This window comes from Papaver somniferum, chromosome 3 (genome assembly GCF_003573695.1).
Source record: "Papaver somniferum cultivar HN1 chromosome 3, ASM357369v1, whole genome shotgun sequence".
In the NCBI taxonomy this organism is placed as follows: domain Eukaryota; kingdom Viridiplantae; phylum Streptophyta; class Magnoliopsida; order Ranunculales; family Papaveraceae; genus Papaver; species Papaver somniferum.
In genome coordinates this window covers 144,845,453-144,917,541 of record NC_039360.1, presented here as the reverse complement: position 1 = coordinate 144,917,541, position 72,089 = coordinate 144,845,453, and the positions used below count along the sequence as shown (strand labels likewise).

At 36.7% G+C, this 72,089-nt stretch overlaps 3 protein-coding genes and 1 long non-coding RNA gene across 7 annotated transcripts; 2 read left to right on the top strand and 2 right to left on the bottom strand.

The window, feature by feature from the left end:
• The first annotated feature begins 28,800 nt into the window (after positions 1-28,800).
• LOC113357610 (probable ubiquitin-like-specific protease 2B) lies at positions 28,801-35,037 on the top strand. 2 transcript variants are annotated; one of them, XM_026601053.1, is made up of 15 exons: positions 28,801-29,146; positions 30,134-30,262; positions 30,371-30,420; positions 30,658-30,852; positions 30,952-31,021; positions 31,205-31,313; positions 31,678-31,752; positions 31,852-31,977; positions 32,193-32,393; positions 32,493-32,548; positions 32,640-32,727; positions 33,007-33,097; positions 33,221-33,340; positions 33,604-33,990; positions 34,111-35,037. In XM_026601053.1, the coding sequence occupies exons 1-15, from the start codon at positions 29,014-29,016 to the stop codon at positions 34,756-34,758; spliced, it is 2,478 nt and encodes an 825-aa protein (XP_026456838.1). In that variant the 5' UTR covers positions 28,801-29,013; the 3' UTR covers positions 34,759-35,037. The 2 variants fall into 2 exon arrangements, with proteins under 2 accessions (XP_026456838.1, XP_026456837.1); XM_026601052.1 differs by having other exon boundaries at positions 30,943-31,021.
• An 823-nt stretch (positions 35,038-35,860) lies between these two features.
• Positions 35,861-40,044, bottom strand: LOC113357609 (mechanosensitive ion channel protein 2, chloroplastic-like). The gene is made up of 13 exons (XM_026601051.1): positions 39,757-40,044; positions 39,605-39,667; positions 39,239-39,393; positions 39,015-39,138; positions 38,815-38,912; positions 38,514-38,627; positions 38,353-38,413; positions 38,119-38,268; positions 37,930-38,040; positions 37,655-37,822; positions 37,442-37,555; positions 37,161-37,217; positions 35,861-37,017 (listed from the first exon to the last, which is right to left on the bottom strand). Exons 1-13 carry the CDS (start codon positions 39,850-39,852, stop codon positions 36,097-36,099), a joined length of 2,232 nt encoding a protein of 743 aa, XP_026456836.1. The 5' UTR covers positions 39,853-40,044; the 3' UTR covers positions 35,861-36,096.
• Positions 40,045-43,476: 3,432 nt separating this feature from the next.
• LOC113357608 lies at positions 43,477-46,410 on the bottom strand. 3 transcript variants are annotated; one of them, XR_003363727.1, is made up of 5 exons: positions 46,332-46,410; positions 45,847-45,896; positions 45,105-45,176; positions 44,643-45,010; positions 43,477-43,993 (listed from the first exon to the last, which is right to left on the bottom strand). It is a non-coding gene; the product is annotated as an uncharacterized LOC113357608 (long non-coding RNA). The 3 variants fall into 3 exon arrangements; XR_003363726.1 differs by having other exon boundaries at positions 46,300-46,404; XR_003363725.1 differs by lacking the exon at positions 46,332-46,410 and adding an exon at positions 46,172-46,323.
• Positions 46,411-59,511: 13,101 nt separating this feature from the next.
• Positions 59,512-60,090, top strand: LOC113360067 (uncharacterized mitochondrial protein AtMg00310-like). The gene has a single exon (XM_026603617.1). It carries the CDS (start codon positions 59,512-59,514, stop codon positions 60,088-60,090), a length of 579 nt encoding a protein of 192 aa, XP_026459402.1.
• Positions 60,091-72,089: the final 11,999 nt, after the last annotated feature.

Genomic DNA, 72,089 nt, shown 5'->3' with positions numbered 1-72,089 from the left:
TTGATGACAAATGATTAATGAAGGAAGAGAACGATGAAGATCGAGAAATTTTGAAACTGAGTCAGCCGCCGATTTGCAGAGCTCAACTCAGTCTGATTTCACAGAGCAAAGGTTTTTCTCCCTAATCAATGTATATAGTTTTTCATGTGGGAAAATATTGGTTTTGGAAACTGAAATTTACAATTTACGTTCTAATTTTTTTTTTTGGAAAGTTTGACGTGGAAGTAACTTCCTTACTCTGAATATCGGTTTTTACATTGCAATCAAATCTTTGTGATGCTACCACTGAATATAAAAATAGTGGAGAACATAGATGCTTCATCCTGATACTTCGTAAAGTACAAAATTGAGAAAGAAATTCAAAATATTTTACAAAGGTTTTACACTAAATCAAAATATCAGTACCTTCATATATTTCCCATTTTTAGTTACGTTGTTGTTGAATCACCCAATCAACGTGGTGCTCCTAGTTCTCGTCTCTCATAAACTTTTTTCCTCTATTCTTAAAAGTCGATTCCTAAACTGGGACTGGCGGGGCTCGAAATCGCAGCTTCCACCTTGACAGGGCGGTGCTTTGAACAATTGAACTATCCCTTTCGCATTTCGGATATTGCTTCTCGCATCCAGCACAAAATATATAGCATAACTGATCATGAAGTCATTCTACGACATGAAATCTTATTTAGAGGAAAGAAGTTCCTCTTGTTATGTTTTTTTTTTGTTGTTGTTGTAGTAGAAGTTCCTCTTGTTATCTTTGTTTACTCATGGTTCCTGGATCACAAGTATCCCCTTTTTTAAACTCATCTCTCCAACAAATAGTATGATCATAACAATATAATAAGATTGCAAAATCATTAAGATTATCTACTTTGATTTAATGTAAGAGAAATAGATGTAAGAGATGTTGTGTTTCTTAATAATCATACAGAAACCTCGAGTGATTGAAATATATATCTGAAAGGACTATGTTGGATGCGTGCTAAAAATCAAGAAAGCTTTTAATGGCATTGATGGTAATTAGTGTCATACGCCAATTTTTTCTTTACTTGTCATTCTTGTTTTTTGTTTTTTCTAGGTCGACATATCATTTCAAAACTGTGAAAAAGCCTATGCAACACATTAATTTCCTAAACAAAATGTAACAATAATTGGATGGGTCGACCATGGAAAAACCATTAACTTATTAAGAAGACCAATAAAATGGTTACCATATGTTAGAGTATGGGCATCCAGCTCAAAACTAATTGGAAATGAGTGGAGTGGACATAAAGGATTATAAACCGCAGGATCTTAGATAACCCAAACAAATGTGGGACTATAATCTCAACACGCCCCCTCACGTGTAGCCTCGTTCGGTCTAACACGTGGACAATAAATCGGGTGACGCGGAGTAATGGTGCGGTCAAAATGACTGGCAAATAGCCTGCTCTGATACCGTGTTAGAATATGGGTATCCAACTCAAAAATAATTGGCAATGAGTGGAGCGGCCCCAAAGGATTATAAACCGCATGATCTTAGATAACCCAAAAAATGTGGGACTAATAATCTCAACACCATCTATAGCCATAATAAATCCATCTGAGTCTTCCCAATCCCCTATAAAACCAATAAAATTGCTACAATTGGAAGAGTAAATTTAGTTGTCCTTCTAGAAACAACGTTGGAGCACTGGTTACTTATAACACAGCGATATGTAAAAAGAGAATTGAATATCAAAAACAAAAAATTGCAGTGCTTAAAATGCCCAAGCAAGCAAATTGAAAAGTGAAAAAAAAAAGTAGTGAAGTTTATGTACAATTATATTTTCTTCTCGACTAAGAAATAAGACCAACTGCGAAAAGGAAATATGCAACACTGTGGAAAACCGACCTACTTTAATGTTAAGTCCAATTATGCAATGTCGGATACCCTAGATATGTATCTATGTGTGTGTGCGCGATCATTTCGTAAATACCAACCAATTGTCAAATTATAGCGTGTAACTAGAATAATCTTTTAAGTCTCTCTCTACATCTCTATCAAGATGAAACCAAAGTGATATTTCCGTTAAAGTTTAAGCATGATAGAAACAAAAAATTGGTACTGAAGAAATTCTCACATTTTAAGACCAAAAAGTTATGAATACATTGCAAACCAAAATCCAAAGCCCTGCGATAGCCAAATTTTCATAATCAGGCCAATAATAAATAGAAACACCCCTTAATTTCAACCATGAGATTATTGTGATCAATTAGCCTATCTTCGGAAATGTATACTTTTGGTTAAACACACAACAAATGAAATTCAATAAAATGATTGAACCTCTAAAATTCATACATGAAACAATGTAAAAAGAAAGCATTTTCTCAAAAATTGTTATCTCAGAGTAGTTTGATTGGTCAGAGATGTATGTTTAGGTGGAAGAAGATTGCGCAGAAGTATGTTTTTGGAGTTTTGTTCTTTTTCCTTCTCAATTTTATTTCTGATTTCCGTTTACTCAAAAGTGGGGAATTGGAGTTTTTAAATCCAATTCTCCTACCATGTGAGGGAAAGAGAATCAATTGTTCAGTTTTATGGGAAGATAGGTTTATTATTTCTAGCCGATCAAATTTCTCCATTTTGACGTCAATTTTTGAGGTGGGGAGAAGATAATATGTAATGCATTCTTTCTCAATTAAAATGTATATTCATGGGATCGATCACAATTGTGGATTTATCAATTATGAGGGAAAATCAAGACCACTCTTTATCTTTCCTAATTTAGTCAAGCTTCGTTTAAATACATAACAGTAGAAGGAGAAATAAATACCTAGACAAGGTACAACCCGTGCCTTAACGACATAGCTCAATAATAAGTAATTGTTTGTGTATTCATATTGACTCATGTGGTTCATCTGTAAATATTATATAACGTGACATTTCGATATATTTTTTTAATATTCATGTATTTTAGCCAAATTTATTTATTAATAGGACGATCAACCACGTCGTTAACTTTATAATGTTACCCATTTTGTTGCGAAACTGAATTAACATAGTCTATTACTACTCACCAACACCCTTCACCATCACAAACCACATGCTACCACTCATTTCTCCACTACCAGTGTTGCCCAACCTTTGTAGGTTGTTGAGCTTACTTTTAAATTTAATCATAAACGTCATGTATAAAATTTAGATTGAACACGTCAATTAATTTATTTCGTTATATTTTTTTCTTGTTAACTTTCTCTTTTATAGTGTAATCGGTTTTATTTTAACAGTAAAAACCAAGATTTATACGATCGGGTAATAAAGATATCAAGGGTACTGTTTGGGTGATCCAATGGTCATGATTATTTTCTTACATGATATGTTATCATCCCTGAAATATTTGGTATATGCCTTTGTCAATCGTTGCTAAAAATAAACAGTTATATCTTTCACAATACAATGTTATCCATGTTGTAAAAACACAAAACTAATATCGACCACTACTACTCACCGATATCCACCACCACAAAAACCATCCATGCCACTATTTCTTCCACCAACACTAATGTTACTTTTTACACAACTCAACCGCATCTACCACCCCTGTTAAACTTCAAAGTCGATCTGTCTTAGTTTCTACTCAAATTAAAAGATTTTGGAAAGGTCTGTGGAGTGTGGATACATCTCAGAAAATCAAACTACTCATTTGGAAACGCTTAAAAGACACATTACCTACAAAAAAGAAGCTAGAATCAGTAATGGAGGTCGACACAAAATGTGTTTTTTGTCAGCAGTCTGAGGAATCCACATTTAACTTATTTTTGAAAGAGCCTACCTCCAATGCCATCACAGGGAGTATTTTCTAACTCAATGAATCATTCTTTCTTAGATATGTATAATGAATGGATGAAAGGTGATTTGAATTTGATTTCGATGGCCCTGACATAAACTAAGTGCTGGTTCATTTGGAAAGAGCAATGCCTTAGGGTTTTCAAAAAGAAAAACAGAACTCCGAAACAACTGGCCATAGATATCTCCAGACATTATGACTATTGGCATCCAGGAACTATGAGCCGAGTGACATGACATTGTAGTACAGATTACATAGGGATAAAATTTGGAAACTTCAAGTTGTAAATACATATAAAATAAATTATGATGCATCTTGGATATCTGCTAATACCGATGCAGGTTTTGGTTTCATTATGCGTAACTGGACATGTACTTTTCAAGGAGCAGGAATGGGAAGCTACATGACCTGCTCAGCAAAAGAAACAAAAGTTGTAGCTCTGCTGCAGACAGCAAATTGGGCTAACACTAATAACTTGTATAATCTGGTCATTGAAAGAGATAATCAAGCAAATATCAAGTACTTACAAGCCAAGGAATCATCAATCAGTTGGCAATGTCTAGCAATTTTAGAGGAAGTTAAGATGGCAAAACAGCTAAGATCTTTTGGACGTTTTCAGTTTGTGGATAGAAAAACAATGCAACAGACATTTTGACTCATAAAGGAAAAAAGAAAGTTAATCTGGTTTCTTGGTTTCATGATGCACTTATGTTTTTTATTCCAATGATTGCTTTCGACACTGTCAAACCATACATGTAATCATAATTCCAACAATGTACTCGTTTCAGATGAAGTTAATCATACAGTCATTGGAAGAACAACTCAACCCGAGTTTGTTCCTAAAGACACTGAATCGACACCGTTAAACCTTATGTGTATAGTAATATATTCTAGGGAACATTATCTATATACCCCCTATTATGAGACCTATTGAAAAATACCCTTTCTAACTTAAATTATACCCCTAAGCTTAATACATTACTAAAATACCCTCTTTTGTATAGAGGATATACAAAACCACTAACCACTATTCAAAAAAAACAGAAAAAAAACACTACCTCTACTGCCCACCACCATTGTCCATCGCCAACCACTACCACCACTGTCCATCGCCGTCCACCACCACCAACTACCAATGACGACCACCACCACCAACCACTACCACCGACGACCTCCACCGCCAACCACCACGGTCCACCACCTCCAACCACCAACCACCACCACTGCCAACCACCACCACTGTCCACCACCACCAACCACTACCACTGCCAACCAGCGCTGTCGCTAACCAACACCACCACCAATCACACCGCCGCCGCCAATAACCGCCACCCACCACCAACCACCACCGCTGTCAACCACCATCGCCGCCGCCAACCACCACCGCTGCCATGTGGAGTCAACTTGCTGAAGTTGTGTCCATACCGGAGGCAATTAGCTCAAGTTGTCTCCAAAAGTGGAGGCAACTAGCTCAAGTTGTCTCCAATAAATAGTGTACAAGAACAAGTTGCAAAACAAAATGGAGCCAACTAACTCAAGTTGTCTCTGAATCTGAGGCAACTAGCTCAAGTTGTATTCAAAAGTGAAGGCAACTTGCCCAAGTTGTCTCCAAATATGGAGGCAACTAGCACAAGTTATCTTCATATATGGAGGCAACTATCACAAGTTGTCTCTAAAAAAATAAAAATTATACACAAATAAGTGAACCTAGTGTGAGTCGAACACACATCTTCTGGAATATAGTCAGTTGTCCTACCATTGCACCACAGATTCGTTTATACAAAAACAACATATCAAAATCACATATCACCAAACTGCTACTTCTTATTATTGCAGACCAATCAATTCATTTACCACCTACACTTCCAGCTCAGTATAGCTACACTATTATCGTCACTAACAGTTGCACTATTATCACCAATAAGCAGACTCACATCTTCAATTGCAAACCCAATAAGCAGACTCACATATTCATCATACTGCAACTCTACCTGCAATAGCTTCATGACCACAACCATATGCACACACTTGCAACATGAGTCAATAGCTGCAGTCACTTCCATGCCCTTACTCAAACACCATCAACAACACACAAGCAGCAACAACTCCTTGTTCTGCTCTTCACTGCCTGGATACATATTCAGTTCATGTTCAACTTCCTAAGCATTCATCTATTCTTTTGACTTCAAAGCATAAGCACCAAAAACACAACCATCTTCTTCACTGTATTCTTATATTATGCCTTCTAATCTCCATGGAATCATTTATTCCAGTCATCATCAACACAGCATAAACAACCTCATGTATCAGCTCATCTGTAACTGTATTGGCCAGCACTCTCAGCTATATAGTTCTCTTCGTATATAAAGGTATATGGAGGTAACTGGAAAAATTTGTCTCCGTATATGGAGGCAACTTGTTCAAGTTGTCTCGGTATAGGGAGGCAACTTGTTCAAGTTGTCTCGGTATATGAAGGCAAATTTCACAAGTTGTCTTAAAGGCAACTGACATCGAAATCTCAAAATCATCTGCAACCACTCAATCTCTTGGATATCTCTCTGCTGCACATACCACCAAACTCCAACGAGATCAATACCAGAAATCAAAACTCCAAGTCACAGTAGTATCTCCCTAACTGCAATACCATTTCCATCACAAGTTCAAGCCAATCTCTGCAATCTTAGCCAATGTTCTGAAAACCAGCTCGGACGTCGAACCGGAAAAATTACTGGGTCAAGGGTTACTGGTTCAACCAGTGGTTCCACCCGGGTTTACTGGGTCAAATAAAAAGGATACTTAAAGGACCTGAAAGGTCAGAAATACATTAGAATTGGGAGAGACTAAAGTGGATACTGTGCCCTAGAGATACTATCTAATCTTACAACCCAATTGTTTTTTCCTTTCCAACTCTGCACAGTATTTACCCTTGTTTTTGTAACTCTTTGCATCTAATTCCATTAAACCCTTCGTAAATACCTTACGTTTCTTATCTTCAATTGCACCACGTTTTGATTACTCCACAACACCTTCTTCTTAACCTAGCTATTGTTAATTTTTTGGCCTTCCATCATACCCACTACAGTTTCCATGTCCTTCAATGATAACCAAAAGAAGTTGAATATCTATATGTAAATTGCAGCAAACATTTACAACAGAAAAAAGAAAATAAAGGATATGTTTTTTTCTTATTAGAAAATTAACGTCTCTCACTTGATCTGTAACCTTGTTTTTCATGGTGATTTTGTGTTTTTCCTTTTGGATCTGTCTCTTGATAAATTCTATATATGTTTGATTTGATCTTTTGATTGGATAAAGAAGATTAGTATTTTCAAGTTGGAAAGTGGTGGTTGAATGTTTGAATGATCTTTTCATACGCTGTTCTTCATTCTTTTTTCCTTTTTCTTATAATTATCAATCTCTGGTATCTGTGAGACTGGATCAACCCTGTATTAGACCGGACTGGGTCATGCGATTCACTGGTCGAATCGCCCAGGTCACCCGGTTTATAAAAAATAGAACGGTTTTTTAAACATTTACTGGGTCAGTGATAAGGCGAACTAGAAGTTTGACTGAGTATCCGGTTTACTGGTCCGACCGGCCGATCCGATCCGGTTTTGAGAATATTTATCTCAGAACAACACCTTATACACTCCATCTAGAGTATAACTACCTGCAACTGCAAATAAACGACTACTTCAGATATACTCCACAGTCCACCTGCAAAACTCATATTCTTAATTGCAGCTACAACCATCTCAGACTCGCAAACATTTTAACTCAACCTGCAACGCTATCTTGCATTTCCTGCAATTCGATTTCATCCATCACTTCAACAACAACAACACCATCCCACTCTTTGTATTATAATCGTTCATCTACACCTGAATTTGAGATGACACCAGTAAACCATGTCAATTTCAGACTAACCAATCACAACAACTCCAGTTCAAACACTATCAGTTCCAAAATAACCAAAATTTTCAACAGATTCAACTCTTAACTCCCATTATCTTCCTCAGTAAACCAACCATCAATTCAAACCACCACCAGATAACACCACTTCTTACAACTCTGAAATCATCAGCAACAAATCAATTTCAGCTCAAGCAAAACATTAAACCCAAACATACATCTACCAGTCATTCCATTGCTACCACCCTCTCAAGCTTCTCTTGCATTCACAGTCATCAACATATCCACAATCAAGTTCATGTCTTTCACTTCCCATTAGCAACAACTTGTCATCTTCTAAATCTCCAACCAATTCATCCACCAACAGAACAGAGGACATCAAGAACAAAATTTCAGTCCATAACACAATCATTATTACCAAATGTATTTCAATCTTTGATTCTTTCTAAACCATTCTCACACTATGAATCATCTCTTCAACCTTCATCAAACCCTGACTTCAACAGACTCCCATATAGCTATTTCATTTCTGCTTCAACTCAATCCCTGACTCCATTCAACTCAATCCCTGACTTCACACCATTGCACCCGGATTTGAATCGAACACCACCACCAGTATGTACTGAAGAGTAATGTACCAATAACACCAACAGTCGCTTCAAACCCGTAACCCTAGCTTCATCGATTTAACCACCACCACCACCACCAGAAACTAATTTAGATAATTGGAATACAAAATTGGAACCTAAATCTCTCTCTCAAACTCCCAAATCTAAATCAAATATTGATCTTAATCAAATATGTAACCCAATTTTTTAGTTTTCACAAATTTCAAAACCTAAACCTAAAAATTGAACCTTACCAGTTTCAGAATCAACAAATCTCGAGATCAAATCACTGAATCCGAATCTTTAACTAAAAACTCACCGAAAATCTGAATCTCAATTCGAAATTACTAAATCGAAAATAAAAAATTTAACCGATCTCTGAAATTGTTTTGAAATCGAACACAAACCGTGGAAAATATGATGATACTAGTGTAGATGGGGAAAAACGATTTGCTGGTTTTTAAGGAATTGAGGAGACGACCGTACGGAGGAGGCTCCTCGAACCGATCGAAATGTTAATCCTCACACAGATGCACCGCTGCGAAGGGGGTGCTTTAGATTCGAGAGATCAATATGTAGTACTCAGGCCTAAATCAAGACAATGATCGTTCCAGAATAAATTCGGTCACAAGAGAGGATGGGTTGATCTGTAGGAGGGAAGCTGAGAAATGTGTGGAATCAATGGTAATCAAAGATTGTGGGTGTGTGAATTCTGAATACGATAAGCTCTGAGTGATTGAAATTGCTCAATTGAGAGTAGTTGCTCAATTGATGAGTTGGTGATCTCGTGTTGTCAGTTTGACGTGAGATTGATGATACTGATGATGATTCAATCATGATTCAGAGACTTATTTATATTGCTGGAATTTTAGACACCATGATTCCATGAAGTGTGACAGTTGATGGAATCAAGGAGTGGGGAAGTGGAGATCGTGTTTGAAACCAGTTGCTCAACGTGTGGAGACTTGGTCGATTTTCCACCCACTACCTCGTGAATTCCTTCAACTGATTGCACGACTTGCTCACATTCCATCGTGTGTTTGAACACACGTGCCGTAGACCGCCAGACCAAAACCCTAAGTGATATCCCCCCAAGTGACACGATTGACGTCTCGTGGTTTGTTAGTCAATTGATGACTTCGTGGTTTGATGGGACGATGAGTCCATGTAGTCGTTGAGTTGAACATGATGTTCTGAAACTCATGAATTGAACATGTCATGAGACAGAGGTATAGTTCTTACGATGAAGTGAGCAAGTATTGCTCATTCGATGGATCGTTGAATATTGATTGTTGAACCAATATTGAGCAAATATTCCTCATCTGAGCAAGTGTTGCTCATGTGATGAATTGTTGAATATTTGATCGTCTGAGCATGTGTTGCTCATCTGATGGATTATTGGCAGCGTACCAAAAATATTAATTAGAATACTGGTCGTTGAACCGAGCATAATTAATAAAATTAATGACCATGAGGTCGTCGTAAAATTATTAAGGTTGGAATCTGGAATGATGATCCTTGGATTCAGAAACCCTAATTTGATCAATTGATGATCAATTCATGGTTCGTCAGAATTTCAACCATGGGACGAAGGAGGGACGACTACATGGGACCGTGGATCAACCATGTAGTGTCCATATGCTCACGTGAGCAAATACGAAGAACTCCTGAAGAGTTGACGATTTGTTGGTGAAAGAATGATTAAATGCTGGTTTAATCATTTATTCGAAAATGCTCGTCTGAGCCTTAGGTGAGAAAACCTAATTAATTATGACGAGGCGAGGGACCGACCATGGAGTCATGAAACCGCCCTGGGTTGTCGTGACCGCCTGACGATCACTTCATGAAAATCCAAAGTGTTTGGGAGAGTTTTGGACCTAATACGAGCAATTGTGCAAATTAGGTCAAAACTGTGAAAATTGATGGGACCGGCTTCCGTGAGCCAAAGAGCCAATCTTGGTCGGTCAAGATAGCGTGCTCGTGTCCCCAAGGCGTCCGCGTCTCAGTCCTGAGAATTTTGATATTTTCTGTGTGCAATTGAGCATCCATTCGAGAAAATATGCCAAAATTAGGGTTTCGACGAAACTGAGGAAAACACCATGAGATGATGAAAAATAATTATAAAATAAGGAATGAGGAGGCGTGGGACCGCCGTGGTCAAGGCATGGTCGGCCGGTCGTGACCACGGTCCCGTGGTGCCTTTTCCTTAATTTTATAATATTTTGATGATTTTATGAAAAATTCATGAATTTTGAGAAATTTGATGAATTTAGGGAGTTTCCATGAATTGAAGGAGTTTTCATGAGTTCAAGGAAGCAAAAAATATTAAAATAATAAAACAAGGGCGTGTGGGACCGTGGAAGGCATGGCCGGCCGGCTAGGGCCCGGTCCCACGAGTTTCCCTAATTTTTAATATTTTTAGGTATTTTGATGATTTGAGGGAATTTTTCCTAATTTGAGAGAAATACCATGAAATCAAGGAATTTGATGAATTCAAGGAAAACTAATAATAAATAATAAACAAAGGGGCGTGTGGGACCGGCTAGGGCATGGCCGGCCGGCCAAGGCCCGGTCCCACAAGTTTTCATATTTTTTATTATTATTTGATGATTTGTGCAAAAATACCATGAAATCAAGGAGTTTTTTCATGAAATTAGAGAATAATAATAATAATAATAATAAAAATAATAAGGAACCGTGGGTGTGGGGCCGGTTGGGACCAAGGCATGGCCGGTTGGCCAATGGTCACGCCCCACACTCCTTTCCTTAATTTTATATTATTTTTTATGGATTTATGGAAGTACCATGAAACCGAGGAGTTTCCTCGAGACGAAGGAGATTTGATAAAATGAGAGAATTTTCATCAAATCATGGAAAATAATAAAAATGCATTAAAATATAAAACTGGCGTGGGATTGACCACGACACGGTCGGTCGGTCGTGTGTCCGTGCTCCCAGCACCCTGGTCAATATTTTTAATTATTTATTATTTTCTTCTCTATTTTGCATAGGTTCATCGTTTCGTTGTATTTTGAAATACTCGTTCGTGGTGACTGTTAGTGTAGATCGTTGAATACACCTTCACCATTTGAATCGGGGCTTACTTAGAGGTAGCTCAGACCCGGTTGTTGATTATTTATTACTAATTGTGGAATTCAGTGGAGAATAATTCACAAAACTGAGTAATAAGATGTTTATTATTAATTCATAGGATCAGCTGAGGATTCGACTACGAATTCAGAATAATAAAGTGAGCATTACCATTCCATGGGATCGTAGATTCGACCATAGAATCAGAGTAATTAAGTTTATCTATTACCATTTATGAGACCAGTTGTGGATTCGATCATGAAATCGGAGTAATGAGATAATATAGTTATTGCTATTCTATGAGATCAAGCGTGGATTCGATCATAGAATCAGAACAATTGTTATTGCCATTCCATGGGACCAGTCGTGGATTCGACCATGGAATAGGAGCGATTGTAATTAGGAATAATTAACTTTGTGGCTCTATACTAGCAGCAAGCTGTCTAGGAGCATTAATTATCCCGATATGAGCTTGTCGGTAAGTCATATCCTTTATATAGTCAGGGTAAACTCGTTGTTTGTTCCTGAAGACGTTTCGCTCTATACTAGTAGAGCAAGCTATCTAGGAGACGTCCATCATGATGCATATAGAAATAATCACTGAAAGTATTCAGTATTCATGAGATATGCCGTTGTCCAGTCGTGAGACTACATATCTACATGTACTCTGAGAGAAAGAAAGTACTCTCCGTTGAGAATTCGATGAGAGACCGTGTCTCGATACTCACGTCGATTGCTGAATCAGAGCTTCGTATAATTATGAGTTTACGAATTTAGCCTTTGTCGAAAATCCACCATCTACATTAAGTCCCCTGCTTACTGAGGAAAGTGTGTTCCTCAGTCAGCATTAAATGGTGATTTTCCGGCCATAAATAATAATACCAGTAATTGAACTTAGTCGTAAGTTGAGACGTTACCGGATTTAGAGAGCATGAGCAAACCACGACTTGATGAAGGCTTCAATGTCATGATTGGAGCGTCGTTTGATGAGCATAAATTGGTGTTGAACCGCTGGTTTGGACGACGAGTCCGTGGTCGGTTAGGATTCGGGGTCGGGCCCAATAAGGAAATCCTTAGAAAATTAGGTTTTGGAAATAAAATTGATAAAAGGGATTAATCCTTTTTTTATTTTCCTCACACACGCCAGCACCTTCATCACTCTCTCACTTCACGCAGGAGGAGGATTTTCGCCGGAGCCGTCGCCGTCGACGTCGCCGCCACCGTCCGGCCAGTTCCGGCCGGCGCCGACCAGGTACGTTTTTTTTTTTGTTTGCTTGTTTATGATTCATGAGTGCATGTTGATCATGATGAAGTTATATACATGTGTGTATATTAGTGTGAGTTTTATGAAAAAACCCTCGTTTTTGAAAACGTATGTTCGTTCGATCGTTAGTTTTGAAAACTAACTATAATCCCTGATTTAGGAGAGATTTTTTTTTTAATATGAACCTAGGTCCAGTGATAAAACTTAGTGTATGAGCTTTCATGTATACCAAGGTTTATCATAAAAGAAGTGAATTTTCATGAAATCGGAATAATCCTTCGTTTTAAAGACAAATAACGATGACACGAAGGAAAATATGTATGATGAACTTGTGTCCAGTGATAAAATTTTGCTTATGAGCTTTCATGTAAATACAAAACTTTATCATATGTATGAGATGTGAGCTTTCACAATATTTTTTGAAATAAACCTTCGTTTTAAAGACAAATAACGACGATACGAAGGAAAAAATATTTTTTATATATATATGCAGCCGTGACATATATTGTGAAAATATGATGATATATTTTATTTCATGAGTTTGTTTTCATTAGATAAAATCTTGAGTTTATATGCAAGTTGCATTAATTGTTTTTTTCGAAAAATCAGAAACGTGGGTTTTGAGGAACCTTCGAAGATAGACAATATTTTATGATGAAATATTTTATTGTTGTAAACTTCATAGGTCAGTTTTGTGAATGTTCACATTATGAAAATTGTGTCCGTGATTTCATGAAAAATTAGTTTCGGAAATTAAATAAAGTTTCGTTCGTTTTTGCAGTTTTCGAAGAGATAGACGATTTTGGGGCGTTAACTCTAGCATTACTATCACTATTGTTAGTGGAAGTATAAAAGATAAGGGTTAAGAGTTACCATTTTTGCTTGTATTTCCTTGATTTATATCTGGACGGCATACTGAAGTAGAATGTAGTGTGAACCTTTCAGCTACTTAGCAAAGATGTCCAATTCCCAAGCTGACGATGCCTCGAGATAAGAGATGTGCGTTGATGACAGTATCTCCAGAGATGAGACATGCATGGATGAAACTTCCGTTGGGGGAGACAAAGACGAAATCCCTGGTATTAAGAATGTCCCGAACATAGATGATGCATTCTTTGAAAAAGATATTCCAGGAGCTGAGCAATATTTGAAATCTCCAGTGTATCGTCTTTTGATAAATCCCAGAACTGTTACTCATAAGAAATTGGTGACTCCTAAGACAGTGATCCGATTTTGTCTTTAACGAGGGGTCTTCGCCTCATGAATCATAGAGTTTAAGCTTTCTCGACGACATTTGGAGAAATTTGCCGGCTGGGCGAGGCATATGTTGGGTTTTCTTCATGTGAGGACTATGCTCGACCAGGCGCAGGTGACGAGAGCTATTCAAGCTTCTGGAGAGTTATTCATTTATCATGACGCAAGTGGTATTGTGGCTCTGTTTGCTCGCTGGTGTATTCCCACTCACACTTTCATATGTAGATGAGGAGAGTTTACCATTACCTTGGAAGACGTGGCGGCTCTGATGCATCTCCCAATCACGGGCAATCTTCCTGGGGATCTTTCAGATGAGGAGACCTCCGTTTCTCATGTATTGACGGCTGCAATGGAGAAAGCGAATAAGGCTGGTAGTAAAGGATGCTATGCTTCCTGGTTGACACACTGGTGGCCCAAAGACGAGGTTTCTGATAAACCCATCGACGGTATGTTACCCATTGCTTCTTATGTTTATGGTTGTCCAGAGACGTTTTTGAAGACAGTGGAAACTTGTTGAAGCCTTTTGTGATTCCCTTTGCTATTAAGATGGCTCAAGGTGAGCAACTTCCGATAGGTAGTTTATTCTTAGGCTCCTTGTATTACAACCTGGACTCCTTGATTATAGACTCCAGTGTGTCGAACGGCTCTATGAAGATTGAGTGTTATGCCAACACGATGTTTCTTCAAGCTTTGATGTGGGAGCATTTTAAGAATTATGCACCTACTCCACGTAATGTTCTGCAAGGACCGAATACTGATGCGCGCCATACTTTCCCTGAGAAAGATAATGCTAGGATCATGCGTTGGTCCACAAGCAGCCTCGTTCTAAAATACGTTTTATTGATGTGTTAGATGAAGAATCTGAGTTCAATTTTCGCCCGTGGGTGTCAGTCCCTGATTATGTTTCTCAGCCGATGACTTTCAATACTGGAGAAGCACGAGTTTGACGTCTGGTGCGCATCTGAGTGATGGCGAAAGATCTTTCATGTTGAGTTGCACCCTGGTCATTTGCTATCAGTCACGTTTGGAGAGCTTTCAGTGGAGGAGTATAACATTGATAGAGCAGCTCGACAAATGGGTATGGATCAGTGTGTTCCAACCATACGGAGAAGGAAGCCATCAGTTGAGCAACTCAGGACTCATTTGGATCATACTCACGTGGAGGGAGTAGCTACTGGTTTCCTGGTTCTGATAGATTCGCCTATGTAACCCCAGGTTATGTAGAATTCTGGGATCAGCAACTTGGGCGTTTGCGTGGCTTTGTAAGATTTCCCAGACCTCCATTCAAGGATCTTCCTTCGGCTGAGATGATTTCCAGTCGACCAAGATTGAAGTATCTTTCTGGTGATAAACGAAAGTCGTCTCCAGGATGCTCTCAGGTATGTTTCTTCATATAATCTTCACGAAATTATAAGAACTGTATTCTGATTATATTACTGGATTTCACCACAGGACGGTCGTAATATACGACCTCGAATCGGTGTAGATTTCTCAGAGACTGAGGCGGTTATTCATGGCGGAGAAGGCAGGCATAAAGGTTATAAGCTGTTACCCAATACCGTAAAGTCCCCAGTTGGTGCTTTGGTGAGTTCCCAATATTTCTCACGTGACTTTCATTGCTATTAACATTAGAATCATGAAGCCAAGTTGTTAATTTTGTTGCAGAATTTTACTCCAAGTCTTGAAGGTCTTCAATTTTCTGCTACTGAACAAGCAATCGCTGATTTGAGTGACGAAGAAACTGTAAGTATTTCTTCACATGTTCAAATGTGGTGCTTCATAGATGAAAATATTGATTGTAAAGGACGTGTACAGGAGGATGTCGTCATGGAGATGGAGAATTCTGGAACTCAATCATCCTCTGGGAAGGGAATGGAGGTAATTCCCAAGATTCGGAGCCGGATGGAAGTGATGTTCCTCTTGTCGTTGATGTGGACAATTCCAACCCCTTGGACACTTTGGAGACTCCTCAAGTAAGTATATATCCTGTATATTCTTCATAGAAGTATAAAAGTGCTGACTTGTGAATGAATGAATGAGAACCCATGTGAATATATGAAAACTTAGTCGAATTTCGTCGTCAGAAAATTCAGAACCCAGTTTTAGTAAAAACGCTGTAGAATTCGTCCGGAGTCGGATTTTGATGATCTGCATGTGCAAATTCAAGCCCGGAAAATTTCCAAGCTTTAAAAGAAGCTTTTTAAGTTTTGAGCACGTTCAGAGCCTGAAAAAGGCGAAATAGTAAACTTCCAGGAGACTTCCAGAACTTTTTCAGATTGCGCATCACTTGATATTTTGGCCACATCTACTCGCTCGTTCATCGGATTGTCATGAAATTTTGACATGTCATAGAGGACATCCATACGAAGAGAATGGAATATGACCCATCCTCAGATTCCTTGTAGATTGCTCCCAGTTCGTCTCTTAGTACAGGGCAGAGTTCAGTTTCTTCAGACGGACTCATCGTAAAATGTGTTTTCATGACTTTCATGTTATTTGCTCGTGCCTTGAATGTAGTATGATGAATTGATGATTTGCCTTGCTGGTATACTGTGTTTCATAATCTCCTTTGGCTTCGTGACTCTAACCTCATGTAATCTTCGTATTAGGTGCTAAATACCGAAGTTGAGGATACTGGAGCCAATGATGATAACTCTAACCTTCCGAAGTTATTGATGAAGAGACCATCCCTGCACTTCGAGGCCATGAGAAGGTCGCTGCTGATGTTATGGAAAACCAGATGGTTGTTGCCTCAGTGATAGAAGAAACCGAGATAGCAGCGGAGAATACCGAAGGAACTGTTGCTTTGGTCGTGGAAGCCGCTCCAGTGACTGAGAACCGTATAATAGTGTATGAATATCCAACTGCAGGGGTTGCTTTCGATCCTCCCTTTAACACTTCACTCCCGTATCATGAACTGGTCGGTGGATTCAGCGTTCCCATTGGATATGCACGCTTGTACGAGACGATATGGAAGAAGTTCTGGCCACATGATCGTTGACAGGAACCCTGGGCGTGCTTATGCTTTAACCATGCAAGTAGGCGTTATCTTGCGTGTCGTGAGTGATATGCATACGAGACCCAGGAATACCGTGACTCCAGATATACTCTTTGATTGGGAGTTTAACTTGGAGAATTCAGAAAGACTTGGCCTCAACGTGAAATGGCTTCGTAAGCAAATAAACGTTATCAAGGATTCATGTGAGAAGAACATACCCTTTCCAACGATGCTGTGAAGGAGAAGGAGGACAAGATTGCCAAGCTGACCGAGGAGTTGAACAAGGAAGGAGGGCGTCTTTAAAAATCTTGAAGGATGCTAATAAGCGAAAGCCTTTTCTTGCTGATCTCTTGAACTTCTGAGAGATGTGAGGTTTATACTTGGGTTTTGATATTTAGATGGTTTTGGATTGACTGATGGTTAAGGATTTTCTTGTAGATTTGATAGAGATTTTCTTTTACGAAATATGAACTGAATTTTGATAAATTGCTGAATTCAAATACTAATTCCAAGTATTGCAAATGTTTTGGAGGAATTGAAATACAAATGAAAGAAAATCCTAAATGTTAAATCCCAACGCCATGAGTGCTTCAAACGCCCAATACCTTAAATATCCAATAATTTCAGATAAACGCCTTGAGCCAATTTTGGTAGGGTTCTGCTATCTGTGTTGGTCAATTTGTAGTATCCTCCCACCACGGACTCAGCGACCATGAATGGTCCTTCCCAATTGGAGTTCCTTGTAGAATGAAGACCGCGCTGAACTGCTTTGAGAACCAGGTCCCCTTCATGAAACTTGTTTGGCTTGGTCGATCGTGCCTTGAATATCTTTAACTGATTCGGAATTCCCTGTTTGATGGAATTCCACGATTGTGGTCCGTATGGACACTCGCGCGGAAGAGAGTATCCAGCATAGTGTTGATCATGCTTAGCCAAGTCTTCAGCAATAAACCTCTCGATGGAGTGACCGATTTGAAGAAGTTCTGAACCCAACCATTGAGTGTAATATTGCTGAGGTGAAGTTACCCACTCGTAGCTTTTGATGACTGCTAAATTATTCATGGGGAGAAGTCCCTGGACCATAGTAGCGTATTTGAACATTGGTAATATTGGAGCAAGAGGAAATAAGACTTGCCTGAGCTCGAAACCTTCTGACAAAGGTGTGCGGATTTCTCCAAGTTCTGCGTAAGTCCCATCAGAGTTTTTACTTCTTCCAGATGCTCAAACGGTGGTGCGTCCTCTGCTTCGTCTTCCGTCTCAGAATCCTTGTCGATGACAGGATGTGTTGAAGGCATCGTTGTCCTTTCAGCATGAATCCAAGTTCTCCCAAGGATCATGTCGTATCCAGGGTCTTCCCGGATTATGAAAAACTTGGCCTCAGTGCAGATCAATCTTTCCGTAACTTTGAGAGTGATGAAGCAGTATGCGTTTCTAGAGATTCCTTCGTGGTCCCTGATTGCTATGGGAGCGTGTGTGGCTTCCCGTCGAGTAATACCAGCAGCTCTGAGAGTTTTCAAAGGGATGATGTTGACGGCGGTACCAACATCGATGAACGCCCTCTTGAACTCATTTCCTTTAATGTGCACTCTGGTGAGCAGTCCCCAGTCATACATTTCTGCGTCGGTGGATGAAGGTCCGGTGGTAGTCTCTTGGATCAGCGGACGTCTTCCGGACACGATGTGGTTCAATGCAGCAAACATGTCTTTCCCTTGAGCTTTCGAAAGATACAACAGCTCGCAGACACGTTCGATCAGAGATTGGACCGTTTCCGTGACAGGAGGTTCGGAGATGGTAAAAGTTCTGACCGGGAGGGGGTTTTTGTGCACCCCCTCAGTCCCCAGGTTGAGCTCTCCTGATTCGACCTTTTTTTTGAATATGCGCTTCAAATTTTGCAATCACTCGTGGGATGGATGACGTATCTATGGAAGCGACAATACCGAGGATTTTCCATGGCCTCTTCAGTTGGTTCCTTCTTGACATAAGGCAATTTGATTGCGCCTTCTTGAATCCAGGCATCGAGTAGTTCATGAACTTCTTCCATTGAACAGGGAAAATCAGGTGCTTCTGGATCTTCCGTATGCTGAGGAGGGATTTTCGAATTCTCCTTCTTGTGTGTCTTTGAAGGGGTGGAGGAAGTCTGCTTGTGTTGTGGTTCTGCTTTTCGCTTACTCCCTTCCGCGACAACATTTTTTGAAGGTTGCAAGTTATACTGCTTGTTGATCAGACGCCTGCTTCCTGAGTGTCTTTTGAATCTTCAGTCTTTGTAGACTTTGCTCTTTACAAAAGAGCGGGTGCAGTGGTTGCCGACTTCTTCGCAGCTTCGTGAAGCTCTGAGAAAGTCTGGAATCGAAGGTTTTATAGCAAGGCCATGTAGACCGGGAGCATGCCGTTGATGCACAAGTCCACCAGTTGTTGTTCCGTGACGTTTGGGTCATGAAAATCCAGGGCTTGGACTCTGAACCTTTTCACATAATCATTGGGATTTTCACCGACCCTTTGAAACATTCTTCCAAGGTCGGAGAGGGTGACTTGTTCTGACACGAATAAGTATTTCCTGTAAAACGCGTTAACCATTTCTCCCCAATTGTTGATGGTCCCTGGTGTGATGCTGTTATACCAGGTGTATGCCCTGCCTTTCAGAGATTTTGAGAATTCCTTGAGACGGACGACATGATTATGTTCATGTTCTCCCAAGGCTTCGAGAAAACGAGAGAATGTTCCCGAGCATTGCCAGTTTCATCATACAAGGTGAAAGTTGGAGAAACGTAACCTTTGGGGAGTGGAATCCTCTGCGTAGCGGCATGATAAGGAGGCTGATGACGATGGTCATGCGATGTCCTTCCTTTTCCATGGTTCTCTAAGAGGTGCTCCAGATCCTCGCGAGTGATGAAATTCGGTGATCCCTTCGCTGATGAGTTGTCGGCAGCAATTTTGTGGACTTCGTCGTCTTCTACTGTATGGATTGGAATTACTTCAGGACCGTCGTCCGGGGAATTCTCCTTCTCCTTTACCTTATCTTGAGTCGTATCTGACATCTTATCAGTAAGAGTTTTGAGATAATTGCACAGATCCTTCTGTGTAGCAGCCATGTCAGTCTGATTCTTTGCAAGAGTCTCATGCGCTTTGATAAGATCGGCAATGGTAGGTGGTGGATCTCCTCTGACTTCTTCAGGGTGTCGTCCGGACAATGGATTTCCTTCGACGTGAGGAGGAGTAACGTCACCACCATCAGTGTTGGAGGTCGGAATTGTCTCCGAGATATTCTGGTTATTGTTGTTGCTAGTGCTAGCACGGTTTGTATTAGGATTTGTAACTGAACCTGGCCTGAGATCAACTATCTTGTGAAATTGTGAGATTGCAACCGAGAGATTAATCTCCCACTGTGGTCGCCAATCTGTAGATGGGGAAAAACGATTTGCTGGTTTTTAAGGAATTGAGGAGACGACAGTATGGAGGAGGCTCCTCGAACCGAACGAAATTTTAATCCTCACACAGATGCACCGCTGCAAAGGGGGTGCTTTAGATTCGAGAGATCAATTTGTAGTACTCCGGCCTAAATTAAGACAATGACCGTTCCAGAGTAAATTCGGTCACAAGAGAGGATGGGTTGATCTGTAGGAGGGAAGCTGAGAAATGTGTGGAATCAATGGTAATCAAAGATTGTGGGTGTGTGAATTCTGAATACGATAATCTCTGAGTGATTGAAATTGCTCAATTGAGAGTAGTTGCTCAATTGATGAGTTGATGATCTCGTGTTGTCAGTTTGACGTGAGATTGATGATACTGATGATGATTCAATCATGATTCAGAGACTTACTTATATTGCTTGAATTTTAGACACCATGATTCCATGAAGTGTAACAGTTGATGGAATCAAGGAGTGGGGAAGTGGAGATCGTGTTTGAAACCAGTTGCTCAACGTGTGGAGACTTGGTCGATTTTACACCCACTACCTCGTGAATTCCTTCAACTGATTGCAAGACTTGCTCACATTTCATCGTGTGTTTGAATACACGTGCCGTAGACCGCCAGACCAAAACCGTAAGTGATATCCCCCCAAGTGATACGATTGACGTCTCGTGGTGTGTTAGTCAATTGACGAGTCCATGTAGTCGTTGAGTTGAACATGATGTTGAAACTCATGAATTGAACATGTCATGAGACAAAGGTATAGTTCTTACGATGAAGTGAGCAAGTATTGCTCATTCGATGGATCGTTGAATATGGATTGTTGAACCAATATTGAGCAAATATTCCTCATCTGAGCAAGTGCTGCTCATGTGATGAATTGTTGAATATTTGATCGTTTGAGCATGTGTTGCTCATCTGATGGAATATTGGCAACGTACCAAAAATATTAATTAGAATATTGGTCGTTGAACCGAGCATAATTAATGAAATTAATGACCATGAAGCCGTCGTAAAATTATTAAGGTTGGAATCTGGAATGATGATCCTTGGATTCAGAAACCCTAATTTGATCAATTGATGATCAATTCATGGTTGTCAGAATTTCAACCATGGGACGAAGGAGGGAGCGACTACATGGGACCGTGGGTCAACCATGTAGTGTCCATATGCTCACGTGAGCAAATACGAAGAACCCCTGAAGAGTTGACGATTTGTTGGTGAAAAAATGATTAAATGCTGGTTTAATCATTTATTCGAAAATGCTCGTCTGAGCCTTAGGTGAGAAAACCTAATTAATTATGACGAGGCGAGGGACCGACCATGGAGTCATGAAACCGTCCATAGGTTGTCCCGTGACCGCCTGACGATTACTTCATGAAAATCCAAAGTGTTTGGGAGAGTTTTGGACCTAATACGAGCAATTGTGCAAGGTAAAAATTGTAAAAATTGATGGGACCGGCTTCCGTGAGCCAAAGAGCCAATCTTGGTCCGTCAAGATAGCACGCTTGTGTCCCCAAGGAGTCCGCGTCTCAGTCCTGAGAATTTTGATATTTTCTAGCGTGCAATTGAGCATCCATTCGAGAAAATATGCCAAAATTAGGGTTTCGACGAAACTGAGGAAAACACCATGAGATGATGAAAAATAAAAATAATTATAAAATAAGGAATGAGGAGGCGTGGGACCGCCATGGTTAAGGCATGGTTGTCCGGTCATGACCACGGTCACGTGGTGCCTTTTCCTTAATTTTATAATATTTTGGTGATTTTATGAAAAATTCATGAATTTTGAGAAATTTGATGAATTTTGGGAGTTTCCATGAATTGAAGGAGTTTTCATGAGTTCAAGGAAGCAAAAAGTATTAAAATAATAAAACAAGGGCGTGTGGGACCGTGGAAGGCATAGCAGGCCGGCTAGGGCCCGGTCCCACAAGTTTTCCTAATTTTATAATGATTTTTTAGGTATTTTTGATGATTTGAGGGAATTTTTTCCTAATTTGAGAGAAATACCATGAAATCAAGGAATTTGATGAATTCAAGGAAAACTAATACTAAAACAATGAAACAAAGGGGCGTGTGGGACCGGCTAGGGCATGGCCGGCCGGCCAAGGCCCGGTCCCACAAGTTTTCATAATTTATTTTATTATTATTTGATGATTTGTGCAAAAATACCATGAAATCAAGGAGTTTTTTCATGAAATTAGAGAAATAATAATAATAATAAAATAATAATAATAAGGAACCGTGGGTGTGGGGCCGGTTGGGACCAAGGCGTGGCTGGTTGGCCAATGGTCATGCCCCACACTCCTTTCCTTAATTTTATATTATTTTTTATGGATTTATGGAAGTACCATGAAACCGGGGAGTTTCCTCAAGACGAAGGAGATTTGATAAAATGAGAAAATTTTCATCAAATCATGGAAAATAATAAAAATGCATTAAAAATATAAAACTGGCGTGGGATTGACCACGACACGGTCGGTCGGTCGTGTGTCCGTGCTCCCATCACCCTGGTCAATATTTTTAATTATTTATTATTTTCTTCTCTATTTTGCATAGGTTCATCGTTTCGTTGTATTTTTGAAATACTCGTTCGTTCGGTGACTATTAGTGTATCATCGTTGAATACACCTTCAGCATTTGAATCGGGGCTTACTTAGAGGTAGCTCAGACGCCAGGTTGTTGATTATTTATTACTAATTGTGGAATTCAGTGGAGAATAATTCACAAAACTGAGTAATAAGATGTTTATTATTAATTCATAGTATCAGCTGAGGATTCGACTACGAATTCAGAATAATAAAGTGAGCATTACCATTCCATGGGATCGTTGATTCGACCATAGAATCGGAGAAATTAAGGTTTATCTATTACCATTTATGAGACCAGTTGTGGATTCGATCATGAAATCGGAGTAATGAGATAATATAGTTATTGCTATTCTATGAGATCAAGTTGTGGATTCGATCATAGAATCAGAACAATTGTTATTGTCATTCCAGGGGACCAGTCGGGGATTCGACCATGGAAAGGAGCAATTGTAATTAGGAATAATTAACTTTGTGGCTCTATACTAGCAGAGCAAGCTGTCTAGGAGCATTAATCATCCCGATATGAGCTTGTCGGTAAGTCATATCCTTTATATAGTCATGGTAAACTCGTTGTTTGTTCCTGAAGACGTTATCGCTCTATACTAGCAGAGCAAGCTGTCTAGGAGCCGTCCATCACATGATGCTATATAGAAATAATCACTGAAAGTATTCAGTATTCCTGAGATATGCCGTTGTCCGGTCGTGAGACTACATATCCACATGTACTCTGAGAGAAAGTACTCTCTGTTGAGAATTCGATGAGAGAGCCATGTCTCAATACTCGCGTCTGATTGCTGAATCAGAGCTTCGTATAATTATGAGTTTACAGTTTTAGCCTTTGTCAAAAATCCACCATCTACAACTAGTGGCGGACGTAACGGAGGTGGTGGTGCTGGTTGTGGTGGCGGTGATAGATCTTAGTGTTAGTAGGGGGCGATGGAGATGATGATGGTGGGAGCGATGAGCTTTTTTTCTTCTGTTAAACGAAATGAAGAAGAACGAAGTAAGAGAGGCTAAATAAGGAATTATGATTATTACGTTTTTAACGAAAATTTCAATTATGCCATCAAGGGTATTTGTAAAGTTTTTAAAGGGTATTTGTGATGGATCCATGGATAGTAGGGGTGTTTATAACATTCCCACCATATTATATTACTTTCAACAAAACTGGTCGTTTTACGTTTTACCGGCCAATATTCCCCGAAAAAGACGTCCTACTTCCAAGCCCCGCGGAGTACTAATACTCGTTGACCGTTAACAAGCACTATTTAATGTAGAAATTAATGTTTAATCCCAAATTAGTTGGGCTTTGGACACTCTAGTCCTGTACCTTCAGGCCTAGTACTTGGAAGTCCAAATTTACCAAATGTTGAACGAGTCGGTCCATTTTTGAACGATTTAATCCAAAATGTGCTTTCTTTGATGACAAAAATACCCATAAAACAAAATCTGGATATTCCTCCGTCATAGTCATCTTCCGTTTCATGATCTCATATGTCGAAACTCTAGAAAGAGCTCTCCATCTGCTCATGTCTTATAGGATTTTGATAAAAATTCTTCTCGATTCGTGATCTGGTTTATATCATCTTAAGCTTCTATACCTTTCCCCTCTCTCTTAGCCCCCTAGAACCTCTCGAAGATGAACTCACAACAAACAGATCTGGTAAATTTTTATTCAAATCTTATTCAAATTTAATTAAATTTTACATTAACAGTTTGTTTTTAACATTTTGTGAGAAATCTTATTACAATTTCTTTTGCAATACTTTTAGGTATTCGTTTTTATTTTCATTGGTTATCAGATCTTATTCTGATAAGTCAATTTTGTATTTGTGGTTTATTTTGTGTTTAAGTTCCTGGATCCGTTAAATTAATAACATGTTTAAGGAAATTCTTAATTTGCATGAGATCTATTCGAGGTTTATTGAATTCTGGTGGAGAATACTTTGGTTTTTTTTTTGTTGATCGTCTACAATTCATGCATTGAGTCTTAATTCCCTTGCATACAGATTTGAAGGATTCACTTTAGTACAAGAAGCATGAGGTTATCATTCACCTAGTTGTTGGTTATTTTTTTGAGAAAGAGATGCGTATCTTGATGGTCGGTCTTTGATGCTGCCAGTGAGACTGCTCAAGTTTGGGGAGATTGTAACACAAATTCCTACCACTGGTAAGTCATATATTTGTGTTATTATATGATTTTTATTGGTTAGCTACGTTTTCCATTATTAGTTTGAAGGACAGTATTATACTGTCAACGATGGTTTGAATTAGATCGGTGTATGTTAGTTTATTCCATTCTTTATTGGAGATTTTTTGAGGTTGAGAAGTTAATTGGTGGTAATCTTGCATAGAGTTAATAGGAATTCGTTTCCAGCTAACCATTAATAAGTCAAAAAATGATTAATTGATTTATAATGATATGTTTTTTAGGTTTAAAATCATATATATACCACACGAAAACATTTCACTTCGACAAATTAAGTCTTGGAACTAGGATCCAACGAAGTGGACTCATCCCCAGTCTTAGTACATAGGTTATCTAGGTGGAATTTCGTTAGAAAACTTTAAATAAATGACGTCTTAATCAAGTGTTTATATGTTGGGAGAATATAGTGCTCGGTTGGTTTAATTGGAGTAACCAAGGTAGACGACTATGAGTGTTGCATCTAAGTACGTGTTAGGTTGGGAAGATATTGGTTAGGATGATAAAAATTACTCTGAGAGATGCATCTATTATGCCTCCAAGGTAAATGCTCAGTTTGAGCCATGTTCCCATAGATTCTGCATAACCATGCACCTTCTCAATTCTTGAAGTGATTCAACAATTATAAATGATTATTCACCTTTTAATCCAGCTATCTTCTTTTACCTTCTTATGGATCATTTAAATACCTGGTTGAGCTTCTGTAAATACGGGTACTCTAAAAAATTACAGTATTAAATTAATAGTAAACTTGTTTTCTAGAAGAGGATAATAAACAGAAAACTACAACTATAAAAAAATTGGTTTATCATAACTATGCTTCTTAAGCTTGAGAAAAAACCATTTGAAGGAGGAAATGGAACTTCAACATTTTTGCTTCTATCCCCACTTGTGCTAATGTTATAATAAGAACAAATTGATGAGTTATAACACATTTTCCAGGTACGGATGTTGGATTTTTGTAAACATGTACATAGTTGTACACCATTGTGTTATCTCAATGATATATTACCTGTTTTTTTGCGTGTGGACGTTGGATTAGTTGTATTTTTGTAGATGTGTACACAATTATACACCATTGTGCTCTCTTATGATTTTACAGTCTATTTTGTAAGAGTGGATGTTGGATTAGTTAGAGTTTTATAGAGGTGTACATGCTTGTACACTAGTATGCTCTGTGATGAATGGATGGCCTGTCATGTGGGTATCGATGCTAGAATTTGTTAGATTTCTGAAGAGTTGTACATATATGTATACTAATATGCTCTGTATCGATTAGTTTGAAGTTATTTTTGATTTTAATATTGTCGGAATAATGTTTTTGGTGTACATAGTTGTACACATGTTAATAGTTAATGTGTACATAGGTATACACATGTTGATTATTAATTTCCACATAGTTGTACACGTACTGATTTCCAATGTATACATAGGTATACACATGCTGACTATAAATGTGCACATATTTGTACACATACTAATTTTGTGTGTGTGGATTTTTGTAGTTGTGGAGGAAGGTTAGAGATCTTAAGGAAGAGATTGTTCCCATGGACCTGTTATATATGATGGTGAGTTTGTTTTTGAAGCTTCTCAGATCTTTGCATCGTTCAATGATATGATTATTGTAATTATCAAAGTTATGGTTCTTCTTTCTTTCGTTGATATTGTATTTTTTGTGTTGTGGAAGTTGTATAGAACTCCAGTGTGTTTCAATTTTGTTTGCAACATGTGAATGATTTGTCAGGAAGGAAAACTTTGGTTGATATTTGTTGGTATGCATTTTTTTTAGCTTATTATTATTTCACACTTTTGCTTCATATATATACCTGGTAGTTTGCAGCTATAAGCATGTAGTGGTGTTTATGTTGTTATTACTGGTGCTTAAGGTACAAGATTTAAGTTGTATGTGTGTACAAACTGGTGCACTTTGTCTTATTTCACGAATATATTGCCTGCTTCATGGGTATGAATGTTGGATTTTCTGGATTTTGTGGATGTTTACATAGTTGTACACCATTGTCATGTCTCATGGATGTATTACCTGTTTTATGAGTATGATTCTTGGATTTACTAGGTTTTTGTATGTGTACATTTGTACATTTGCCTGTTTTATGAGTATTAATGTTGAATTTGCTAGGTTTTTGTAGATGTGTACATAGTTGTACACCATTTTCCTATCTCATGTATTTATGACCTGTTTTGCTGGTGGATTGTGTGGATTTTGTATAGATGCGTAAGTAATTGTACACTTGTCCAGTCTCATCGATATATTGTCTGTTTCATGAATATGAATGTTGAATTTTCTGGTCTTTCGTAGATGTGTACATAGTTGTAGACCATTGTTCCGTCTCATTGATATATTGCATGTTCTGTGTAAGTATTGGAATTGCACTTGTTTAATTAGTCCATTGTTCGACATCATGGGTATACAAACATTGACTCTTTGAAAAAGCTTTTTCAGTATAAAACTAGCAGTATTTATCTATTTAATCTTCATTGTAATCAAATTTAGTGGTGCAAGACCTAAGATTCTTATGTTTGCCTTTTAGTTTTATCTTCTTCTCCACGCTTTTCTTTTGACCTGATTTTTTCTTATTTACCTTTAATCCACCCCAGACTAGGCGATCTTATCAAAGACGATTAATTAACCAGTAATCACCCATACTATGTAAAGCTAACTTCGTGTACATATATGATATGACAGTGGAAACTATTTTCTTTTATTATAATTCCTTAGCATTAGTGATTGATCTGTGGAAAGTGGAATCAGGTTCATTTAATAATCTCCTTTTCGGTAAAGTGCAATAAACCACTGTACTGAGATCGTTTAAAGTCATATTAAGTTTGTGCAGTTAAGCACAAATAGATTGTGTCTCTTTAAGTTATTAACTGACTAATATTTTACATATGATCGCTTTTTTTGCTTGTTTCTTATGTGGTTGTTGGTGAAAGATTATGAAGGTTATGATCTTATTCAAGATGCGGTTTCTTATGCTTTATTGTTTTTTCCCGGTTGCAGGTTGACCACTAAGCCATCCTATGCACAACTTCCTTTATGCAGCTAGAGCTTGGCCTAGTTGAAATCTTTGTCAGTCTGTGCAGACTATAGTGGCAGTCTGGCTATTATGAATGTTGGATTTTCTGTATTTTTGCCGATGTGTACATAGTTATACTCTACTGTGAATTAAAAATTTTAAAAAGTGAAAATTATATATTCACATGGGTACTCTTTTTGTGTATCTCGAAAAGAGCTTTCCGAATATATAAAGTTTGTAAATTTTGGACGAGCGGTTCAAAAAATAAATTATTTTTTAACTATCTATATATTGTTGAAAATTGTTGGCATCATCATGAGTAATTCTGGACTAAAATGCAAACATTTAGACTAAATTGTAAAGTAAAGCTATTAATGTACTTTCCGTATATTTGGACTAATTTGTACGTAGTTGATTCGGACCGGACTAAACCATACTTTTGGACTGATTTTTGGACTGAACCGTATTTCCCCCGTTTAATTGAGTCGAGACACTTCCAACCGAAAGCTATCTGAAATTGAAACCTCACTTTCAAAGCCTAAAATACCCTCATTCATTATCATTAATTCACATCTTCTTGTGAATATATTGCATCACTCAATATAGGATGATATTGACATTTTCCATTTTTTCCCATTGCTTCTCCAAAATCTAGGGCATCTTTTTAAACTTCAACGCGATTTCCCTAAACCGTGAAGACTTTTTTTTTCCCCCCTTCTTCTTCTAATCGTCGAGGATGTTTCAGATCTTGTGATTATTTTTTACTATCATTACAACTTAAACCCTAGCTAGCTCCAATTACTCAGTAGTGACTGGTTTTTTGGTGTCTCAATTTTTGTGCGCAATGGAAGAAAACTCAGATAATGAAAAATTCGACGCTTTTGAATTTAATACTGATGATGAAGCTGTTGAATTGGTCTCTGAAAAATTCGTCGATAAATTCACTAGTAATCCTGCTTCGTTGTACCTTCAACCCGGTAAGTCCTTTTTACAGAAACCTTTTTTTGGGGGGAGGGGGAAATTTCAGTTTTTTAAATGTTTGTAATTAGGTTAAGTTTGTTCACAGTTTATAAATTGGGGAAAATGTTAGATTTGTTAATTTAATTAGGTTAAGTGTACATGCGGAGAATATAGAGTTAAGTGGTTGAGGAAGTACTATTTCTTTCTTATCTTGCTAACTGTTATGGTTTTCAGACTATATATAAGGTAGCTTAGGATCAGTGGTAAACCTTACTTATTGCTTGTAGCTATTTTGGCATAACCAAATGTTGTTAGTGATGGGTGTGTGATCATTTCTACTTGGAACGTAGAATTCCTACATTTTGGCTCCACTCAAATAATTTAAGCTTCTAGGGAATGCAGTTTTCTTTATTATCGAAAGAGCAAATTAAATTTAAAATGAGAGCTGACACTAAGATAGTAGCAACTCAAGGAGCAATTAGCAAAGGCAGTACTTACAGTCCACTTATGCATTATGCATTTGACAGCAATGACGATCCTATAGATGGAGCAATATTTACTCTGAAAATTATGTTGTCTCTCTCAATCCAAATAGTTCATCTATAGGCAGGGGATGATATCCCGCAACCATTACCTCAACCTCAACCTCTACCTTTTTTTTCTTCTTCTTTTAACTCCATCCCAAAGTGTTATCTGAATTGATTCAGAGACTTCAGCCGAATTTTTGTAAGAAGCAGCCTCATATTTTCGCACTTTTGGAGCAATGCAAGAAAAAATTGGTATTTGTTTGCTCGCTTGTAGGATATGTGGTTGTTATCAAAATCTGACGTCGCTATTTATTTATATATCTCTCGTATTTTAGTACTATGTGTTTATGGAATATGGATTATCTCATCCTGCCAGGTGACTGTTTTTTCTTTATCACTTAGGTCGTTCATGGGAAGAAAATTGTATTATATGTAATACTCTATCACTATAGAATAATTTAAGTTCTCTCTTTGTAGTTTCTAATGAAGCTGATTTTCAACCAAGGAATATGGATGACATTGATGCGCAAGCCAATGACTTCTCAGATGAAGGTGATTCAAGCTCTCCATCATCACCTTCTTCTTCTGATCTTGGCGAAAACGAAGGTTATTTTCTCAGAAGTTAGATTTCAATATGTATTTAATAGTACAATTGCAGAGTGGTATCCCTGTAAATTTTACCTCATTATCCTTTTGTGGTGTATATAAATTCAGGTTATTTAGAAGATCCAGCGTCTCATTCTTTTTCTGATGGTCTGGAATTGGTAAGTGCATTTTTACCATCTTTTTTTTGAAGTATTGCCTTAAAATTGGCATTAAAAAGATGCCCAGAGATGGTTTTCTGAGATAAAGCCTTAGACTGAGTCTTGATCCTGAGATTATATCCAGCTGTTTTAAAATAAATCGGCAGTGTTTATAGAGGTTGTAGGCTAAAGATCTGATTCTTTTTTATATATAAATTCCTCATCTTTAACTGCTCCTCCATCTTGGTGTTATGGCAGGAATCAGTGGATGTGGTAGTTGTTTCCCCTGATTATATTACATTTAGGGACAAATATTGTACAGAATCCTCGCTGATTTTTTCCAGTAGTGGTGTTACGCTCGAGGGTACAAATGCACTTGGAGAGAAGGAATGTTTTAGATCAGAATGGTCAATTTATGATGTCACTCGTATTGAGTCCAAGTGGTGTGGTATGGTGGGTTCCACCACTCTTCCTAGCTTTTTAATGCTATATGTGGACGCGACTGCGGCTTCGGCTGCAAAACATTTGCTAACATCTGTTTAGTGTGTTCAGGTTGATACAGCTCTAGTTAAGCTCCATGTAAGAGAAACTACTGTAGTGGGAGATTCACATGGGCCTCCAGGTCAGTGTACACTCTGCACAAAGTTTCAGTGTGTTTAGACAACTTGACTGATTGCTACATCAACAAACTTGTATGCTTGATTCTTATCAGTGATCTAGCTTAGTTTTCATCCATTGTACTTACACACAAGATCTATCCTTTTTGTGAGTAACTTTGGCTACCATTGTTTTATGTTTTCTGTAGATGTTGTTGTATTAAACTTCGCAATTTATGATGATCGGTGGGCTCGGAAGCAGAACAAAATCACGTCACTGAATGCAAGATACAAGGCGGTATGGTATGAAGTGGCAGGGTAAGTGCTTTTGTTTTAATATTAGCCAACATACAAAGATTGTCCAAGTTTGTTAGTATATTATGTCCTCAAAAAGTTGAGGTGGAAATAGGATATTTCTTGCCCATTTAATGTGTTAGTGTAAGATATAGAGGACACCAATGACCAATGTGACACATTAAGACCAATGGTATAAGCGCTCGACAACAGATTGAAAGCTGGCTTTAGTTTGTAAAGTCGATTTTGAATTGGACTGGAGTTTTGTAGATGGTATGTGGAATTGGGTTTGTACATGAGCATTTAGGTATTCAGTTGTTTCTTCTTCTTTTCTATGTTAGCAATTATTTGCACTGAAAGAGATATTATCACACAATTGTGCTCTCAGCAACGGAATGGCAAGGTTAGAAGGCAACTATATGGGTCAAAACAGCACATTCTCTTTGGAGCGCTATTTACACGAGTGAGTAAATCAATACAGTTTATATTTTTCTTTGAACTGTCAGATTGTTGTTAAAACATACACATATTTAGTCAGTGTCACTGTTTTTTGAACTCTCAGAAAGCATTTTGAAGATGTCATCTATCCAAAGGGCGACCCTGATGCTGTTTCTATAAGTAAGAGAGATGTTGATCTATTAGAACCAGAGACTTTCATCAATGATACTCTCATTGACTTCTATATTAAGTAAGTTGAAGTGAACACACATTTTCTTTTTGTGGAGTTGTTATCTTGTTTAATTAAAGCTCTATCCCTTAGCCTATTTATTTAAATATTAGCCAGCACACACCAGTTTTTTTTTTGTTTTTGTTTTTGTTTTTGGAGTGTGCATAGAGTTTCTTATGTTTATAAACTACTGACAAGACTCTAAAGACACTATTACAATTCTAAATGACTGGCAGATATCTGAAGAATAAGATCCAACCTGAGAACCAGCATAAGTTCCACTTTTTCAATAGTTTTTTCTTTCGGAAGCTAGCTGATTTGGACAAAGATCCATCTAGTGCTTCGAAAGGCAGGGCAGCTTTTTTACGTGTTCGGAAATGGACAAGAAAAGTGAATCTTTTTGGAAAGGATTACATTTTCATTCCTGTAAATTTTAAGTAAGTGTTCAACCATCAAAATTTTGCTTGTTTAAAACTGTTTTTTTCTTCCTATTCCTACATGTGTGTTGAATGATGGTCATTTACCTTTTTTGACAGTCTTCATTGGAGTTTGATTGTCCTTTGCCATCTTGGGGAAGTGGCTAAATCTAAAGGTAATTCTTATGCACTTGATATATATTCTGTAACACACTGGGTTCATATTTTCTTCATTTATTCATCTTTGCTTGATGTTTCCGGGTGAAGAAACTGATGACTCCCACAAAATGCCCTGCATACTGCATATGGATTCTATCAAAGGAAGTCATAAAGGTCTCCAAAATCTGATTCAGAGGTCTGTAACCTTAAACTTTCACCATCAGATATGACTTAGATTGCAAGTTGAAATACCAATAAGGTGTAAATACTTTTTCATATGGCTTTTATGTCTTGCTCCCTTTTCAAATGAAGAATGTAAACTGTTCGGTAGTTATGGAATGTCCTCTTGCCAAACATTTTTGTTTTAGTTTTAAATGACGACCGATATTATATTCTGAGGTACCGTGTGTCGCGTGATCTTACCTTCGAAAGAATGCGTAATTATCTTTATATTTTTTCTAAATTGAGTGTGCAGTTACTTATGGGAGGAGTGGAAAGAGAGGCAAGCAGAATCATCTGAAGATCTATTATTCAAGTTCCTAAATTTACGGTTTATCAATCTCGAGGTATTTTTGGTTACCTCAAGTCCAGATCTATTTTAATGTAATTTGTTTAAATGCTTTTAAATTTTCTAGTGAGAGGATAAATAGCAAAAATCTCATAACATCCTGATACCTACTGTACTCCAGCTGCCGCAGCAGGAGAACTCGTTTGATTGTGGTCTCTTCTTGCTACACTATGTGGAATGTTTTCTGGAAGATGCTCCAAATAGCTTCAGCCCCTTAAATATACTAAAGTCTTCCAATTTCGTAAGTGATGTTCTTGTTTGTGTGAACTGTTTACTAAGTTCTGTTGTTCTTAGAGTTCAAATTATACACACCCACTTATACACCCTCCAAACGTCTTCTCTTGTGTCAGTACGTCCCTGATTCTGAATCGTATCATAGAAATTTCACTCGATCCCAAAACCATTGAACTAGTTGTTCTGGATATTTTTTATTTTATGCTTAATTTTAGTATTTATTGTATATAATGCTTTTTAAAAACTAGATGTATGAACTTGTCCTTCCAGCTTAACGTCGACTGGTTTCCACCTTCTGAAGCTTCTCTTAAGCGTGCTCGTATGAAGAAATTAATCCAGGAACTTGTTGATGATCATTCTCCTGTAACCCCTGAACCTGCTTCTAGTGATGGACTAGCATTTCTTTCTGGGAGGAGCAGTTTGTCCGGGATTGGTGATAATAATTCATTTTTACCTGCCGTGGAACCAGGCATTGAAATGAATCTTTTGGAAAGAACACCTACAAATGATGTTCAATTTGGCAACGATCAAGGATCGGTTTACAGGGAGTTTTTTGAGCCAGGAAGTACAGCTGAAACATTTCCACATGAGCAGTATCGGGCCTTTGATCAGCATTCAGTTCCTCACACATCAAAGTATGGTATGTCACCAATAGAGGTAAAATTTTATCCTTTTCCCGTACCGAGCTTTCTGTTCCTTTACGATCATCTCAAATTTCGGCATCATCGAGATTTAGTAGCATTTCATTTAATGAATTTCTTGTTTGTAAATAAATAGGAAGGAGAAGAATCCCAAGAGGGAATTACTTCACTATCAGGTACAGCAGGTGACTGGGAACCAGGTGAACTGACATTTGAAACTTGTTCAACCTCGTACGTGTCGAAAACTGTTGTAGAAGCAGAGCAATTATGTAATCTAGGTGGCTTCTCCTTGCACCTTGAAGAACATAATGATAACTCAATCCCTCCTGCATCCAGCTTTGGGTACCAGGATTCATCTGAAGTAAGGTTTGATATGCTCTCCTTAAGCAGAGAAATCGCACCACAAAGTCAGCAAGAACAAACAGAGGAAGCAAATGCCTTCCAAGAAAATGTTTATGGTTCTTGCGGCACTGATAAGGCAAATAATTTTATGGTTGAAGGATCCCAAGGAATGGAAAGTAACACTAACGTATTTGAGAACGAAGAATATCTCTCTTGCAAAGGCAGCTCTCCAGCTGTCATATCCCGTGAAGAGAAGAATTTTTTAAGTGAAAAAAGAAATCCTCCAGGAGATGACTTGCAATTAAATGGCGGTGGTGCAAGATCTGGAGTAAGTGAAGACCATCAAGATGTGCAACTAATAGAAGATGATATAAAATCAGAACTAGATGAACATAATCATATTGCTAAGAGGCCAAGGCTTATGCTTTCTAGTGAAGGCTAAAAAATGGTTCACCAGATTCATGTCCAGAATGTGTTTATTTCTCACACGAAGATGCCAATTTCTGAATATACATGGTTGGGTAGTTCAGTAGTATTCATTTTTTTCTACGTGTTTTGCCTGCACCGTGCAGTGAAATTTTCATACCTTGTGTTTTTACCTGACCATGTTGTGAATATTTCTTGCTGGGGGCTCTCTACTATAAAACAACGTTGGCCATTGTAATGTGTACTTAATTAACTCCCATTTTGTCAGAAATCTAAACATGTTCCGGTTCTTGCACGCTTTAGTTCTTCACCCCCGTCTGCTCCAAATTCCGGATCAAAAATGATGAGTCCGAGGCAGCTCCAGATTCTGAGTTACGGACTCACGGTAAATTAACTTTCAATTGGTTACATTGATATTTCTATGGACCCGATGACTAAGAGAGTAAGACCCATATTTTTTTAGGATCATAAGAATAATTATCCCTTGATATTATCTTCTGTGAAGTGTACATGATTTTTACAAATTGATTCATCGTCATCCACAGTAAACTTGGCACCACAAATTCTAGTGGATTTTGGTTGTGATGGTTGCGAACAGCTTGCCATGTTTGATACAAAAATGGATATTAGGAATTCTTCTTATAGATCAGGGATGGTATGAGATTTCGTAAAGAAGGTGTGACAGAATGAACAATGAGTGTATATATATGAACAATTCAAAGAGAGCGGTTGGATTTAGCCATTTGGATATATCCGATGGGCGGCTCAGCTAGCGCCGCAAAACTGAGAACGAAACACTAGCGGTTTAAGTTATGATGCACGGGTAAAGGTTCAATTGCTGGTGATTGAAGTTCAGCCGCGCAACACCAAATGAAACGCGTGGTTCTGTTTCGGGCGCAGTGGGCAAACCAAGAAATTTGCCCATTTGTCAATCCGTCTTTCCAAGTTTGATCGTCCCTCAGTGGGAGCAAAACGGGTAAATCTAAAATCTTCTCATCCGCGCTCTTGTGAGACTTTTTATTTTTATATTATATATTCCAACTCTTAATACATAAGGATACAAAAAATAAAAAGTACTAGTGAAACATTGATCTCTCGTCTTTTCCTTTAAAATTGTGTAACTACCAAAAGTGATCGGAGGGAGTATTAAATTTGATTCTACTGCCATGTAATTATATTTACATTCTTACTTTTATATAAGAAAGTATACAAACTGCATTCTACAAGCTTACAAAAAAACACAGCTCTATGCAATTTCTTAAATTCATTTCCTGTCTTTTTTTTTTTTTGATCAGAAATTCATTCCTCTGTCAACATATATATAAAACTACTTAAAGCCACCTGATACGGTTGTCTATCTTTCTTGATCTCTCTGATCACCGCCAGATACGGTTGGGGGATTACCAACATTTTTGTCCTTCCCAGCGGATGAAGAATCGTTACCAGTGACAGAAGCTGCCAATTCCTTAGCATTTGCAGCTTTCTGAGATGAACTTTCCATTTCTTCCTCAATCGGTAGCATCTGCCTTGAGTCATCTAGTGCAACCCCAAGTACCATATTTTCTTCTAGACTAGGTCTAGATGGCGGGGCGACTGGCACTTTCTCACATTCTTGCTTGTCAACCGAGTTAACCAAGGTTGTAGAATCACCTGATTCTTTAGAATCCAGATCCATTGAGACTTGACCATCTACTTGTGATCCTGGTGATGTTCTCCCCGTTTTCACAGTTTCAGTCACACTAGGATGCTTGTTGGAGTTTTCTTTAACCTTAGATGGTGATAAGATTTTACTTTCTGATGATGATGATGGAACAACACCCTTAGAACTTGTCTTCAGGTCATGCATTGATGGTTTTGAGTCAGCTGTGGAGCTGGAGGATTTATCCGTGAGATTGCTACTTACTTTAGAGTCAGATGGCATTGATGTAATTCTGTCATCTACCTTGTTGTCTGCCACGATTGGGACCTTAATATCTGCATTCCTAGTCATAGACACGGGAGTTTCTGCAGCAATAACCTCTTCTTCTTCCCCTGCTATATGTAATGGGCGAGCTTGAGCTTTCGGTTTTTCATCACCATTGACTTTAACTGAAGGTTCAATAAGTAGGTATGGACGATCGACAGTAGAAGGTCTGGTACGAGTAAAGATCGTCTCCGAATAAGGAATGGTGTCCATGTCAGCATCCTTATACATTTTGTGAACTGTACGAATGGGAGTCGCAAGACGCGCTCGGTGATGGCTAACAACTCTGAGAAGATCCAGTAATATAGCTTCCTAATAATCACCCAAAATTGACTAATTTTAGAGAGAGATTTAATTCACTACCTTATTAAAATCTACAAAATGAAACCCCATATACACGGTTTTCTGTAGATTACTTGAAATTAGAGAGTAAAATGTAAACCTTTATAACTTACCTTCACACACAGGTACTCTTCAAAATGTGACGTCTTCACGAAGCAGGAAACTAGAATCTGTAACTCAAGCCAAGCAAATGAGTTGGTTTAGATGTAAAATTTGATAAACACCAGTTTTAAAGAAAGATGATATGTCCTATTATTAGTGAGCCAAATCAAGAAGAGATTGATAACCACGATTACTAAAATTTTCTTGGGAGACAACAATGTTACCTGTATGAACTAAAGAAAAAGGCAATGGAAAATCTCAATCATTAAGAAACTCCGGAATAGAAGCTTACCAATAGAGCCTGATTTTCTGCATTAACATTGTCGAGGAACACTCTTCTATGTAATTTCTTATGCTCTACTTGAGGATTTTTGGCTAAGACCTTACGCATATCTGCTACAATAATCTACGTGCAAAAACAATTATATTAAACAAGTTTTTCTCGGAGTGGAAGGGCATCTCTGGTTCTTACATAGGAAGATGAATCGAAACTATGCTTTCTCACATTTATCTTTTTGACATCCAGGTGACTAATGGCAAGGTGGGTTTTGATACGCCAGTGAGTCTTCTGACTGAGATTTCTTACAACGCTCACAGTAAACTTGTGGTTTGGAATATGAACTGCTTCACGGTCGTCCCCCCTTATAATTGTCGGTGACCACCAACCTACATGCTAAAACCATTAGAACTGCAAATTAATAATGCTTAATATCACCTTCAAATATGCAAGTGTTGACTTCTAAGATGTGTCATCGGAGAAAACAGAAAAACAAAACAAACCTCAACAGTTCCAGAAACTTCATATCCTTGAATCTTGGTTTGGATCCATTCGTTCAGAACGAATGGTCGTGTTGCATGGATCATCACACTCGAGAGGAAGTTTGTGAATATCTGAGCACATTGGGAAGTATCTATCATTCGGAGTCAGCTGAAGATCCTTGTATACTCAAAACTAGTAACTTAATTTACCTCTCGGCCAGCGAGTGTCAACAATACAGTACCAAGACCCCCAGCAGTAAGCCATTTCTGGGTAGAGAAGCCGAGCAATTCAATGAATAAGGAAACAGAGGCAACCCATACTGCACTATATATAGCTTTCCCAGCAAACTGGAAACCCATCTGAAAAAAATTAAGAAATAAGTTATGAGAAATTGACGAATGTCTAAATCATCTTAAATTGGTGACACCACCATAAGGACATACATTTCTTGACTCATTCGAGTCATTTGTCTCCCCAAATAATTTTTGTGTTTGTTGGATGAAGCTGCATTGAGAAAAGTAAGTATGTTTAACAACATACATCAACCCGTCAAAAAATACAAACGTATTGATTATTATCTTCTACGAGTCATAAATCCAACCACCTTGATAGACAATATGCAACAGCCAATACTGTCGATAAAGATCTCACAAAAATCAAAAGACGGTGTTTTACAGCTTGGCTAGCAACTGTTGGCAGAACTAATGGATCCAGCGTCCTACAAGAAGTGACACGATAACATGTGAATAACTTGATTAACTTTTTTGTGCCGTTGGCAGAACTAATGGATCCAGCGTCCTACAAGAAGTGACACGATAACATGTGAATAACTTGATTAACTTTTTTGTGCCAAAAAAGCACCGAATACTTCATTCTTTCCATTTGAAAAGACAATGTTAGAACACCTGCATACAAGTGAAGCTCCAACCCAGAGCAGCAAAGGTTGAAGATAAGAGGTCATAACGTAATGTGTGCTACTCTTTTTCCAAGTATTATCACTCTTCTGCACAAAGTATCAAAAGAACAATGTGAGCCTAAAAAGGTGTTAAGATGGTAACAGGTAATAGTAAAAACTCATGACTGTATAGATAGTAGAGATTTATACATGGAGGACAAAGTTCCTGCTATATCTCAAGAGTGGCTCCAGAAAATAAAAAGCAAAGGCAATGATACCAACTGCAGGAGCCAATTGAATCAACCACCGATTTCCAGTTGAAGAACCATACAATCTGTGGTTGAATAATTAAGTTTAAGAAAAAAGAGGTAGGAAAACAAACATGATATCAATACACACACATATTAAAAAACAAGCATCAAAGAAAGAAATACCTTGTTAGAGCTGTAACAGCAGTTTTTAGAATCGGCGCATTCTCTAACCCAGGCACTAGGGAAGATCGGCACACGAAAATATTGTACTTTGAAGGTGCAAAACGTAAGGGTTTGTGTTTAGTATCTAAAGGATGAAGACCAAAATCATCCAAGTGCTGGTTCAAACAAAAATTCGTGTCATAGTCTTGAACAAAGTATATACAATTGATGGCGGCATATTTAATATAGGGATACGTATATTCTAATAAAAAAAAGAAAATTGTTGTATGGAGGATTTGTTAGGTATTCTTTATTACCCAAAAAACTAAATTGCCTTGACATGCATAAACATAGCATTACTTACAACTAAAAAGAAATTGGTATTACCGTATCGGCTGATGAAAGTGAGGAAACCTTTGAAAAATTCAATCCACCTCTTCCCACCACACTCTGGGATTCGACGAGATATGAGAGAAAGATAGGGTTAAAATCAATCAGAGAAAGCAAAATCCAAAATGAAATGAAACGAACCCTGATACCTTGTATACGTTGTTGTTAGTATATCCATGATACTTGTGAATTTCCAAATCATGGGAGAACTGGAAAGAAGTAGAAACAGCAAGCAATTGAAACATAACAATTGATTAAAATATAAAAAAAAAATTAAATTCACTAGTAACAACACAATATCATTAGACTACAAGGAGTTATAAATCAAAATAGCTAAATTTGTTGAAAACCCTGATTTAAAAGAAAAAATCGTATGTTAAGTTGCTTAGAAAGAAAGAACACTAGTCAAGAGATTCAAGACCAGTGGTGTGAAAATATTATGATGATGATAAAGTTGGGTAGAGTGGGTAACTATTCAAGACTAGTTTGTTACATCCGCAGTAAGAAAAACAGTAACCAGATGTCGCATGTCTTGTAAGCTGGCACGTGAAAACATAAATGAGAAGCACTTCGGAAATGGTTAGATATATTTAAGAGTTGAATTATGATATTCTGCGATAAAAAGTTTGATGTTGCAATGATTTTGCTACCGTACACATAGATGAAACCCAGAAGTTGAATTTAGATTTGACGCACGTGGACCTCGATTATCCTTGGTGCCGGAACTTTACCCAAGGGTATTTGAGTAACTATCGATTACGTGGACAAAATGAAGAAGATAAGATAGGGGATACACAAACGGAGACGACCTTTAGCCCTTTAGGTTTGGAAGAGAACTAGGATTGATTTGCTTGCCGATTATAGGAATCTGACTTGGTTGAACTTGAATTATCGAGGAGCCAACAACTAAAAGTCTTAGGAGTTTTATGTTGGAATTGTAATTGAGGAAAGTTCAAACGAAAAATAAATGGGGAATTATCGTGTGGTCATTTTTTAGGTGGTCCTAAGATTGTTTGGTTCAGTTGGAAATAACGTTTTCTGATTGATCTATAACTTGAAAATATAGAATGGGCAAAAATACTTTTCTGCGTCGATTTCCTATTTATTTTCTTGTAGCAATTTATTTTGTTTGATGAACTATCATGTTTTTCTTGAAAAATATACACTTCATTATATTCAATACTGCATAACAAGAACTTTCTACTTAAAAAATAAAAGAAATGAAATGAACTATGACATCAACAAATCTGCGCCAGAGTTAATTCTTAAAAAGGAATGCACAACAAAAAATTCGTTCTTATGAACAAAAAAACATAGTTCATTTTTTCAAATGCACAACTAATCAAACGTCATTAGTATAATAAAAAATCAGAATTCATTCTTTCAAATGAACAGAGAACAAAAACAAAACTAATCAAACCTATAACACAATTCATTCTTTCTAATAAACACATAATCAAACTTCATTATAATGAACAAAAATCAGAGTTCATTCTTTCGAATGAACACCTAGTAAAACCACACTAAATCAAATGTGAAAACAGAGTTCATTCTTTCAAATGAACACAGAGAAAAAGCTTCATTATTGTGACAAAAAAAATTCACTATTTCGAATGAACACACAACAAAACTTTCACTATTATGAACAAAAACAAGAGTTCATTCTTTCAAATGAACACAAAACAAAACTTCCACTATTATGAACAAAAACAAGAGTTCATTCTTTAAAATGAAGACCTGATAAAACCTATATGAAAACACAATTCATTCTTTCAAATGCACAACTAATAGAGCCAAACTAAATCAAATATGAAAATAAAGTTCATTCTTTCAAATGAACACACAACAGAAATTCCATTGTTATGAACAAAAAACAGAGTTCATTCTTTCGAATGAACACCTAATAAAACGAAACCAAATCAAATATGAAAAAAAAAGTTCATTCTTTCAAATGAACACAGAGCAAAAACTTCATTATTATGAAAAAAAAAAAACAGAGTTCATTCTTTAAAGTGAACACACAACAAGAACAAATCTTCGACAGTAGTAGATCAATCTTCAGCACAAACTTCAACAGCAGTAGCCGCAGAGAAGAAACTCGAAAAATCTTCGTCATCTTCATCGTCTTCATCATCTATGTAAATCGAAAACCCTAGAAACAACGGAAGAGAAGAAATATTTTCATCATCGTCTTCATCATCACCATGAAAAATCTTCAATAACAGCAGATCAATCTTCAAAACAATCTTCAACAGCAGCAACAACAGAAAAGAAACTCAGAAATCTTCGTCATCTTCACCATCTCTGTAAACCAAAAAAACCTAGACAAACGGAAGAAGATGAATTATTTTCATCATCGTCGTCGTCTTCATCATCATCATCATCATCATGTCGTCTTCATCAACAAAAAGAAGAAAAAACAGAGATAGAAAGTAGATCTGAAAACATGAAGAGAGAGGAAACAAATCTGAAATTGATTCCCTTCTCTCTTAATAATTGAGTATATATATGGTCTCAAAAGGGTATTTCTGCCACTATCAAAAAAGGGTATTTCTGCCACTATCAAAAGATAATTAAATCATTGATGACGTCATCTCGCATGCGTATTGTCTACCTAGGACCAAATAATAATTTTTAGGACCAAACAATAATATATATTTTAAAAAAGGACCAAACAGACAGTTGACAAGGTCAACAGGACAAAACTCACATTATTATATTATTTCTAGGACTATATGGTAGTTTCTACAAAATAAATTTGAAGTTAATATTTTGATAATGTGTTCCTCTTATCAAACTCCTATCAAAGATGAACATAACTCGAGATATCAAACCTCACCATCTACCTATTTTAATTTCAACCTGTTATAGGGCTCATGGCCCATGGATGTGCGGTCCATTAGATGATTAGGTTTTCCCTTACATGTATATAAAGAACATTATGTGTATGTAATACCTATCTCTTGCTTTAACCCAATTGATACTACAAAACGTTATCATGTCCGATGCTATACCGCAGAGCGATTGATTTTTTTTTTCTTCTAAATGGATGATAAACACAAGTTGTTTGAATCAAATACATTACGTTGGAATCAATGGAATCGTCATCCCCAGATAAGTTGGATCTATTTTTTTAATCAAATAAATTGGATTTATTTTCTTTTCCCAGTTTTTGATTTTAGCATATACATTGGGTATATTAAATCTGTTGCGAAAAATTGATTTAATCAAAAATTATGGATCACTTTGATTAATCTTAATCTCTAATCTATTGTGTCACTTTGATTAATTTTAATCTATGATCTATTGTGTATGCGCTTTGATTAATCTTACTTAATCTCTATAATCTCACTTTGATTAATCTCTAATCGTTTGTAATCTTGGGTTTTACATGTAACCAGAAACAAAGAGAACCCATTGATAATCTTCGAATGGGGATCCAGAACACCAATAAATGAGAAAAATTGATTCGGTTTCACGGAGGATTCCTTTCACTACACCAAAACAGACATTTTGTTACACAAACAAGTGTGACTTCTTATTTATTGTCACACATATAAGTGTAATAAATATGGTGTTTTTCTTTTGTTACACGTCAGTGGTCACACTAATAAGTGCGACTTTAGAATTTAAATCACACTAAAAAGTATGTCAAATCTCTTACATATATTAGTGTAACATATTGGGCAGTAATTAAGAAAAAAAAATATTTATTTATTTTTAACCCGCGCCGGGTATCCCATCTCACCACACTGAATCGGAAATATTTTTAAGATTAACACCTACACCAATCCACATGAACAAGTTCAAAAAACATAGTGCTTCAATAAAATTAATAAAAAATTTGTTCAAACATATCAACTTGTATATATCGTAAGTACTCGTAAAAGCTTAAAAAAAACAACTAACAAACAGTCCTGAAAATCATCAAGTCTTCGCTTGGAATTGATCTTAATAATTTGTGACTATAGTAATCAAAGTTTATTTTACAGATTACAACCGCTTCTTATTTCATATCACCCAACTACAACCAACCAATACAAACAATCATCACCTTGAGGAGGGTCCTAGATTGGTGCAGAAGCATTTTAGACACATTAGACATATTCTATGAAGACCTTGGCTCATTCTTTGGAACAAAATCCGTGGTGACATACTTTACCTTCCAAATCACTCACTGCATATCCGGTAACCAGTATGTTCCCTTCTTTTCCATTCACATTCTGATTTGTACAATCCTCACAGCCAAAATTGTCGAAAGATTGAGCATCAATGCAGGATCCACCTTCCTGGTAAAAGTATTTGACTCAAAGTCAGGACTGCAACAATCATCCATGATTGGTCCTTGGGTGTCGGATGATCATTGGATATGTTTTGTGCCATGACCTGTAATGCAGTAAGTACATAATCAATAATCAAGTCATCATATGTAATATGTGTAAATTTGGTCCCAATCTGCTTGACATTACCATTTGTATCTTTAATATGACCTTAGAAGTTAACTTACCTGTGTACCTGGTTGAAGAACAATATATGGTGTTCATTCTAATTTTGAATTAGTAGCAATGGTAGTAAATAATAGCAATAGTAGCGACAGTAAAGAAATCCAACTGCAGACACTAATTGTTATCTCCATATACAATAATTACTTAGACAGAGCAGAAAAAGTTGAATTGAATCATGGTGTGTTGAATCAACAGTCGATTGATCTATTAAATGAAATTAATGAAAACATAAGTAATGGTCTCTAGACAAAAAAGTTACGATCTACACGCGAAACAGATTGGCTAACCATATGTACAGCAATCCTAAGCCATTCAAATTCCACTTCTAATTTGACTTTTCGGTTGTACATGCATCAACATTCTTTTAGATATCACTACTAAAGCAAGACCAATGGAAGTTAAAAGGTCGCAAAACGACATGTAAGTACAAATTTGACAAATAATTTAATCTTAGACGGTGACGCAAAACTTAATGCAACAATGTCAACAGAAAAATAGGGTGATTGTCATAAAATCACAAGAGACATTACCTTTTTTGATTCCACCAAGGAAGAGTTGCCTTTGTTTACTGTAGTATCAAACATAGCAGCTGTGGGAAATGCATAGGAATCGAAAACAGAGATGATGGGATGTTGTCACAAATGATTATTAATTGTACTACTATTGTACCTTGTAACAGAGATGATGGATGTTGTCACAAGAATCAGTTTTGTGTGCTATTATTAACAAGCATTAACATAAATGTCAGCAATAGATGCTAGATTGCTCGCAAACTCAGGGTCATTTCTCAATTCTCTTTTATAGAATCTCACATTTTCAAGGAGCACAACACCTCCAACACGAATTGCATTAATCAAATCTTGGACTTTCTCCCGATACAACCCTTTGCCATTTCAACCTGTTAAGGGGGCCAAGACTAAATAAGAACATTTACAAGGTACAAATTCCATTTAACGAGGTCACTTAAGGAGTTAGGATTAAGGAAGACTCACCTTGAGTCCAAGGAGCTCAGATAGTCTAGACACATGAGGCTTCAAGCTGTACCTACGACCCCTTGGGACTCCCTGAGAGTCCAACAATTCAAATACAATAAGTTAAAACAAATAGTGAACCACACCGTAATCAATGATTCTTGGACATTAATTAACCCCTAAATCAACCAATAAAAGGGTCCTTTGTTCCTGAACAATATAACAAGTAATGGGTGAACTAAGACAAAAAACAACTCTTAACAAAGACATTTCTAATAACATTTCATGGTTAAAAAGAGCTGCTTGAGCTGCCACCTGAACTGGTTATACTAATGGGTTTATGGATTTTTTTATTTATGGACTGACCTGTTAGTGAACATTTTTGTTTGGTACTGTATGTAAGCTAGCTACCAAGTTAGAGGAGGGTGGTGGGGTGGCATGTAAGAAAAAGCAAGGAGTGATAAAATCCTGTATACAAAATCATGTCTAATGGCTTCAAACTTCGGATAAATGTTGTCTTATGGTAACAATTACGGGTGGGGTAAGAATCATTCTGATCTTTTCTTAAGATTTTACTTCGTTGAAATCCATGTTTAGACCAAAAAAAGTAATTAAGAAAACACAACAACCGTACAGATAGAATAATTATATTTCTTTCATGCAATTCATCAAGCAACTTGTGCACAAACAAGTTAAATTAGTCAGTATCATACAAATCAACACCAAAACGAGTTTGAAACTAACAGGACACTATGAAACTCACCAGATTGATGTGATACCAAAATCCTTGACGTTGTACCGAATTTCATTAACCTGCAATAGAAATTAAGGCAGTAAATTTACAAAAAGTAGGGCATGAATAAGTAAAATTACAAAGGCAAAAGAATAGTAAAAGATCTCAATCATACGATTAGGGCAGAAGAATAATTATGATTAAAAAATAATGTATAAAAACCCTAACAATAATTTTTCATCTGCAATTGAACGAAATCTCAATCGTGTTGATAACTTATCTGACAAATTAGAGTAGAAAATAGTAACAGAATCTCATTATTTGAAGAAGAACATATGAACAGTACAAATCTTACAGAAGAAAATGGTATAAAGCTTCACGAAATCAAAAGAATTTTTTGAAGTACAATTTGGGAAGCTTCACGATTCTTTGGACGTAGAAGAAAAGTTGGAAAGAAGTGAAAGCTATTGAAGAACCGCATACCTCGATCCAAGAGAAAATAATGTTATCTTTACCTTACTGGTTTTTATCGGTGGGTTTTTTTAGGAAGATAACTGCGAATATAGATACGTGGTTACTGGGTCCACGATCTAGAAAAGGGAGAAAAATACGCGAGAGAGGGGAAATATATTCCAGAATATATTTTACAAAACTAGTCATAAAAACTCAAGGTGATCAAACTTGTGGTACAAAAACCCCGTTCAAATGTTGGGATCCATTAAAACTCTAACTTAAACAAAATTGATACAAAAATCTCAAATTTTTCAAAATTGGTACAAAAACCCCAAATTTCGAAATTGGTTTCATCAAATTCTTTGGGGTTCTTGTGTTACTTTTGTTTTTTTGGGGTTTTTGTGTTACTTTTGTTTTGATGGGTTTTTTGTGGATGGATAGTGACACCTTTGGGATTATAACTCGCGGATCGTATATTTTATTTCACTTTTTTGTTTTGGTAAATTTTTTATTGGGATGGATAATTAGTCACACTATTTAGTCACTAATTTAATGTTACAAATTACTCAATTTTGAATTGAATTCGTTTTGTTTGGAAGATTTAGGTCACTGGAAATCTGTTCGCGAGGAGGAAAGAAAAGCGGTGTATGGAAAACTGTTCCAAACCCGAACCCGTCAGATCAAACCCGGACCCATCTGTCCAGTTCCAGCTATCCAGTTGCTGTTCCGGGCCCAACCCGGTTTATCCTGTTCCCGACCCGTTCCTACCAGGGGTATCCTGTCCAGTTCTGTGAGCTGACCCAACCCAGGCTATCCTGTCCAGTTCTGTTCCTTTTATTTTTTGGGACGTGCGCGATAGAAGTTGTCCCAGTTCTGTATGTATACAGTAGGAACCAATGTACGAGGTATGTAACTAAAACTAATATGGGTTTTTACATTGAATTCCTGATGGATTTATTTTCTTTTAGAACATGCCTAGTTCTATTTTCTTTTTAAGATAAGTCCATAGGCGGTCAATTTAAACTATGACTGTTGATCTCGACCATTAAGAATTTTGGTTTTATTATTATTTGTTCTCTTGAATATGATATTGGCTATTTTTGAATGATGTTTACTTTTTTTTGTTCAATTGGTTGTACCAACTCAATTCCAATGTATTCATTTGGGGCTTAGAAGTACTTGAGCACCATTATTGGATACTTGATAATTTCCCAAAAATTTGAAGGTTTCTTGAAATGTATCCACTAGCTCGACTATTAATATGTTAGTTGTTTCAACACATACGTTCAAATAAAATCACATGTATTCCAATTTTTGTGGAAGAACTCACAAAAGATTATATGAGTCAGAAAATTTTCATTTCTTTACTTCATCCATAATACTAATGAACCGGTATATGTTGAAGTATGACAACAAGAGAATTAATTAATATATTCAACCTAAAGTAAGTGGTTGACATGTGTAGTGAGATTCTCTTGGCGTATTGAGATAAATAAATTTCTAAAATAAAGCAAAATGTAGCAAAAATTGAAAATGAAAAGTACCCCGAAGTAATAAGGGTTAGACGTAATGACTCATATACATCATGTGAAAAGGGACTTATATATCATAAGACAAAAATGTATTTTTTTCCCCAGCAGTAATGACACCAAATTATAGGTATCAATTGAACATGGGATCATCTAAAATGTAATTATAGCTCCCATCATAAATAAAAGAGTTGGAAACGCACCTGGTCATAGGTGTTGGTATATACAATGTAATGTGTACGTGTATCATAGTAACAACCAATTTTTTACATCAACTTTAATGGCAACAAGAACTTTTCCTGGCCAATTGAATATCTTATCGAGCGCAACACTGCTCTTTTTATTTTTCAAGATAGAACAAACACGTCGCAGAATCTCTAGATGTACCAAGAGATAATCACACCTAGTTAAATTCCCAAGTAACCCGTGCAAATGGATATCATGTGGAACATCAAAATGATGAGAATGTAATTGATTGCATCTTTTATAGTTTCTAATATATTTGGAAGGAAATATATTTTATAGAAACTAATGAGTCAATCTAGTGCAATGTAATTCATTATAATATTTGGATTAGTGAATCCATATTAACTCCGACGATGAAATGTTGAAAACTGACTCATACAGGCTTTGGGCATAACCATAAAGAAACTTTGGTTGTCGCATGATGATTGTTTTGAAACAACTCATACAAATATCAGTTTATTTGAGTGAACGAAAATGGGAAAAAGATTGACGGCATGCAAAGTTACGGCATGTCTCTCAATAAGTGTTTTCTAAATTACTAGATGCTTCCCATTATGCTTTTAAGTAAGAAAGCATATCACTCATTTCACAAAGTCTTCGGTAAAACAGGATTGAGACCATCCTAAGATGCAAATGGTAAACAATCATTACAAAGAAAACAAGGTGAAATTTAGAAAAATATTCATGCAGAATGCGGACCATTAAAGTGACTGATGGATCTGGTGAATGTTTTGACATTTTGGACTAGTTATAGTTCCCAAGAAATTTGCGTTTGAAAACTACTAGCACATATCACACAATGTAAAGTGCAAAGGCTAACCACCCTTGTTAATGCTAGAGAATTTACATCAAAGGGACTTGATGAATATTGCATGTTTAATAGGATCAATATCAAGCATCTTATACCCAATGGTCTCGCAAAGGCTACCATTAAAGGTGACAGATGGTGCCTAAGGAATAGGTTATGCGTACCAACCTTTCTTTTATTGCTTTGGGGATATGCAATATTACACGCATCTTACTTAATTTTTTTCTAGAACCCAATATTAGTTAACCTTTTCTGCGTACCAGTTGGTAACTGGATTTAAGCGTGACATTCGTGTTGTTTCGCATTTTTGGTTGCAATATATATATGTGCCATTACGACTCCACATCGTACTATGATGGGTCTTCAAAACTGTTAAGTAGTTACATTGGAAATGAGTTCCCAACAATTATTCGCATTTTTAAACTTTTGGCAGGAGATCTCTTACCGCTAGATTTGCGGGTTACCACTTTAATGAGACAATCTTCCCGTCGTTAGGGCGAGATAAGAAAAAGTATTTTCTAAGGGAACAACATGAATTGTCGTGGTGTGTTCCCACTATGTCTCATATTGATTCTTGTACTCTACAAATGTGAATGTGAAGTGATAAAGAATATTCCATTTTCAGAATGTACGCTGATGTTGCTAAAGTGATGAGATCACACATACCAGCTGCAAACCTATCTGCAAAGTTACAAATCCTCAATACGAGATATACACCATAGACTAAGGTATTGCAACTATACTCAGTGGAAGTGTGGTTGAGGCCGTGGATCCATAAAGGAAGTTGAAGATACCACTGGGTTCGATCAATCCTCACCTAGAAAGGAAGTAGGTGAGTAAGGCACAACTTATTTATATCATCAGAAATCATCTCATAAGATTGTCTCTGAATATGTCCATGAATCAAAATGGAGGACGCTCCGAAGTTTTAAATGATTCTAGAGAAAAATGAAATTCTGACGGATTATGAGAATGCATATGAGTCAATAGAAGGATCATGCGTGCACAATGATGATATAATCCATAAATAGTTGCTCCAGAAGTAGAGCAAAATGAGATCGAACCATGCTTTATTTTGATTACTTTCAAATAAATAGCATATTTGGCCCACACAATCCAGGTAGAACTTAGTTCTTTGACAAATATACGGGTATTTGGTGTGGTAGTGCTAACCAACCAAGTGTAAAGCCTATGAGACATACATGATTATTTTTCATAGAGCACAGTTGGAAGGATGAAGTCTCAAAGTATCAAGACTCGCCTTGTGGCGCGAGGTTTCTCAGAAAGCCTGGAATTGTTCTCTTGTAATGAACGTTATGGCGTCCCATTACTTAGTTATCTTGGTAATTTCAAAAGGACTTGAAATGCAGCATATGTATGTGGTTGTTACGTATCTCTGAAAGAATCAAGAGATATCAGATATTTACAAAAGTACTTGATAACCTTTTGTTTCCCAAATCAAGTGACTTTAAACCACAAGGTGCATTTACAGTTAGATATAACGCTCACTTATAGATTGAAGTAATCAGTCGGATGTGGTATACCCGTCTAAGTGACTATTTGATTTGGAAGGGATAGACAAGTAAGTTATTTTCATTGCGTATTCACAAGAAAGTTCCTGATTTGGAATTGTAGCTATCTATGTCGATGATACAGACACGATGGGTACTCTTGATGTAATAAGAGACCTTAAAAGTTATTTGAAATCCGAATTTGAGATGAAAAATTTGGGGAAAGCTCGACCGAATACGGAGCTTGTGTTATATTATTCCACCAGTTTGCATATGTTTAAATTTGTCAGGCAATTTAATAAAGACATGCATCCTGATAGCACTCCCATGATTAGTCGAGGTTCAAATGTAAGTAAGTGACCATTTCGTCTAAAGGAAGATGATGAATATGTGTTGGGAGATGAAATTCCCATATCTAAGAACAATAGACGCATTTTTGTACTTAGTATAATAATGTACTCGATTAAATCTTACATCCTCAGTGAACTTGTTAGCTAGATATAGCTCAGTGCCAATGCAACATCATTGGAATGGTATAGTGAACGTAATCATGTACTCAAAGGTAACGATTGATATGAGTTTGTTTTATCCCTGCAAAGATATAAAAAGGAATGCTAATGAGAGTGCAATCCAAAAGTTGTTGATCATGAAGGAACAATAATCTCTTCTCCAACGAAAGTAATCAAGGGGAGATATGGTAGACTATTTTCTAGGTCATTACCGATATTCAGTTTCGAAAGGTACATGACTAAAGGAACTGTATGGAACAACTCTGAAACTAATCAGGGGGAGATGTCGACATCAGGGAGGATCCAAGGATATGATGTCGACATATTTTACTTCGAAATTGAGGTCGTGTTGTACTATTTTTCCCTTTGATCGAGAATAGTTTTTTCCCAAAGGGTTTTGTTACTCGACAAGTTTTTTTAGCGAGACAACACTTACAAACATCAAGTATGTTGTATGTTGAAGACATAAAGATCGTGTTGATATTACTGAAAATATCTGAATCAAAGAAATGAAACGCGATAGTCGATTAAGCAACGTAACTTCCAGAATCAACAACAAGGTCTTATAAACATTCAAGTCACCGAAGTAATGTGTGATAAACTCCTTTTGACTGCAGACTAATGAAAATTGTCTGACTTCAGGGGAGCATCTAATGGTGTGTTGAACTCTTTACCTTCACCGAGGTTACTTTTTCCCACAAGGTTTTGTTGCTCGGCAAGGTTTTTAATGAGACAACAACAAACACGGGAAGTAATTTCCCAGCTAAGACTATTATCTTTCCCACGAGGATTTTCTGCCTTAGGAGTTGCGAAGCAACTAGTCAACTTCAACAGATCAAAGTGATCATCTGCAACAGATCACCTTTACTTGCATCTGTCACATTGTACTCTTTTCCTTTCATCAAGGTTTTATCCCACTTGGTTTTTCATTGTCAAGGTTTTAATGAGGCAATGTATATGCATCCAACTATGTTCTAAGTTTTATTAATATTGTACTCTTTTTCTTTAGTTCAGGTTTTGTCCCTATGGTTTTTCCTGACGAAGTTTTAACGAGGCAATTAACTTAGACTCGTCAATCTTTGAAAATCGTATTGCATGTGATGAACTACATGTAAAGTACGAGACAACATGTGAAGTACTACAGGTGAAGAGTTGTACCAAGGTTTTATCCCACCGGGTTTTTCCTTGTCAAAGTTTTAGTAAGGAAATTGTTTTTGGCACAAGTCATCAAGGAGACAACGACATTTGAAGAACTACATTCGAAGCACTATATGTGAAGCACTACATCTGGAGTTCCATTGTTGAACCGCACAAGGGGGAGTGTTATAGGGCCCATGGCCCATGGATGTGCGGTCCATTAGATGATTAGGTTTTCCGTTACATGTATATAAAGAACATTATGTGTATGTAATATTTTGATGCCTCTTTATCAATAAGAAGTTCTTCTCTTTCTCCATCTCTATACCTATCTCTTGATTTAACCCAATTGATACTACAAAACAACCATTGATTTTTAATGGTTGATTTTCAAAATAGTAGACGGCGGTGTTATACGTCTCAAATTTTATTTTTTTTGTAAAATTATCGAATTTTATAAGAAAAATATATCACCAAATTATTAGCTTCAAATTCATTGTTGTTATCTCAACTAATTAGTATATTCATGGAATTCTCTCTCTTGGTTCTGCAACGTCATCCTGACGTGCACAACATTTTCTTTGTTCATGTTTTCAGAATCACTCCATCTGAGAATTAATCTTAGTAGTATTAATCAATCCTTTTTTTTCTCATTGTGATTCTAGTTAGCAGTTATATCATCTACAGATTTGTGTTACTTATTACTACTTCCACAGATAGAAAATCATTGCAAAATAGAATTGATTCCAACATAAACAAGTACAAGCTTTACTCAAATATCCTTGAAACTAACAACAAACAATTCATAAACTTCCACATAAAGAGGTTCCAATTCTATATTAAGCATTACATCCCAATTTTTTTTTTATCAAACTTTGAGAATATCAAAGGTTCAAAATACCAAAAGAGCAAACCTGAATCAAAATACCAAACTACCACATCCCAAATCCTAGCCACTGTCGAACTTTCTAACATACCTAAAAAAACCATAAACACTTCAAACTTTACACCTTTTCACCAAAACTTTCCCCTGAACTTCATCATTGTTCCACTTCATCAGCACCATCAAAAAAGGATCAAAACCGACCGAATCCACAACCAAAAAAAGAAGAATCTTAACACCTTCTGCACCAGCATCAAAAAAGGAAGGAAGAAGAAAAATTACCAGAAAAACTGTTTTGTTAAAAACTTGTTGATCGTTTTCAAGCTTTATGCAAAGCCTGAAAAGCTAGTTTTTCCTGGTAATTCTGAAGAGATTACCACCAATCATCTTCATCAGTTTCCCATCCCTCATCTTCATAACGCTCACTGTCATCACTATCAGATGGAGCAGGTGAAGTTCCACTGGAAGAAGATACTTCTTCACTGTCATCCCCTTCCTTTTCCTCTTCATCATCACTTTCCTCATAATCCAAATCGGCAATACGTATGCTTACCCTACCCTGCTTGGATCACCTTCACTCATGGTGGGTGCAAAGATCTTGGGGTTGGCCAGTTCATAAGCGAATCGTCTTCTCAACCTCCCATCATGATACGTTCATCTTGCGTTTATCCTATGTAGCCTCATAATCAAGGTCACTGGTGTTCACCTCCTCCATATCATACTCAAAGCCATCAGAAGCCTCAGAATCACTCTCTGTTGCACTTCCATATCTTGGGGTCTTGGCATGCTTCTCTGCCCATTCTTCATCTTTTCTTTCTCGTCATTCTAAGAACTTGGGTTGCCATGCAGAATAGAGAATCTCAAACCTTCGCTCCCTTCGGATACGAGCAGCTTCTTCTTCATCTCGTTTGCGTTCTTGTTCTTGATTACGACGATCAATTTCTTATTGTGCTTCATCTCTCAATCTCTGCAACTCATTCAGACTCAATGAAGGGAGAAGTGATTGGCTTGGGTATACTCAGGCGTTTCTGGTGGTACAACGGGATGATTACCATCGGAGTTTGATGGATTTTGGCCAGGAAAATCAGTCATTCTCTCAAATTTGTTTGCTAAATCTAAACCTAAACCTTTCCTCTTCTGTAAATATTTATCTTGAAAATAATAATCTCTCTGCTAATCACCCCCTTAAATACCCATTTGCGCCTATTCAATTCCATTTATGGCGTTTAGTTAACCGTCATGTCTCTTTGTTTACCACGCCCATTCAAATCCATGCGTACCCCCTTCACCCTAATGAACATCATTACCCTGTCAAGACCTATTTTCAACACCTAATCCCCATTATTACTTGTATCTCCCACAGAATTGCTATTAAGAGAGGTGTTGGTAGGTCACCAAACTTTGAGATTGCTAGTTGGGGTCTAATTGACATTTTTTTTATGCAGACTAGAAGAATGAAGCATCAGTTGAGAGGAACCATTGCGGTTTGGGGTATGAAGGGCAGATGCGCTACTAGCTCTACTATTAAGCCAAACGACTCGACGGACCTTTTACAATCAACCCATAGCCAACCACTTCAATACAATTTTTCCCTCCAATTTTCTACCATTACTCCATTTGGTTGTTTGCATCATCATACAAACGTCAGCCCAAGAAGAGACAAGTGTGATAAATACCCAACTACCACAAACTACGTCATGTATCCCCAAGCTTACCTACAACAAAAGTCCCAACAAAGTATTATTGGCTCTGTCAATATGTGGTTTTTGTCTCTGAATGCTCAGGTGAATGTTTCTACTGGGATAAGGCAAATAAAGCAAAGATATGAAAGGGACATTCCTTATGATATCCCCCTTCCCCAAAGTAAATCGTGCAGCATAACAACAACTACTTTAAGCCAAATATATCCTGAAAGATTTCCAATCTACAGTCAACAAATTTCACATTCCCTGGTTCAAACTCATAAACAAACACACTCTCCCCGTCTCTCCCTCACCTACATTGTATGTATCCAATCTCAGAATAGTCCTTATAAGAGATTCCTTTCCCTGCAACTATATTTTATATCATTTATTTGGAAAACTGATGCCCATCATCCCATTTTCATATATATCAATCTCTCCTTAATGATGGAATTCCCACAATCCTTTGAAAATACTCAAAGCCTAAATCAAGAAATTCAAACCCTTTCTGCCCAAATGTCTGAGAAATTAACCTTACCATCTTCACTTGCTAAACCAGTTTTCATGGATAAAAAAGTCGTCCTTGCTGAAGCTGATACCAATTGGAAATGGTGTATGGAGGGATATGTTTGTTGTGAGACTTTGATCCCAACTTCTTCAATCAGGTTTTACATCTGTAATAACTGGCCTTTATCTCAACACCCAACCATAACTACCTTCAATGGTCAACGAAACAAAGTTCTCATCCGTTTTTTATTTGAAGAGGATTTTAATAGGATCAATTCTCAGAAACCTTGGTTTGTCTGCGGTTATCTAATGGTACTAAGAGTTGTTCCGGTAGAAGGTTGGCCTCCAAATCATCAACTCACTTTTGACGAGGAAATCATGTGGTTCATCTTATGCAACATTCCGAACGAATGCACAGAGTATGAGGATCTTCAAAAACTACTTTGGAAAACACCCTCTCAGGAAGAATGTCAAAGTTTGCATTAGAATCCAAGTCCAACAAGCTTTAACAACAGGCATTCCTCTATTCACAAGTGGTAGAAGGGAACCATTTCTGATTGAATGCAGGAATATCAAAGTTCTTATGTATTTCTGCACCTCTTGTCGCATTCTGTATCACAAAGATCGTAACTGCCCTACTCGGCAGTTAAAGCAAAAAAAGATCAAAGAGCTTGATGCGTCTTGCAGCAACTATACTCTCCCAGCTGTCTCAAAGTTAATAATGCCTTCTACAATCAAGAAAGTAGTTTCATCAGCTGCTTCCATCACTGATACTGTTATGCAACAATCTGAAGTTGTACCAGAAACACAAATTGAATCTACTTCTATTGATGTGTGCAACAAAGGAAAAGCATAAGCTATTGATCAAAGAATGGAAAACTCTATTCAATAGAGCTTATCTAACACATTCCAAATGGGCCCGTTTATCAACAGATCCACTACCTTGAAGATCTTTAATGTTGGTCTGGTTCAAAAACATTTGACCCAGTTGGAAAATGGTTTGCCAATTGTGCTAAAACAAGTTACTACTCAAAATGTTACAGTTGCTGCTTCTATCTCTGGATCAGAGTCAACTCCCAGTGGTCCGATTTGTACCTCTAACTCCTCAAGAAGATTCAAACTACTGCTCTATCAAATACCAGTCCAATCATCACTAGAGGAACAACTACTACTGCTGAACAAGATGCTCTAGAAAACCTCAAAATGAAGATTAACCCCAGAGTTGATTTAAGGAAACGAACAAGAGCTAATTCAAGTGTGGCTAGTATAGTGGTAATCCCTGAAGAACAAACTTCTACTGAACCTGATTATGCTCAACTCTGTCTTCCAATCACCAAATTGAGAGAACTACCAGCCATTGACCTGTCTACTTGCTCGTTCAATACCCAACCAGTGTTTAACTCTTTTGGAAGCTACAATGTGCATGTTGACAATTCCTCAAGCAACAATGGTGTTTGCAATAACTCTCCTCTCAATGCTGCTAGTTCTAGTATCCATTCCTCCCAATTTGACTCTCAAAGTGGTGACGGTACCAATGCTTCTCTTGGTGGTGGATCTGACTCTACCACTCAGGTAAATCAACCCCTTCCATCTCCTCTAATTGACACTGCTCATAATACCATAAATCTTTTTCCTGTCAATAATATCAACATGATTGCTTGGAACCTTAGGGGCTTTGGTAAAAAATCTGCTAACCAGGAACTTAGTCTTCTCTGTAACAATGTCAACCCAAATATTGTTTTCCTGTCTGAGACCAAAATGAACAAAGACATGGAAACTAGGAAACTAAGAAATATGGGATTTCCTTGTACCTTTAATGTTCCAAGTTTTGGGAGAAGTGGTGGTCTTGCCCTTGCTTGGAAAAAGGAAGTACACCTCCACATTATTTCCTCCAGTCGAGGGGAATCTATGTTACTACTACTGATATAATCCATTCTAAGACATGTCATATTCATTTCATGTATGGTGAACCTAACAGTAGTCTAAGACAAGCCTTTTGGGAACAACAATGTCAACAGATAAATGTCCCTTTAGATGAACCTGTTTTCTTTATAGGAGACTTTAATGCTCTCTTAGGTACTGAAGATAAAAATGGTGGCCTAGAAGTGGATGGCCCTGATTTTGAAAATCTTAGAAAAAAAATTTCTGTCTTTAATCTCCATGATCCTGGATTTTCCGGACCAAGATTTACTTGGTCTAATATGCAACAAGGTCCTGATTTGATTCTTGAAAGATTAGATAGATGTCATATTAATCAAACTGCTGAGGATCTTTTTTCCAAAACTTTGTATAAATAACCTTCCTAGGGATTCTTCTGACTATTGTCCCATGCATATAGGGTTTCACTATGAGGATATTAGTATGCCTAGACCCTTTCATTTTATGGCCATGTGGATAGAGGATCCTACTTGCAGAGATATTATAGCTAATGCTTGGTCTGTTAATGTGGTAGGCTCCCCTGCCTAAAATCTTAAAGCTAAGCTCTTAAGAACCAAGAAAGGCCTAAGAGATTGGAATAAGTCTTCTTTTGGTAATATACAGACTAATATATCTACCATTAGAAAAGAATTATCTGACATTCAAACTCTTAATCCTACTGATACTAGCAATACTTCTAGACTGAAAGTCAGGTTGGAATATCTGTACAACCTGGAGGAGTTATATTGGAAGGACAAATCTAGAGAAGTCTGGCTCTTGGAAGGTGACATAAATTCACCATATTTTCATAGATAACTCTCTTTAGAAGGAAAAGAAATGCTATTAGCTGGATAAAGAACTCCTTGAATACTAATCTAACTGATAATGATAGTATTGGAAATTCTTTCATAGCTTATTTCAAAAATCTTTATTCCACCCATCCTCAGCAATTCCAAGATGAAATTCTTGCTGATCTTCCTGTTAAATTCTTGTAGTTGCAGGAAATCCTACACTACACTCTTCATGTGATTTCATCATTAATCAACTCATTTTAGGTTTATATCCTTAATTTTATTGAGTAATCTTTGGATGTTCTTACAAGAAAAGATAAAGAAATAAAGAATTATCTCTGCTCTAAATTTTCTCTCTCCTATTTACTTGTTTCTTACTCAAAAAAGATCTCTCTCTCTCTCTCTCTCTTTACAACTTGAACGACTATTTATAGGGAAATACATAGTGGATAACAGCTAATCTGTCCTTTATTTTCGGATATGGTTTGCGACATTCTCGCAACCTTACAAATGTTAATTTCGCAAGCTCTCTAATTTTCGCAGGACTATTACACCTTTCTCATGATCCTAGCTGACGTCGTTTGTTATATTCTTCCTGAAATTGTTCTGCGACGCTATTGTGTTGTGCCATTGATAATTTCGCTGAGACATTATTGTTGCGAGATTCTGATCCTACATTTTTCTGAAGAAGATAATGCATCCTTGAACTTACCTTTGACTCCATAGGAAATTAAGAATGTTGTTTTCCAGATGGGAAAAAAAGGCTCCTGGTCTTGATGGGTTTACACGCCTCTTTTATCAAAAGCATTGGGATATTGTGGGGGAGGTTGTTGTTGATATGAATCAAACCTTCTTTCGTACTGGTAACATTTCCAAGGTGTTTAATCATACCAACACAGTCCTCATCCCAAAAGTCCCTCTTGTTGAATTGGTAACCCAGTATAGGCCCATTGGCCTACGTAATTTTATTTATGAAATTATTTCAAAAACTCTAGCTAATATACTTAAACCTTTTATGAACAATATTATTTCCCAAAAGCAGAGTGCTTTTATCCCTAAGAGGAGTATCTCTGATAACATTTTGCTTGCTAATGAGGCCATATATGTTGTCAATCATAATGATAAAGTTGAGGGCATAGCTGCCATCAAACTTGACATGTTTAAGGCCTATGATAAGCTTGAGTGGGATTTTCTTGAGAAAGTCCTAACCAAAATGGGTATGTCTAATCATTGGGTTAAACTGATAAAGCAGTGTGTCTCCATTATGTCTTATTCTGTCATTCTTAATGGTAGCCCTACAGGTTTCTTCCAACCTGAAAAAGGTCTAAGACAGGAAGACCCTTTATCTCCCTATCTTTATATCATTTGTTCTGAAGCCCTATCTTCTTACATTGATAGCCTCCAAAAAAAGGGTACTTTAGAAGGCATAAGAGTCTGTAAAGAGGCTCCTGAAATGACCCATCTTCTGTTTGCTGATGATTTTCTCTTGTTTTCAAAAGCTACTGAAAAAACTTTCATGTCATAAAAGACTATCTTCAAAAATACTGCCTTGCTTCTGGGCAAGAAATCAACTTTGAAAAATCTGGTATTCTGTTTAATAGGAAGATTCCTGAACATGGGAAAGCCATTTTGGCTAATATTTTGGATATCCAAAGCAGGGATTTATGAGAAAAATATCTTGGAACACCTACTATTTTTCAAGCTTCAAAAATCCAGACACATATGGGTATTCTCCAAGCCATTGATGCCAGGATCTCTATCTGGCTTCACAAGCTTTTATCCAAAGCTGCTAGGACTACTCTGATCAAGCACATTGGTCAAGATATCCCCCTTTTTCAAATGAGAGCTTTTCTTATCCCTAAACACCTTTGTAAACAGATGGACTCTCACCTCTGTAAATTCTGGTGGGGTAAAACTTTAGATCCCAAAGATAGAAAGTTGCACCTTCTTGGCTGGGACATTTTATGTTCCCCTAAAGCTGAAGGGGGTTTGGGGTTCAGGAAGGCTGAGTTAAACAACCTAGCAATGCTTGCTAGGAATGCCTGGAGAATCCTGGAAAATCCAAACTGTCTTTTGGTCACTGTTCTTAAGGCCAAGTACTTTTCCAAAACTGATTTTTTGAATGCTAAGTGTACTGCTAAATGTTCTTGGACTTGGAAGTGCTTGCATGCTATTAAGGAGCTCATAAAACCTTTTATTTCTTGGATTATTGGGGATGGTCAATTTATTGATCCTTGGTGTGATAAATGGATTCCCTCTCAGGGTTCTGCCACACCCACCCCTCTGGTCCCTCCTGATTAGGGCTGCACATGGGCGGGTATAAGCTAAAACCAACCTCGCACCCACAGGCTGCGGTTTTTTTTCATAACCAACCCCGCACCCATAAACAGCGGGCGGGTTTTTTTACCCGCCCGCTACGGGTTGGGCGGGTATGGGTTTAAACCCGCTTAAACCATCATTCAGTAGACATTCACAGACACACATGTTTTACTTAAGTTCTTCATAACTTAAAAAAACAAACATAACTACACAAGTCTTAAAATAAAAACAAGTTTAACCAGAGTACTTCAAAGTTCAGAATTCAGATTAAAACTTAAACAATAAAAACAAGTGACTCATGTCTCTTATATCATGTTCAAGTCTCTCCTCCAGTCCTCCTAGCATCCTCAAGGATCAACGACTTCCGATACCGTCTTTTTAAACAACTCTGCAACCAAAATACCAAATTGAAAATTATGTTACATTCCTTAAACATCTTTACTGACAAATACAAAAAATAGAAAACAAAGAAGAAGAACATTTTGAAGATTACCTTACTCAATGCTAGAAGAATCATGTGGTACATACTCCATTAGAAAATCAAGATCTACAAGATTTTGTAACCAACTTTGCGTACAAAGTAACGCCTCAACTGTCCTCGCAGACAAAGAGCTTCTCCATTGACTAAGAACACGCTTCCTTGTACTAAATGCAGATTCAGACGCAACTGAAGAAACATGTATAGCTAATATATCCTTTTCCATATGTGAGAGTATCTTATACTTGGTGCTATTTTCTTTCCACCAAGCCAATATATCAAAATTGGGATCATCTGGAACACAATCATCCATCAAATACTTATCTACCTCTGAGTTTGCATCAAGAACTGGGTTTTTTCTACGCCTTTTCTTCCTTGACTCAAGAATAGCCTCAATCGAATCCTCTACCATAGCATTAGGAGTTACATCCACAGCAGCAACACTAGATGACCCTTCCTCCACTGCTGAAAACATAGAGTTATACTCTTCAAAGAGTCTCACAAGATCTTATTTTACCTTTTTCATAATACTTTCAACCATGTATTCATTGTTCTCATACAAACATTGAAGCACAAACTCTAACCCACCTTCTTTCTCTCTTGGATCAATAATTCGGGCAAAAAATAAAGCTGAATTCATATCTCCATACCTATCCCAGTACTTATTGTACTTGCCAATCATAAGAGTTGCCATACTTGAAATATAAGAATCTGGATTTCTGGTATCTGTTCTCTTTTCCAACTTCCAATTATCATCTACATAATGAACAGTTACACACATATAATTAAAATTATTCGGTGATGTCCATGTATTTGTTGTTAGAGATACTCTTTGTTTGTTCGCCTTGAAATATGCTTTCAACAGTTTCTTCTCATCGATATACATTTCTAAAATGTCTCTGTAAATTGTCATACGACTTGGGACCTGAAATCTAGGCTCAAACTCTTGAAGCATGGACCTTAAACCCTCTAATTCAACAATTCTAAACGACAACTCTAGCTTAATTATAAACTCCACTAAACGCCTTCTGCACCTCTCATAACTATAATAAGAAGCAACTAGTTTAGCACTAACACCTGGCTTTGGGGGTAATAACACAATACTCTGTTGTTCCTTCTTCCTATCAGGATTCTGAGGACATCTTTCCGCATGATTCTTCAAACTAGTTGTCCCATTCCTAATCTTTGCATCATAAGTTTTCTTACAATGATTTCATTTTGCTTGAAGAGGATTTAACCTAGTAAAGTCTTTCACCCATACATCAGAATACTGTTTTGACTTCTTGTTACCTTCATCTGGGGTTGTAACTTCAGTTTCAGAGCCAGCAGGTACAGATTGAGGTGTCCCACCAGGTTCAGATTGAGGTGCTGTTGAGGCTGGTGTTGCACTTGACATTTGGATGGAAGTAGCCATAGCCAAAGCCAAAGGTTGAGTTGATGAAACTTATTCCATTAACCTCCCTGGAAAATATTAAACAACCATTTATATTTCATACGAATCATACCCCATCAATCCAGTTAATAACAGTGAATGAAATCACTAACACAAAGCATCCAGTACTTTATTCAAGCATATACTTTTCAGGCTAGCAAAATCAGAGCAAGCATGAAAACAGTTCCTAGTTGAAATTTCACTTACACAAACTGAAATGACATGATAAATCACAAATTCATGTTTAATCACTATCAAATGAGTAAAAGAATTAAAACCCTATGAACAGAAAACAAATGTGAATACTAAAACCAAAACTGTAAACAAAGGTTTCATCATATGATGTCAAACCGCAATCAAACGAATTCAGGAACCAGGAATTAACTCATAAGAGGCATCAGCTACTTTAGAACCAATTCTTTCATTTAATTCAAGCAAAAATTACCTGATGTAAGTAAAACGATCAAATCTCTGATTCATAAACAAATAGAAGAAAAAGCTTTATCGATTTCGTGATATTCTGATGAAGATAAGTGGGAGAAGGATAAAAAGAACCAAACAATTGAAAGATCAAGAAGAAACAAACCCTAACTTACCTTGAAAGAGCTTTGAATCGATAGAAACTAATCAGTAATCCCTAATCAACGTTAAATCATCAATCTCACTGATGTGAACGTGATGAGTCGAAGCAGTTGTTGTTGGTGAAGAAAACTGAGACTGAGAAGAAGATGAAGAAGTGAAGAAGTCTGAGAAGGCGCCGCACAGAGTCACAGACTAGAAGAGAAGAGTGGAAGAGAAAGACTGAAAGAGGGTTATTATCTTATCTACTAGGGTTTTGATAATGGATGGCTAGGATTAGTTTTATCTAATGGTATATAATCTGCGGGTTTTTTGGGCGGGTATAAGCTAAAACCAACCTCGCACCCACAGACAGCGTTTTTTTTTCATAACCAACCCCGCACCCACAACGGACGGGTCTGGACCAAAAACCCACGGGTTTTGCGGGTACGGGCGGGGATGGGTATGATGGGCGGGTCCTTGTGCAACCCTACTCCTGATCCTAGTATTAAAGTTTCTTATTTCATTGATTCCCAATCCAGAAGTTGGGATGTGTGTAGACTAAACACCCATTTTGATAATGCTTTTGTTCAGAAGATTATCTCAATTCCCTTAAGCCATCTTTGCACTCCTGATAGGAGGGCTTGGGATCTTTCAAAGAATGGAAAATTATCCTCTAAATCTGCCTACTTGGGGCCCATAGGCCTTAGGCCTTCCCCTTGTAAAAACCTTTGGAAGTGCATTTGGAAAGTTAAAGTGCCTTACATAATTCAGGTTTTTTACGGAGAGCTACTAGAAATGCCTTGCCCTCCAGAACCATTCTCCATACTAGAATACCTATGCATAGTGTGGATTGTCCTAAGTGTTCTGATCCTCAAGAAACTATTATGCATGCTTTCGGCACTTGCCCCTTTGCTAGTAGAGTTTTGTTCATTTCTGATTTCAACATTAATCCTCATTTTTTTTTTCAGAATAAACCTTTTTTAGATTGGCTTCTTTTCTGGTTGATTGACCATCAGACTAAATTGTCTGAGGATAATCAATGTCTCTTTGTGGCTATTTTATGGTCTCTCTGGACCAGTAGAAACAACTTCATTTTCCAAGGCATTATAGAAAACTACACTGTTGTCTTAGCTAGAGCTAGAGTTATGCTTCTCACTAGGAATTCTAGAAATCCTAGTCTGACTACTGCCTCTACCATTCATGTCAGTATTAGTGATAAATGGATGCCTCCTTCTTTTGGTTGGATTAAATGTAATACTGATGGTGCCTTCGATGATATCTCTAGAGCAAATGGTGCAGGGTATGTGATGCGTGATTTCTCAAGAAAAGCAATCTTTTGCGCCTCTCTAGTCTTTGATGTTCACTATGCTGAAGAAGCTGAAGCAAGGGCCATCTGGGCAGTTCTGACGAAAGCTGTGGAACAACATCTCTCTCACATCATTGTAGAAAGTGATGCAAAAGCTCTTATCGATCAATTTTAAGCTGGGAATTTCGACGGAGATTCTAGGACGGAAGCTATATTTAAAGACTTTCTATTTTTTTCTTCTAAATTACCTGCTTGTATCTTTAGTTTTCCACCTAGAAGTTGTAATTTTGTAGCTCATGAGCTTGCTCAATGGGCAAAACAAAACAATTCTTTCATGTAGTGGTCTAAACCCCCTGTTTGGATCCTTCCAACAGTTGAGGAGGACCATTAGCCTTTTTGAAGGCCTTTGCTTAAAAAATAAATAAAAATAATCATTGTTGTTTGCACTCTAAAGAAACATTGATGCAAATCTTGTAATATAGTGTCCAAATAAGATTGTCCATGGTACCTCCCTCATCATAAATTGAACAGTGTTCTATATTTCAATTAAAAACGAGTATAACCCGAAAACATCGTCATCTATCAGTTTTAATTTCAAAACATGTTAAAATGACGGCTAGGTTTAATTCTCATAGTGTACCTTTCTTTTTGTATAAATGTAGATGACACATATTTCAATAAAAATATTCGATGTGCTTGTCGCGCAACATTTGATCATTCGTCATCTTTTAGATAAGAATCAACTTTCTTTATTTAAAATCATTAACATTTGGTTTTTGTAAAAAAATATTGTCGACATTGTGAAATGGTACGAGAATAAGTGAATAACCATGTGTTGGTGCAAAATTAATTAACTCAACAATCTCTGAGATATGTGTAATATGATTGAATCTCCGTCTTTGCTTCAATTCTTCTAAATAGAGTTTTTAGAGGGGAAAATAAATTGTTATTGTCTCCTTTTTGAGTTGGTTTTCAGCCTCTAATTATAGGCAAAAAACAAATCTAGTTGTTATGATTTGTAGTTATGGCAAATAACCGCCGAGATTTATATCTATCCCATAAAATTATAGTTATCTCAAATAACCACTAGGATTTGTATTTATCTCCCGGATATTTGTATATATCTTGGAAGATACATGTTCATATTCACAACATTTGTTTATATCTTGAAAGATCCATGTCTATCTTATCAAGATTTGCATCTATATAAGAAGATCTATGTTTGTCTTCATAATATTTTTATATCTTGAAAGATCCATGTCTATCTTGTCAAGATTTGTATTGATCTTGGCAGATATAGGTTTATCTTCACAAGAACTGTATATATCTTGAAAGATTTATGTCTATCTTATCAAGATCTGTAGTTATCTTAAGAGATTCATATTAATCTCTTTAAGATTTGTATTTATCTTAAACTTGATTCCACAATAAATCAATGGACTTCCACAATAAATCTAGTTGGGATTCCTCAATAATCTAGAGTTGGTTTCTTTAATAAACCAACATGCTTCCATAATAAGTCCGTCTGACTCTCTAAATAAGCGAGAGTTAGTTCCTTTAATTAATAAACCACTGGGATCCCATAACAAGTCCGGTTGGGCTTCCTAAAAAAACAAGAGTTGGTTTCCTTAGTAACCCACCGGTTTCCATAATAAGTCTGGTTGGGCTTCCTTAATAAGCAGGGTTGGTTTCTTTAATAAATCACCGGGATTCCATATAATAAGTCCGGTTGGACTTCTATAATAAACCAAAATTAGTTTACCAGGCTTTCATAATAAGCCGGTTTCTCTTCCTCAGTAATCCAGAGTTGGTTCCTTTAATAGATTATCGGATTCCAAAATAAGTCTGGTTGGGCTTCTTCAATAAGCCTGAGTTGGTTTCTTTAAAAACCACCGAGCTTCCGTTATAAGTCTGGCTGGGCTTCCTTAATAAGCCAAAGTTGATTTCTATAATACCATCATGCTTCCTCACTGATTCAGAGTTATAGTGGTTACGGAATAACCCATATAGCTCGTACCTACACCATTTGATGAGGGTACAAACACCATGTAAACAAATCATTTTTCTGTAATATTTTGAAATTTGAATACGAGTATTTTACATACGTGTCCTGGCATTTTAGTAGTTTATTTATTTTTATTTTACAGAAAATAAAAAAGGAACATGATTTCAATGATATAAATAATTTAATGGTTTCAATGTACTACGTACTCTAAATCGGACTCATAAACACAAACATGACAGAGTATAAAACCCAAACTGCATGCATAATTTACATATCCTTAGTGTCAAATGCATACATATTTTTTCTATAAGTGTTGCATATTGCTTGTTATTACGTTTGTTTTCTATCTTATGTGTCATGTTAAGTGAATCATCCAAAAATGTGCTACAAAGTGCTAGAAAAAGTGAAGTATTACAAGTGAAGAAGGATTAAAGACCAAGTGAAACTCGTTTAAATCCAGAACTCCTTAATTTTATCTTGAAAAGAACAAACAGACAAAGTCAATGCAAAAAGAATGAAGTCATTCTGAGGTTGGACGAAGAAGTTATGAGCAAAACAGTCGAAAAGAAGCAAGTTGCACATAAAAATAATCGGCAGGAATATGCTCACTAATTACAAACGTTTCGGCATCATAAAAACTCAATTTCAGGTTTTCGATAATTGGCATAAAGGAGGGATCCCGAGTCGGCCGATTATGGACACTTTTGGCATCAGAAACTCATGTATTTAGGACTGTATAATTAGCGGATATGTGGCTAACAACCTAGACGAAAATAGAATTCTTAGATGCTTTTTTTACTTTTAAATCAAGGAAATTCCCAGCGGGTTTCTAAACCAGAGAAAAAGAGGATACTTGGGCCAAGTATTTGAAACTATATAGGATGACATCTAATGCTCAAACAAGAGTACTCTCACTCCATAAATTTAGAGTTTTCCCTTTATGGGGAAACCATTTTTCTTTCTTTCTTCTTCGTAATATAGGTAGCTAACATTTTTTTGAGTAAATATGAAATGAATGATTTAAGCATGAAAATTTATTAATTATACAAGTTTATTTGGAGTTTTCATCATCACATTGCTATCTAGTATTTATGAGAAATTTCTTAGGTTTACAACTATATTAATATATTGATTACTCTATCGGTAGTAAATGTTGGGTGATGAGTATAATAGTCAAGAACGATCGACACAGGAAGAAATCGTAAGACCTTGCAGAGGAATTTTGTGGAGGAATTGCAATTAAAGACAACATCATCAAGTAGAACTTGAGCTAAAAGTGTAACTACTGGGATGAAACTAAATTCACAAAGCCTAAAGCGTTCGATTGGGTTGAACCTTAAATGAGCTAGTACTTGGTGATTCAAAAGAAGAAAATTTGGTATTGGAGGGCTTATGTATTCACTACTAAAAGGATTTTTGGGAATATCACTGAGTTAGTTGATATTCTACATTGACGATGAGTGATACTTACGAAAGATAAGTAAGTATATAAAGTAATTTAATGTTTTGTTACGGCGAAGGATTCTTAATCATCTTTTTATTCATGTTTAGTTTATTCATTGACTAATTCTTCTTAGTATTTATTTTTATTCGTTTTTTCTAATATATATAACATCTCAATTACTCAGCTTTTTGTGGGAAAAATCCTTGCTACTGATATACTACTTGTTATTATCAGTGGAAAGTATCTTATTTAACCTGTTGCATTTATGACACGGATCAAAAACATGCGTCTATAAAGCCTCATCAAACGAATAGGAAGGATATGGTTTAGGAGATATGATGTCCAGTTTTCTCGCATCGAAAATGGTTCAGGAATCTTCTTCACGCAGAAGCAGAGAGTATCTTGGGAGACCCGTTTATAAAAGTTGGTTCCGAGTCCGATTTTTAAATTGGTAGATCCAAAACCGATAAGAAAAGACAAAGTATTTTCTTTTTAGAAATGATTTATCTTTTTTTAACTTGTTTAAATTTGAATATTTTAGTAAAAAAATATTGTTACTCATTTATTAATATCCTAATTGAATATCAAATTTATAAGAAAATATGGAAATGATATAACATCTAAAGTTATAATGAGGTAAATGCTTTATATTTTGACTAAATGAACCAAGAAAAAGGTAATTATTCGGATACCAGTTGTCCGCGGTTAACCGACGGGTAATACCCTCAAAGGCCTAAAAGCTTATCGTTCCAAATGTATTTATCTATATATCAGGTTTCAAATCTGTTGATGGGAAATTTACCCTCTTTACACAATTATACCTTACATAATGAACCTTATTTATTTGATAGGTATTATAACCTTACTTTTAGAAGCCACTTTGGACCTTTCCCAAAGAGACATTAAGAGAAGTTTAGCGTATTCGACAATGTCGGAGTCGGGTTATATTATGCTAGCTTTAGTTATGTGATCATATCGAGCTACTTTATTTCATTTGATCAACCACGCCTGTTCAAAAGCATTATTACTTTAGGCTTCAGATCCATTATTCATTGTATGGAAAGTATTGTTGTATATTCTCCAAATAAAAGTCAAAACATGCCTCTTATGGCGGGTTAAGAAAATATATGTTGATTACAAAAACAACTTTTTTGATAAGTATATTTTCTCTTTGTGGTATTCCACCTCATTTTGGTCAAAAGATGAAATTCTTAGCGATAGTTGGGTATATTCACCTATTTTCGTGATTTTCATATGACTGCATGGTGTTCTGTCAAGCTATTATACCCGAATGCAAGAATTTAGTAAATATCTTCAAAATCTTCAGCAATTTTTCTAATCAATTAATTAAATTCAACAAATATGAAACCTTTCTTCAGCGAAAATATTGATGAAATCTTGGGCCTTATAATCAGTAAGTTTATGGGAGTTCAAATGACAATTACCAGATGATAAATATCTGGGATCCCCTCTCTTAGCCAGTAGAAGCGAAATCAACTCCTTCAAGACATGTGTATGAAAATTGAAATAAAGGTTGGCTGGATGGGGAAAAAACTTGTTAAATTATGTTGGCAAAGCTACTCTTATCGGTACAGTTACCTCCACTTTCATTATATATCAGATGAGCTTGTTCACATTACCAAAGGAAACCCATAACAATCTCAACAAATTGTACATGGACTTCTTATGGAGTTAATAAATTGACGAGGGTACCAAGGACACCACAATCTTTTCGACATCAACTTATGCAAGATATGCCTTGTGTAATCTAATACAGACAAGCATTGTCAAGGAGATTACAACAATAAGGTATACACTTGGTATATAGTGTAAGTTCGAAAACTGAACCAAACTATGGGATCAAACCAAGTGTTTGATTAACGTACAATAATATTACTCGAATTATAACAATAATTATAATGAGGAAAGTAAAGTAAAGGCACACACAAGATTTTGTTGACGAGGAAATCACAAATGCTGAAAAACCTCGGGACCTAGTCCAGTTTTGAATACCCCATAATTAAGCCACTATACTAAGACTACTACAACTTTGTATAGTTGATACCAAGTAAACTAATTCCAAGTTACTCAGTTTCTTCAGTATCCATGTGCCTACGACCAATCTGGTCTGTACACGTGAATCCTAAGATAGAGTCTATTATCTTAAGTTGCTTCACCTGCTGTGAAGACTTCTAGCACTCAACTCTTTTGGATCGTATTCCGAAACATTTTTGGACTAATCTATTTCAGTAACCTCTCTTATCAATATCAAGGGATAAATCAGAGATGTTTTTTGAGTTACAAAGGCTCTTAATCAATATAAAATCCATTGTGTTTGTTAGATCAACTAAGATAAAAATTACCAAAATTAATCAATCTTAGTTCACAAACTATCAAAATAGATCTCAAAGAGAAATACCTAATGGTATATTGTCGATCTATACATCAAGCTATAAAAGTCTACACGAGATAAACAAGCTTGTCGGATCCCAGTCAATCAAGTGTGCACGAAGTATCACATAAATCAAAAAATCTTTTAGTCTTCAATGTTCAATCTCCAAAGTACCTGCACAAACAACTTGATTCCACTTATGATCGGTCACGTGCATATGAGTCTATTAACAATGGATAATCACAAATCTTATCTCCAGATCTAGCTAGATAAGATAATGCAGATATCAAATCGTCGATCCTTGAACTAGTTCGAGTGAACTTATATCTAAAGAGAATGATCACAGAATAAACAACCTAGATCTATCAAGGTTCAACACATTGTTAGTCAATCAATTCAACAATCGAAACCTAAATAACAACACGATCTAGTTTCCCGCCAGTGATACTATTAGAAACTTCTTGATCCACGTGAGAGATTTTACCTCATTAGGATACTCCCATGTCCAGTATTACGAGAATATTGCTAGTGGGCTTCCTCACACAAACATGAAGTTTCGTGTGTTCCGGGATAAGTTTATAAAAAAGACAAAACTTCACTATTTATAACGACCAAGGTAGTTTGGACAACAAATAATTATGAAACTCAAAAATACAAAAGATATGCAATAAATGATATTTTCGGTTTTATAAATATTCCAACTGTTATCTAACTAATATCCTGAAATCTCTCTTGGATGACAACTCAATATTATTTAGCATATAAAACATACTTTACTAATATAACAACCAGATGTGTGTTTATCCATAGGGATATGAATGACACATAAATTCTGAATATCATAAAGATATTTAGAATATTTCGGTTTTGAGATATCACCTGGAATATCAAGGAAAATACTTGAACATTAAGTAATAAGAGTTTATCACATGTTCAAATACTATGTCGACACCTTTTGAACTTTACATATTAACTAAACCATATTTCCGATAGATATCCCTTAATTTAATAGCCAAATCGCAATGCATCTTTTTTGGTTAACATTAAGGATCTGTCAAGCTAGAGATCCTTGTTAAGGGATCGGTCCTACAAGATATCCTTGGGATCGATCCTAGTAGAGATCCTTGTTTAACAGATCGACCCTAATAGAGATCTTTAAGATCGATCCTTGTTTAAGGGATCGTTCCTAGAAAAGATCCTTTAATTCCGTTCAACTACGAAACAAGTTTCATAAGTTTACTTCCTTAAACTCATGTAATCAAACATAGTTTTCTAGGTATGTAATCAACCTGAAAGTTCAACACACTAATTAATAACGAATTGCCAAATAGTGTTATGACGAATCCACATAGTTCAAAAGATAAATGTTATACTTCGTAACTCGACATACCAAAGTTGTGTGAAACAACTAGTATATGCTTCCTTGACACTTTGACCATAATGGAATGATCAAGCCACTAATACTAGAGATACATAAATATACTTTGTATTGGTTGATATCGATACTTCTTTAGATTCTTCATAGTAACACGAGCAAGTCTCAACATTTCTAATGTTCATAGTCTAACCTAACGAAGTTGACTTTAGTAATCTAATCAAGCAGCCTCGAGTTTTGGAGTTAAAATACGAGAACCAAACTTGATATACCAACCCTTGGTGGGTTCAACCGAGTAATATATTAATGCTCTAACAGTAAAGCTTCAGAAAATCCGAAGGGCTATTATCTGTAGACCAACAGAGTCAGGAGGGTTAGGCTTCATAAATATGAAGATGCTTAATAGTTCTATGATAACTAAAATAGGGTGGAGACTGGCTCAATACAAAAATTCCCTCTGTTCTCTCATTCTGCTAGCAAAATACATCATGGACAAAAATATTTTGACTACGGATACTCAAGATTATGCGGGGGACTCCTTGAATGCATTGCTAACATCCAGGAGTATAAAAATGGAAAACTGGAGATGGGAAAATAAACATTATACGAAGGATAAGTGATATATAACCTTAATATTTAACTCACCAAACCAGTGGATATTCCTGAGGATATGATTTTGGTTAAGCATCTCGTTGGTGACCAGGGGAACTAGAATATCAACAAGTTGAATGATTGGTTCAATCAGAAAAATATTCTAGTTGTTCTGAATACCGATATATATGTTGGTCATGAAGATCAAATCAATTGGAAACTAACTAAAAATGGCCAAAAGTACAAAACTAAAATTGATTAAAAGTACAAGATTGATGGCTAGCTAACTGACTTGAGCAGGATGTTGAATGTGGATACTTCACCTACTATTGATTTTTTTTTATGGAAATATGCTCACAGAATCCTTCCAACAAGTGCTAAAATTGTCAGCATGTTA

What these genes read in the sequence shown, in the direction of transcription:
- LOC113357610 (XM_026601052.1), top strand. Translation starts at nt 29,014, where the DNA reads ATGGAAGAAAACTCAGATAATGAAAAATTCGACGCTTTTGAATTTAAT. An exon ending in AGATTCACATGGGCCTCCAG is followed by an intron (nt 31,022 to 31,204) that starts GTCAGTGTACAC and finishes TGTTTTCTGTAG; the next exon opens with ATGTTGTTGTATTAAACTTC. An exon ending in TTGGAGCGCTATTTACACGA is followed by an intron (nt 31,753 to 31,851) that starts GTGAGTAAATCA and finishes TTGAACTCTCAG; the next exon opens with AAAGCATTTTGAAGATGTCA.
- LOC113357609 (XM_026601051.1), bottom strand. Translation starts at nt 39,852, where the DNA reads ATGTTTCAATTGCTTGCTGTTTCTACTTCTTTCCAGTTCTCCCATGAT. An exon ending in ACTCGAATGAGTCAAGAAAT is followed by an intron (nt 38,269 to 38,352) that starts GTATGTCCTTAT and finishes AATTTTTTTCAG; the next exon opens with ATGGGTTTCCAGTTTGCTGG. An exon ending in TGGATGTCAAAAAGATAAAT is followed by an intron (nt 37,556 to 37,654) that starts GTGAGAAAGCAT and finishes TTTTGCACGTAG; the next exon opens with ATTATTGTAGCAGATATGCG.
- LOC113360067 (XM_026603617.1), top strand. Translation starts at nt 59,512, where the DNA reads ATGGGTATTCTCCAAGCCATTGATGCCAGGATCTCTATCTGGCTTCAC.